Below are 72,089 nucleotides of genomic sequence, written 5' to 3' on the forward strand. Positions count from 1 at the left end.
AACCCCACCTGGAGTACTGCATCCAGCTCTGGGGTCCCCAGTACAAGAAAGGTATGGACCTGTTAGAGCAGGTCCAGAACAGGGCCACAAAAATGATCAGAGGGCTGGAGCACCTCTCCTATGAGGAAAGGCTGAGAGAGTTGGGGTTGTTCAGCCTGGACAAGAGAAGGCTCTTGGAGACCTTATTGCAGCCTTTCAATATATAATGGGGGCTTATAAGAAAGATGGAAGGAGACTTTTTACCAAGGCCTGTAGTGACAGGAGAAGGGTCAATGGTTTAAAACTGAAAGAGGGTAGGTTTAAATTGGACATAAGGAGGAAATTTTTTATGATGCAGGTGGGGAGACACTGGAACAGGTTGCCCAGAGAAGCTGTGGGTACCTCATCATTGGAAGTGTTCAAGATCAGGTTGGACAGAGCTTTGAGAAGCCTGATCTGATGAAAGATGTCCCTGCCCATGGCAGGAAGGTTGACTACATAACCTTTAAAAGTTTCTTCCAACCCAAACCATTCTGTGATTTTATGGTTCTGTATTAGTATTTTATGCTAAGACCTAAACCATCATAGAAAGCTTGAAAACAGAGCCTTGAGTCAGCTACTGAGCAACAAGATGTTTCAGAATCAGTTTTATCTCATCTCCAGTTTTGAAAACCTAGCTCTGTATTCTCACACCCTGAAATGTCCCTGAAGTAGATGCTCCTGACATAAAACGTAGTCAAAAGGAAGATTTTGCATTTTATAAATTTTTTAGAGGGGAGAGTCCATTTTAGCTTTATATTTCTTTAAAACAGGAACTTCAGTTTGAGTTATACTATTTTTTTGTGCATTCTTCTTCTCCAGTCTATGCCCCTTTCTTTTTCAGTGTAGCAACTGAGCACAAAATTCAGTCACTCACTCTAATTGGCTGGAAATGGAAGTCAATGCTATGCCTTGTAATGAGCCCTGAGAGTCATTACAGTATTTTTCCAAAGCAGTAGCCATGCAAGTGAGAGAAGAATCAGGCACAAAATTTATAACTCAGTGTTTTAAAATATGTTTGTAATTTTACAGAATAATCAAAGCCTCGGAAAGGCCTAAACATGCAGAATTTCCATTTCTGACCTTCAAAAAATACTTTGCTTTTCTGCTACCTTATTTGAGGTGCCATTTACAGACTGTGCAAGGCCAAGTATGCAGGAACATAAAAGCTTTCTTATGCTTTACAGAAGCAAAAGTTATTTCTTAATTGTAGCAGCATTTCTGAATCAGAACTACTTTTTGTTGGTCGTCATGCTAAATGGGTGACTGACAAAAGATATTGGCCATTCAAAAGACTTTAAATGAAAGCTCTAGCATATACCTGGGCTAAAATTGTTCACTTCATGAACAGTTTTACACAGGAAATAATTTTGACTGGTATCCTCACTCCATACTGTCTTTTTCCTTCTAGCAAGTTTTACATTGGTGTTCTCTGAAACAGAATTTTTTCCATATTTTTTACAGAATAACCATCTCACATTCAGTGAAGGCAAACCACTACTTCTTCTCCTGTTACTGAGAATTCTCATTTCTGTCTCAAAAGAAAAGTAGTGAAAACTATGCTAATTCCTTCCTCAGCTCATTGCTGCCTAAGTTCAAGGGACATGTTCTGGGTGTTGAAAATGCACAATGAGGCATGAGAGAGCAAGGATATTACCATTTGTCTTCTTCACTGGAGTTTATTCTTAAAAATAATATGATTTGCTCATGTAGCATTTCAAAGTCCATTCTTGAAAGTACTGTAATATTAGTTAAAGCTAAATGTTTTGGGGGTTTTTTTGGTGCTTTTTTTTTTTTTTTTTTTTTTTTTTTCAGGTAGCAAAGTGCTGAAAGCTTGTGCAAAAGAATTGAAATTACCATTATTGAGCTTCTATCCCATAAGACTTCACTGAATATTCTATTATATTATTCAATTTCCCATTGACCTGATTTTGTTCCCCTGATTATAAGAGTCAGACTATTTCTCAGAATGTTCAAGGTGGCTTCTGTAATAAAACCAGTTAAGACCAAAACCTCCCCTTGTGCTCTTTAAAATATAAGCCAGTTTTAAATTGATTGACTAAAACAAAATGCCCTCCTCATTCCTCAAGGGATTTATCAGATGAACCTAGGTCACACTGTCAGCTCTTGCATCGGCTTCCAGGGATTCAGAATTGAAGATGATGAGAAGTGATGAATCTTGGTCATACGAAAACCCTGAGGGATACAAAATTTTATTAGGTGGCAGATGCAAAACACAATTAGCCTTCAACCCAGCCATTTTATTCCTAGTAAAGGGTCTATCTGAGTCAAGCTAATTGTCCCTACTTGTCTAGAAATCTATGAAAAGATCTATTGCTCATAGAAATGCTGTTAATAACTTTTTTTTTTTTCCACTTGCACCTCTGGCTCCTGTTAAGGTCACAAGTTAATACAATAAGGTCTGGATGAGATCAGTGATTTCTATACAGAGCCAGGACAGAACTATCTTTATTTAAGTGATAGTAATTTTGAATTGTTCCAGTTACCTGCCTTTGAGCAATAAGACATCTTACAGTCACATTCAAATAATCTGATTATCCGTTACTAAAAATCTTGTATCTATTCGTCTTTGTACAGCTAGCACTGTATTTTCTTACTTCCTACATCTTTTATATATTTTGAATATTTATAGTAATTTAAGTTTGCTACATATTTCATAGCTGAAAGTGATTCTTTCAAACTTTTACTTCCACTATAGGAGGCATTAATTCATTAAATCCATACTATTAAGCTATGTGCTTTATTATTCAGGTATAGAAAGATTTTTACATGGATTAAGCCATTTTTAAAAAATTATCACTAGACTAATATTTGTAACCTTATAAGAACAAGTATATTTTATAACTACCAGTGTTGCAAACTTATGCTTGGACTCTTCTTCTGTTGTTGATTAATCCATCAACAGAACAGAAAAAATCACACTGAACAACACACTTTTATTATGAGATAAAATTACCTGTAGAACCACCATTTTAATTTTAGTTTCTTCCCTACCACACACAGTATTATCTTCTAAACTTCACTATTCCAAAAACTGAAAAGTAAGAACTCACATTCATGGAACAATTGCTAAATGAAAAATAAAATGACAGCACTTTCTGAGACTTCAGTTAAGACCATGTGACTAACATTAACCTGACTGCTTGGTATATTAGGTAGTCCCCACCAGAAACGCTCAAACATTCCTTAGGCAAGTAGTCACACAGCTTTGTACCTTGTGAAGTCATTTACAGTCTTAAAAGTGACTGTGAGATGCTACCAAACCAAGAGCCATTTACACATGCTTTGAACTCAAGTTCAGTGATTGCAAAAGCCAAGACTGGTATTCATCCAAATGACAACCTTCATACCTGATAGACCATTTCACACTACTGTTTACACAATTCACAGCAGCTATAGCTTTCAGTGTCTCTTAACCAAAGTATGACTAATCAAAAATCAAGAGACAAGTGTCATGGATCACTTTTCTTATAACTTTATGTAAATTTTGTATTTTTTGTACTTACAACATTCATACATTTCTTGATTTTGAAACTTCTGTCATCTTATATTAATATGAAAAGGATTATAATTATAGTTTATTGTTTTGTCCCATTTATTTCAAGAAATATCAAAAATGTCTTTTATCTTGAAAAGGAATGAGCTCAGTCACACAGCTGGGACATCAGTGGAATCAGTCAGAGGAGGTTGGATAGTTCACACATCTGGAGTGCTGTGGTGGACAGACACAAGCTCTTCAGGAGGCACACACAGGGAAAGGAGGAGGGGGATGCTGTCTGTGTGAAGGAGCAGTCAGATGTGTGGGTGGGGGAGACAGTGGGTGGGGGAGAGCTTGTGGGCCAGTGTCAGCCAGTAAAGCTGACAACATAGTGGGAATGAGTTACAGACCAGCCAGTCTGGGCTGAAGTGGGTGAAGTGGGTGAAGTCTTCTTTAAACTATTTGAGGATGTCTTTATGTCACAGACGCATGATAATCCCAGAAGGACAGTTTGGCAGGACACAAGAAATCAAGATTTCTGGAGAGTATCAGGGATAAATTCCTGATACAGGTCCTGGACAGGTGTCCTGGTTTTGGCTAGGATAGAGTTAGTTTTCTTCCTAGTAGCTGGCATAGTGCTGTGTTTTGGATTTAGTATAAGAATAGTGTTGATAACGCACTGGTGTTTTAGTTGTTGCTAAGTAGTGCTTATGCTAGTCAAGGACTTTTTCAGCTTCCCATGCTCTGCCAGGTGCACAAGAAGCTGGGAGAGGGCACAGCCAGGACAGCTGATCCAAACTGACCAAAGGGGCATTCCATACCACATGACATCATGCTCAGTATATAAACTGTGTGGAGTTGGTCGGGGGGTAGCAATTGCTACTCGGGGTCTGGCTGGGCATCAGTTGGTGGGTGGTGAGCAGTTGCATCACTTGTTTTTCCTGGGTTTTCTTTCTCTCTCATTGTTTTCCTTTTCATTACAATTGTGGGTTTTTTTACTTTATTTTATTCAATTATTAAACTGTCCTTATCTCAACCTGCAAGTTTTCTTACATTTGCTCTCCTGATTCTCTCCCCCATCCCACTGAGCAACCAGCTGTGTGGCGCTTGGTTGACGACTGGGGCTCAACCACAACAACTGGCCAAACAGGGGTGATGCACAGCTGGATCTGCTGTTCATTAACAAGGAGGTGCTGGTTGGGTCTGTGGTAATCAATGGCAGCCCCAACAACACTGATCATGAAATAATGATCTTTGAGATCCTGAGAGGCTTGAGGAAGGAGAATAGCAAAGCACAGATCCTAGACTTCAAGAGAGCAGATTTTGACTTATTCAGAAACTGGTAGATGGTATTCCATGGGAGGCAGCTTTGAATGGCAAAGGAGCTCAGGAAAGCTAGTAAGTCTTTAGGGACAAAATACCATAGCTGTTCATCCCAATACTCAGAAAATCAAAGTTGTCTTGGCTAAGTGGGAGACTCACAGCATAGCTCCAATGCAAAAACACAGCATAAAGGGGTGGAACAGGGACAGGCTACAAAGGAAGACTTTTAAAACATTGCCCTTGTATGCACAGATGTTTTCAGGAAAGTCAAACTCAGCTGAAGTTGGAGGGACATCAAGGGCAACAAGAGCTTCTACTGCTATGTTAGTAGTAAAAGCCTAAACAAGGAAAAAGTGTGAATGCTGCTGAATGAGGCAGGTGATCTAGTGACAGTGGACAGAAAATACTGAGGTATTCACTGCCTTCTTTGCTTCAGTCCTCACTGACAAGGTGTGACAGGCCTTGCAAGTTAGTGACAGGGCTCAAGGAGGAGAGGAGCTACCAGACAGGAATGAGGGTTGAGTCAAGCATTGCTTGCAAGACACCAACCTGCACAAGTCCCTGGGACCTGATGGGCAGCACCTAAAGGTGCTGAGGGATCAGGCTGATGTCCCTTCGAGGTCATTCTCCATCAGCTTTGAAATACCATGGAGACTGAAGAAGGTGTCTGACAACTGGAGAAAGGCAAATTTTGCACCCATCTTCAAAACATGGCAAAACCAAAACCTGGGGAACACTGGGCTAGTGGGCCTCACTTCTGTCTCTGGGAAAGTCACAGAGGGAGTTCTCTTTGGACACATTTTGGGGCAGGTGAGGGAGAATAAAGAGACTGGGGATACCCAGCACAGATTAACTAAGGGTAAAATAGACCTGACCAACCTGACTGCCTTCTGTGATAAAATGACCAGATTTGTGGGTGAGGGGAGAATAGCGGATGTCATTTACCAACAATTATTTCCTCACTCATTCTTTTTCTCTGTAATCCATTATCCATCTAGACTATGAACACTCAGTGGCAGAGCTTTTCTAGTGCTCTGCATTTGTACCTTGCTGAGTATAAAAGGGCCTCACTACATTTCAGATATATCTTCTTTTCAAGAGTAAAGGTGATCTGCAGAGTGGGCTGACCCCCAGAAGCTTATGACACCTTGAGGCTCAGAGGTATCTTTTTGCCTGCTTATACACAGCCTGAGTACACATGACCCTCCTTGACAGCATTTCAACTAGAAAGAAATTTGGCCACAACAGGCATGGATGGAGCTGCAATGCACTCAGCAAAGGTCTCCCCCATCTTCAGGTCAGAGCTGAGAGTCTAATTTCTGAATCATCATGAAGAGCCTCACTGGTCTGCTCACCAGTACAGTCAAAGTCTTTTGGATGTCACTAGAATAAAACAACTAATCAATCCATGATGAAGAACGTATAAAGAAAGAGACAAAAATCTTCACTGTACATGTGTTTTTTATTAACCTATCTTTTCTTCTCAAAGAGATACTAAATTATTCGCTTCAGTTTTAACACTGTTTTCTGTGGGATATCCTGGTAAAACGAGCAGGGCCTATGAAGCCCAATGAAGCAGAACTCCAAGCAGGTTTTCCTTAAGCTACCATGTCAAATTTGGTTCTGCAAATGAGTAGTTTCATATTCAGAAAAGAAGTCTGTCTGACTGTGCATCAGATACAGTGAACAGTTGTACTACATTATTTTTTTTTACATTGGAAATTTCACCCTAGATATCAAAACTATAAAAACCATTCATCTACCTGAATTTCACTTGAATGTTCAAGGCATTCAATCTACCTTCAGTGACTTAAATAAACTATACTATTTATTCCTATTTCATGTTTAAATTAAATCACAAATGACTTGATGTCTTTGTTCAAAGTTTATCTAAACTCCCTTCTGTTCATTAGCTTTGTCACTATGTATTTAAGACCCTAAAGAAGGAGCATGAAGAATCAATCTTATTCACATAGTAGCAAAAGGCCAAATTCTGTCACTTGATAACTGTGTGTTATCCCAATGACAAATAGCAAAGACATTGTATTATTACTTTACACTGCTAGGGCTTGCAGCTTGGGATTTATTTTGTATTCAGCAACAGCAAAACATTACAAAACATTCCTGTCCAGCCAACCAAGTGGCCATCAAATTAGGGAAAACCTTTAATGCCCATCTGGTCTTTCAGATATTTCCTTTTGCTATTATTCACATTTTTTTTATACAAAAGCTAGGCTCCTATCACAAAAGCAGACTTAAAAGTTCTAAGTTCCTAAAAGCTTTAGCTAAGGCTCTTTGTTTTCAGGGTTCAGACAAGGAATAAAGTTATGTAGTTGACTGTGATTTCAGATAATATTTTTTTTTTTCCATATAGGAATAAACTTCATTAAAATACTTTATTTTTGGTTTTATTTTCCACTTCTAAAATTGAGGAAGGGCAAGAGAAAAAAAATGAGTGTACAACATACTTATTTACAGTCTCATATAAATATAATAATGACAGTTCATAAAAACACAGTTCTGAAAATAACTAGCCTAATGTTCTTATAGCAGAAAATGTGGTAAAATTTTTGAGGTTGGAAGAACTGCTTTGTAGCTTCAGTAACAATGTGTGTGAGGTTACTTGGGTTTGATTTTGTTTTTAAATATGACTCCTATGTTGACATACTCTACAACTCTAAGTGCACTGCAACTCTATAATATAATGAATGCACATTAAGATAAGTAAAGTCACTGTTGTGTGAATTTAGGTCTGTATTTAAAATACTAAATATTAGGATTTCCAGAGCAGTTACTGTGCAATACACTACTCAGGTAAATAAAACAAATGTAAGAAAGTCAAACAAAACCTAAAATGTTAACTAAGCTACAGTGGGCACTGTTTAAGATTAAGAAGCCACAGAGAGACTCAAACAGTTGTATAGGATGGATCAAGACATGGGAGCGTCATGGATCCATGTAATTACTATAGCAAAGAGACTTGCCATGTTTTAATATAAGGTAATTAGAGGAATGGTTTGTTGGAGGCACAAAGAGATTGCATTAGATAATCTGTATTAGATGTCATACTTTTAGCTAAATCAAATCCTATATGTGCACTAACACCCAGAAAATATGGCTTAAAGTGAAAAATACAAAGTTATTAGGGCTATCTTTTTAATATCTTTTAAAAACATATTTTAAAAAATAACTTAGAAATAACATAATTTCTTTCAGATGTAAACCAGTGTACTTGATTATACAGTTGTCCCCTCAAAAATCTGAATAACCATCATATATTGCAAAACACCTATCTGAACAGAGCTTTAAGATGCACAGATATAGTTCTTGTACACACGTTCTTTGCCCACTTGTGAACATAAAAAATTAATAATTCTTTGAAGTGAATGTCAGCCTTTTTAACAGGAGCTTTCCAGGACCATATACTGTATATGCACGAATAACAACACAGATGCACAGAGAATTGCACTAGGGCTGTGACAGCAGTCTTAATTTTGAATGGCCTTACTTTTCAAGGTTCTTTTCTTGTCAACACATTTGATACCTCTTCTTGCCACACCCATTTTTTTCTCTACAGTTAACTATTTTGCCATATATTTATCTCCCATGCAGACATTAAAATAATAAATAATGTACAGAGGTTCAGGGAATTTTGCTGTAAGGATTTATGAATAGGGCAATAATTCATCTCAATATCCCTTTTAATTTTCAACAAATTTCCTTAGCATCTGCTTTCATGTGTGATCAGATCATTCCATGAAGCTATCTATCTGTGGATGATAAGGAGTGGGTTTCAAACAGGAAACTCTCAATGTCCTGTACACTTACTTATTAAATAAATGTTTTATCTTTCAAGGTTTGCAAGGGTCTAAAGAAGTCCATACTTTTAAAAAGTGTTAAGTATTTGATACTTGCATCAGAGGTACCAGACTGAAGGAAATCTTTTAATTACAGCAGAACTGAGCAATTTTTTCAGATTCTCCCTTGTTCTACTCATATCTTAACAGAAAAGAATGAGGCTGCATGTTCAGTAGGTGTTTGATTGTATACAGCAGAGTGACATTTGTATCCCTGAATTACACTCAGTACAATTTTAGAAAGCTTTGTTCAAAGAAAAAAAAAAAAAGAGAGAGAGAAAATGGCAACAATTTAGTCCTTCAGGAATTTTAGGCTTTGTAGCCCAAATTATAAGCTGGCAACACTAATCAGGTTTCAGCTGTATTGCACAGGAAATTAGAAACGATTAGAAACTGAAAGTGAGATGCAGAGTCCACTGAAAGTGTGGGAGGATACCCAGACTCTTCAGTATGGGGATATTCTTTTATCAAATGAAGAAGCAGAGAAGCCAAACCTCTCAGTGCTTGGGGGAAAGTTAAGAGCCAAAAGTTTTCTTTGCAGTCAAACTATTACCGCCCAGATCAGTCAAAGAAGTTAAAGAAACAGCAGCAAATTATTTCAGTTTTGTACAGTTTAGTGCCTCAATAAATGCTTCAAAGATGAGATATTTTCCCCAGCTGTTTCTTCGATTTTGACAACATACAAAAGACACATTGTGAGCACTTGCAGGTGAAGTTTGACCCTGAGTGAAATCTACTGTAATTTCTAAAGGCATTTTGCCTGGGTGGATTCCCTCACGTCAGCAGAAGTTGGAAATGTTAGTCATTTCCAGGGCTACTATAGCTGAAGAGTCTGGCCCTGAAGCTCTCCTGTGTCACTGGGGCTGTGCATGGCCAGTAGACTTTCCCTGACAACTGATAAACAAAGATATACTTTCTCTCACTGGACACCTACTTTTTCCCTATCAGTTATGGTCCTCTAATCACACAGTTATTTTATTTTTAGTTTTTAAATAATGATTTAAAACTCTAATCAGTTTTTTCTTTCCTTTTGCTTACATCTCTTTATTCGGAGTCTGCTACACTGGATGCTGTCTTTATATTTGCCAATTATATTGCTAAAAAGAAACATTGGAACCCTCCAGCATTTCACCACAAAATATCAGAGGAGGTCTTAGTTCATGCCTCCTCTTTTATTTTTGTTCTTGACATATTCCATATGATATAGAATATCCCTTTGGCCAGTTTGGATCAGCTGTCCTGGCTGTGCCCTCTCCCAGCTTCTTGTGCACCTGGCAGAGCATGGGAAGCTGAAAAAGTCCTTGACTAGTGCAAGTACTACTTAGCAACAACTAAAACATCAGTGTTTAGTATAATAGTGTTATCAACACTGTTATACTAAATCCAAAACACAACACTATACCAGCTACTAGGAAGAAAGTTAACTCTATCCCAGCCAAAACCAGGACAGTCCTCAAGTTGTAACTTGAAATGTATTCCCAGCTAATACTTCTAAGCCAGTCTTCTAACTTACTTGTGCTGGTCATAAAATAATTTCTCAGAAATCCCATTCATCCTACCAAACAAATAACATACTAGAAGAGTCTCCACTTTTCTTCTTGCCAGTTTTTTAGTTCATTTTCCTGAAACAATCCAAATCATTGATTCTTCAGCTTCTTGTTACAATGAGCATGTCTGGAGCATATGCTTAGCTTCAAGACTCTTATTTTATTTTCAAGATAACAGTGTATGTATCAAAACTTGAAGACATATCGCTTCCCTTTCTTTGCACGAAGTCAAGGCCTGGCAATATCATCAAAAATGTAAGAAATGAGAAAACCCTTCCTGAATCAACCCTTCTACCCTCAAGTCCCTCTAGAACAAAAAGCCATGAGTACATGCATTATAATAACATTGTAATAACATATCCAAATAACAAGTATATTATTTGGATCCACTCTATCGTAAATTTGATGTTGATTAGTTACCTCCTGAAAAACTTGAAAAAAATTAAGGGAACAAACACAAATCAACAAAGAACACTACCTGAACCTTGGCTTATGCTCAAATGCATCACTTTTCCTGGCTTCCTTCTCTTGCTGCTGGCCAATTTTATACTCCTTTCAGGCAAAATTTTGAATAGTACAGCAGACATCATGCACATATATTATGATGCATGTACACTGAGTTAGAAAAAGACAGATAAACTCAGTGAATTACTCTACAGAGAAAATAAATTTCTTAGTAGTTGAATCCAAACACAGTGAAAGCTATTATCAAATCAGCAGTCTTCTATGGACTGTCTTTTAATGGAAAACAGTCAATGAATTTCTTCCCTCATGAGTCACCATTAAATATTTTTCACATATTCATCAAAAAGTGCATGGATATATAAACAGAACTTAATTATTATACCCTCCAATAAATAGGACTAGACATTTTGCCAAGGAACCATAAAGGGTGTTTCATCTCCCATGTTAAAGCTAGCTATGGTCTTTGGTTGAAGAGAGGGCTCTTTCAATAAGAACAAAACATTTCCTATAAAAAGTTGATTGGCTGACCAGTTAAACAAAAGACATCATCTGGTGCTTAAATATACCCAAGGACTCTTAAATGTGTGATAATAAGTAAAAAAGAGTCTTGGAAATAAAATGTAATCCTAACTTTGTTAAATATTTTGCTGTTGCCTCCGAATTTCTTCAACATTGTCTTGGTAGAAAAACAAAGGAAACCTATGTAAGAAAACTTGAAAAGAGAAGCTAATTCATTCTTGATGTATCCTGTAACTACATATGTTGATGTATCAGTAAATGTTGAAAAACTTGTATATATGCATTTTCAAATTCAGACACTTGGAAAAAAACCAAAATCCTTTGCATAGATGATGTATCAGATATTGCCTGAGGACTTATTTTTCCTTCTTCCTTCTTCCTTTCTCTTCCCTCCTTCCATCTTTCCTTTCATTTTCTTCCTTCCTTCCTTCCTTCCTTCCTTCATTCGTGTACTGCAAACCTTCTAGATCCTACTGTAAAGACAGTCATAGAATTTTTATTTTTTTTTTTTTTTTTTGGTTAAAGCCTGCAGATTCTCATTCCTTTGTTCATTAGCAAGCTGAAATTTCCAGCCACTTGCCACTTAGATCACTTAACTTTATATTTAGTAAAAGGGAAAATGAAGCTTTCTCTGCTTCTTGTTATGATTGTGTTTGTACTTTTTGTTTCTGTACAAATATAACTTGAATGTTTTTTACTGCTTAGCCTTGTCTCTTGTATGCCTGACCTAAGTTGAGGTATTCAGAAACTTAAAAAGTTCATCACAAATGTACAGAAACAATTAATTGAAATTCAAACCCAAACTTGACAAACCCTCCTCTACAAAGGTAATTTGGTACAATCTGTTCTAGAATGATTGAGTTAAACTACATTAGTTGAGATTTTCTCTCAGTCTAAACTGTACTTAAATTGAGTACTACATTTCTTTAAGGCAGGCATAACTTAAAAGAACACTCAAGGATCTTTTTTACCAAGTGTCTGCAAAAAAAAAAAAAAAAAAAAGCTCTTCGAAGTTCAACAGGTCTCAAATATCCGTTTTGGGGTTTGTACATTAATTGTATCAAGATACGTAAATGACTCTCCCAATAAGCATGGCCCTTCCTTTTGTCTTTTTTTTTTTGACTGATACTCTGGATTGGAACGTAGCTAGTGATTCCTTCTTGTCAGCCTTCTCAAGAAGCAAAGTTAGAGATCACTATTTCAGTGCTCTGAGCTGCAGTCAGAATATTACTTCCCTGTACTCCAGAGAAAGTGCTTTGGAGTTTTTGGGACACTTTCTTATAATATAGTTACTAGTATTAGAATATCCACATCAAAACCTCCTGTCTTATCACAGAGCTGACAAAATCCTAGTAATACAGGGACGAAGTCTTATTTCACCTGAAAAATGAAGTAAAAAACTCCTAGGCATTGCTTAAAAGAGGAATCGTCTAAGATATTTTGTATAGTTCATAAAGAAATATTCACAAAGTGGTTGGAATATCTGCAAAGAACATATTCAGCTAAAATGTTTTGAAATGTGAGGCAAAAGTGAAGCAAGAAAAAATGTGCACAGTTTGACCTCTGATCAAAATAATTATTCATGCTACAGACTGCAGTGTCTCAGCAGAACCTTATAAGTGCTGGGGCAAGGCCATTCTTGGCCTAAGGCTGGATTTTCTATGCCTGTTTCATAGCTGGTAGATGTTATTCAACCAGTTTTTAAAACCCTACAGTAACATGGGTTGAACATACCTAGATAATTTGTTCAATTGCAAAATTATTTGTATTTAAAGATACTCCTAACTTTTAAAGCATATCCCCCTTGTTTATTACTTTTCTCCTATGTCAGTGGACTTGGATGATCAGTCGATCATCCTCCCCTTTAAAACAAAAATTTTACATAATTGAAGACTGTGACACTTACAATTGAAGATTGTGGAAAAGATGCTTTTCCACAAACTAAAACCTCCGAATTCTCTCATATTTTTGATATAATGTGCTTTTAAAACCACTTATATTTGTCGCTCTTCTCTTCGCTGTCTTTATCTTATCCACTCTGTACTAATCTGTCACCTATACTGTGTATATTACGTCAGGTGAGACACCCTGACTGCCAAGATGAGGAGAATAATTACCTCTTATGTCTTAATGCTGCTGGTAGTACAACCTGATAGACAATAGCTTGTCTTGTAATGTCATCTCATTGTCAATCTACATTCAGTCTGTACCAGAATGCAAACAATACCTGTCCCCTTTTCTGCAGTACTGTTTTCTATGCAGTTATTTTTCAATTTGAAATTATTTTTCTTCCTAAATCTAGCACATTATTCTTATCTCTTTTGATTTTCATCTTCTTGATTTTGGCTCATTCATCAATTTATCAAAATCAATTGATTAGGATTTTAGTTCTGTACTCTAAAGAGCCTGCCCTCTCTCAGTCCTGAATGTCATCTGTAAACTTCCACTTTTTTACTACTACTCCATCAACCATGTGTTAGACTGAAAACTGGGAGTTTAGCATGAAAATTAATATAATTACTAGTACTAAATAGAGAAAAAAGAAATCCTTGCCAAATTGTGTTTCAAAATGAGCAACTATCCTTTGAGATTTTAACTAGCTGTGACCCATCTAGTAGATGTGGTGGTGCTTTCAAAAATTTAATAGAGTCAAGCAACAGCACTTCTGTTGAGCATTCCTTAACCGCAACACCAGTACCCTGTAGGAGAAGAAAATTAAATTGGTTTGACACCATTTGTTCTTAACAAATTAATGCTGACCGTACCTTAGCACCTGATTATCCTCCAAGAACTTACAAAATGATTGTTCAATAATTTGTTCCAGTAGCTTTCTAGTATTATATTTAGGCTGAGCAGTCTATAGCTCCCTAGGTGCTCCTTCTCCCTTTTTTAATGACAGGCATTGCATTTGATCTTCCCTGCTCCTCTGGGACCTCACTCGTCATCCACAGCTTTCTGGAGATCTTCGCTAATGGTTCACAGATTGCTTCAGCTAGTCCTTTAGCAGTCAAAGGCAGAATTCCTAAGACCCTGGAAATTACAGTATATATAACTCATCTAAAAATTATTTAACCCAAGCCTTCATTATTCTTATCAATGTTCCTATGCTCTTGAAATTAATTGTGCTATGCTTCTAATCATAATTAGTCTTTTTAAGAATTCTGAATCTAAAAGGCAAAAGATACTTCATTCTTTTCAGGAACAACATTTATTTATTCAGCATCCCAGCTGAGAATTGGAGTTATATTTTCCCTTATCTTTCTTTTTTACCTTTAAATGACTTGCAGCTTTCAAAATAAAATTATCAGTTTTTTTCTACAAGCAGCAAATGACTGACAGGCATCTGAAAACACTTCAGCACTGAAAATTGGGCCAGTGATAAGCACAAAATGCACAGCTTGCTCAAACGCAAAAATGCACGGGCCATTAATTTAATGTATTTTTTGTATAAATTTGTATTATTGCAGCTACACTCTCTTCCCCCCCCCCCATACTTATGCTTCTATTGAACTAAAATGAGTTTGTACTTTTTGTGTCCCCTATGTATGGGAATTTAATTTTACAAGAAAAAATTTATTCATTTAAATATTGTACAATGATAAATATTAATAAAATATTTAATTTTTGTTCTAGAACAATGTAGCTCTTCTCAAGAATACAAAAATGGCATTTACTTGTGCAGAATTATGTCAGTTGATAACATTTTGATAAAATTAGGAAAAAAAATTTGGTTTTGTTTCACCTTTTTAGGGTGAGTACCCCAATAGACATTTAACATGGAAAATTCTGTATTTCATACTAGGAAGAGATATTTAATTTGATGTATTTGCCATTCATATCTGTGAAGCAGAACCTAGCATCCTAAAGAAGTTTCTGTACATCCACACATGTAGTACTGACCCTAGTTTAAGTCTGCTGGAGAGCTTTTGTTTTAGAAAATTAGAGACATTCTCATACTATGGGAAATTCAATATGTTGGACCATGGCCTATGTCTCAGAAAGTGGTTTATAATGCATTAAGAACAGCTTTATTGCACTACTACTTATGAACAGTGATGGATATTCTTTCATAATGGCAGAAAATGCTCATTAGTTAATTACCCACAAATAGATTTATCACACGCCCATTTAATCCCTCCTCAGAGTAGGAGGCCCCATGAAACCTCTGCATTGCTTAGGAAAAGTCAGTGAGACTTGAAGGGATATGAACTGATGTGAAGAGCCCTGAGCTGCTCCAGTGCACTCAGACAATATAATCCATTAAAGGCTCTTGACACAAGTTTGATATAAGCTGAACAACTGAGTCACTGCTGAGAAACTGGCATTAAGCACAAGAATATCTAAGAAAGAAACAATGTCTTCCAGAAAAAATACCACTTTTAGGTAAAACTTGATTTACTTAATCATCACTTTATATTATATGACAATATATTATTCTATTATGTTATTCCCCTAGTAGATTATTTTATGCATATTACTGCCTTGGACAGACCTAAAACTACTTTACATAGAATCATAGAATCGTTTAGGTTGGAAAAGACCTTTAAGATCATCCAGTCCAACCATTAACCTACACTACCAAGTCTACTCCAAGCCAGTCAAGGGTAGACTAGACTAAACCATGTCCCAAAGTGCCACATCTACCCGTTTTTTGAACACTTCCAGGGATGGTGACTCCACCACCTCTCTGGGCAGCCTGTTCCAATTCTTCACCACTCTTTCCGTAAAGAAATTTTTCCTATTTTCCAACCTAAACCTCCCCTGGCGCAGCTTAAGCCCATTTCCTCTCGTCCTATCACTAGCTACTTGAGAGAAGAGACCAACACCCACCTCACTACTACCTCCTTTCAGGTAGTTGTAGAGAGCGATAAGGTCTCCCCTCAGCCTCCTCTTCTCCAGACTAAACAATCCCAGTTCCCGCAGCCGCTCCTCATAAGGCCTGTGCTCCAGACCCTTCACCAGCTTCATTGCCCTTCTCTGAACACGCTCCAGCACCTCAATGTCTTTCTTGTAGTGAGGGGCCCAAAACTGGACACAGTATTCCAGGTGCGGCCTCACCAGCACCGAGTACAGGGGAACAATCACCTCCCTGCTCCTGCTGGCCACACTATTCCTGATACAAGCCAGGATGCTGTTGGCCTTCTTGGCCACCTGGGCACACTGCTGCCTCATGTTCAGCCAGATGTCGACCAACACCCCCAGGCCCTTTTCCTCCAGGCAGCTTTCCAGCCACTCTTCCCCAAGCCTGTAGCGTTGCATGGGGTTGTTGTGACTGATGTGCAGGACCCGACACTTGGCCTTGTTGAACCTCATACAGTTGGCCTCGGCTCATCGGTCCAGCCTGTCCAGGTCCCTCTGCAGGGCCATCCTACCCTTGAGCAGATCGACACTCCCACCCAACTTGGTGTCATCTGCAAACTTACTGAGGGTGCACTCAATCCCCTCATCCAGATCATCGATAAAAATATTAAACATTGCTGGCCCCAAAACAGAGCCCTGGGGAACACCTCTTGTGACTGGCTGTCAACTGGACTTAACTCCATTTACCACTACTCTCTGGGCTCGGCCACACAGCCAGTTTTTTACCCAGTGAAGACTACGCCCATCCAAGCCATGATCTGCCAGCTTCCCAAGGAGAATATTGTGGGAGACGGTGTCAAAAGTTTTGCTAAAGTCCAGGTAAATGACATCCACAGCCTTTCCATGAAAATTAATGTAGGTCAACCATTAATGAATGGATCCTTTGCATTTCTGACGTTTACATACACATTTGTGAAAGCAATATTTTTCTTGTCATGTCCAGAAATTTACGATATAGGTTGACAATCCTGGTTGTCACTACCCAGCTACTAAATAAAGAGACTGAAGAAAGAATTTTTTGCATTATTTGCAAAGTTCTATCTCCATAAATCATAACTATTGGGGGGTAGGGAGGGAATAGGAATCATAAAATACATGTAAATGACAGATCATACAAACAGATGTTTTTCAAGGATAGAGGCTGCATCCTCTGAGATGTCTCTCATTCTAAAGTTAAAGGACCAGTGGAAAACCTTTAAGTAACAATTCCCTATCTGGATTTGCAAAGCACAGCCTGCAACAGTGTTCTGTACTCTGACTGGGTCTTTTCACTACTGTAACGTAAATACAAACTTATAGTGAAAAGTGGGTCCAAAAAGCTGATTTTGTAACTCCCCCCCTCTATTTTCTCTTTCAATTTTTTTTTAATATACAGCCTTTTCTGAGGATAGATGCTATCAGAACAGACATTATATGAAAGATTTCTTTTTAATTCACAGAATCAAAATCAAGATATAGCTGAGGCTTTCAGATGTTATTGTCTAACTATATTAAAAAGCACATACAGAAGCTTTTAACATATTCTTAAACCTTGAGCATTACCTAATGAGATAGATTATAAATGTAGAGGTTTAAATGTGTTCTCTACCATTTTCCTGAAGAGGACATTCCTAATATTAACTTTAGAGGATTTTCTTAGTCTTCCTCATAACATCATTTAATTTTCTGATAAACAGTGCAGTGTAAAACTTTAGAAATGCGAAAGCAATGATTTTATGGCTAAACAAATTCTTGTAGTGAAATTCTATGCTATGAGATAAAAGAGCTGCTAATATACTTTCTCACAGTAAGTGGTCAGATCCTCAGAGACCCTCAGAGCTCTCATGAAGTTTTACCATAAATTTTTAATGCATACAATGCCTTCTGACATCAAAAGTGGTTTTGTTCTATTTTAACTTATTTGCAGCAAATGTTACATTTAAAACATTTATAACTTAATAGGAATTGAAAACTGTTATGTATTTATTTACTGTAATTATAACAGGGTAAAGGAAATCTGTTGAATAAATTTATAGACTGTTTACTTACGTAAGTAAATGTGAATGATTTTTCCAGTCAGTTCTTTGCAAGTAATGTCAGCCTTACACTTGCTGTAATGATAGAAATATCACAGAGCTGAAGAGTTTTCAGTTTTGAACAGTATCCTTGGTCTGGAGAGTGATCTTCTTTTTAAAGGGGCATAGGGGTGTTTAGGAAAGAAAGCTGATCTGTTTGCTGAACCTCCTAAGAGTCAAATGTCTAGATGAAACCTCTCAATGACAGTCTATCCAAAATCTTCTCTTGAAAAATTTGATTTTTTTTTTTTTTTTCCTTTTGGCTAGTTGCCATTCTACTGCTAGTGATTCAAACTGAAAGAAGTTTGATTCAGTTCCCATGCAAAATATCACTCAAATGTTATGGAGCTATATATACTGATTTCATTTGCGCACACTGTTTCCCTTCTCCTGCCCTTTATCACTCCAGCCTTCTAGCCACAGGAAAACTCACAACTAACCTCCTCCCTCCCTTCCACCCTTCTTCTCTCCTTCCTTCCTCCCTTCCTTTTTTCTTCCTTCTTCCCTCGCTCCCTCCCTCCCTCCCTTCCTTCCTTTCCTTCCTTCCTTTCCTTCCTTCCTTTCCTTCCTTCCTTTCCTTCCTTCCTTTTTTCTTTCTTTCATCCCAAATGAGTTTTTAATGAGAATGTAAGACTACTTTTTTCTTCTTTTTTATTTTTTTTTTTAATACACACATTATAGTATAGATACAGTTTAGAATACACTGCAAAGAAATGAAGGTGGATGTTTAACTTTTTGGTATATTGTCCATTACTATCTTAAATCACTCCTCCTATTGCTTTAAGTTAATTAAAGATGAAGAAAAAGAGATAATTTCACAGCTTGCTTTAAGGCAGCAGCCCTAAAAGTGAACAATTCCAGTTAATGATGAGCCAAGAAGTAAATAAACTGTGTAGTACACACTCCACTGAGATTTCTCCATCAGCACCTTTGGAATTTGGGGTTTGCTGACAGCACTCACAATCATATAGATGCAACATACATGAAAAACAGAGGTCTTTTTACACCACCAGCATAGAAATCCTTTTGAAAAAATATATACAATTCCACCAATTAACTGGGAAAGCCATTCATTTGGGATATTTCATTACATATAAAATAATTACATCTATCTAACTTTTCATGTGAAATGGAAGTAAACAAGTATATAAGCCAGGGAGAATTTCAATCACTACTACAATTGGCCATAACATTTCACTGTACTGAACATTACAGGACAGTTTAGGTCAGGAATTAAAATTTATAATAAATACATAGGGAGTATCTAATGGAATTTATGTAATTCAATATGTAAATATTCATACTAAAATTTACTTGGGTTGGATTTTAGCCAACCCATTGCTTGCAGCTGTGATGCTGTCTCCATTGTTTCAGCTCAGTTCATAGGCAATAGTTTCATTAGTGAACCATCAAAGCAAATAACTGCAAAATCCAGGAATCAGGGTAATGTTTAGGGTGAAATATATTTCATTCACACAGAATCATGGTGGTTTTCATATTACATTGGGTTTGCCTGGAAAGGTTTTGGCAGCAGGGGGAGCTGCAGGGGGAGCTTCTGTGAGAGGATACCAGCAGTTGCCCCCATGCTGGACCAGCCAGTTTCAGCTGGCTCCAGGATGGACCTGCTACTGGCTAAAGCTGAGCCCATCAGTGATGCTAGCAGCACCTCTGTGATAACATATGTAAGAAAGGGTAAAAAAAAGCTGTGCAACAGCAGCTGGGAGAAAGGAGTGAGAAAATGTAAGAGAAACAGCCCTGCAGACACCAAGTCAGTGAAGAAGGAGGGGGAAGAGGTGCTGCAGGTCCTGGAGCAGAGATTCTCCTGCAGCCCATGGAGGTCCCTGGTGGAGCAGGTAGACATGCCCTGAAGAAAGCTGAAGACCATGGAAAGCCCACACAGGAACAGGCACCTGGCAGGAGCTGCAGCCCATGGAGAGGAGCCCATGCAGGTGCAGGTTTTCTGGCAGGACCTGTGACACTGTGGGGGACCCATGCTGGAGCAGTCTGTTCCTGAAGGACTATGCCCCGTGGAAAAGACCCATGTTGCAGCATGATTCTTGAAGAACTTGAGCCCATGGGAAACACCCATGTTGGAGAAATTTATGAACGACTGTATCCTGTGGGAGAGACTCCATGCTGGAACAAGGGAATAGTGTGAGGAGGAAGGAGAGAAAGAGATAAAGGGTAATGAACTGACTGCAACCCCAATTTCCCACCCCCCTTTGCCACTCAGGCAGTGAGTAGAGGGTAGAGGAGTTAAGAGTGAAGCTGAGCCTGGGAAGAAGAGAAGGATGGGAGGAAGGTGTGTTTTGTTTTGTTCTTATTTCTTACCATCGTCCTCTGTTACAATTAATTGGCAATAAATTAAATTAATTTCCCCAAGCCAAGTCTGGTTTGTCCTTGACAGTAATTGGTGAGTGATCTCCCTGTCCTTATTTTGACCCATGATCTTTTCATTATATTTTCTCCCTCTGTCCTTTTGAAGACGGGGAGTGATAAAGTGGCTTGGTGGGCACCTGGTGGCCAGTCAATGCCAACACACCACACATACACAATCAAACATTGAGATCCACTTCTGTCTTTATGATAGACTTGCATCTCAATGCTGAGTGCAACACTATGAACTCTGGAAACATACAGATTTCAAATTCCACCTAGGATTCAAGCTCTGTACTTATAACTGTGTAACAAACTGTAAAAATTCCATCCCATCTGTTCTTCCTTCCCCTTGCAAGTGATATACTCATATTGGTCAGGCACAAATGCATTGCGGTAGGTCCATCTTATTTTATTTTAAATAATCTCCAACATTTGTTAAAGTTAAAAGGTATATATTTTACCCCAAATTATCTCTGAAATAAGAGAGAAAGAAAGGGGAGAGGACAGATGGTATAGTTTGTAGAAGGAAAACTGAGAAATGATACATCTATCTTTCAATTTAGTGGAAAACACAATGCCAAAATTCCTGCTTGAAATTTGTAGTGAAATATAAGAATAGTAGAATATGAGAGAGGGCAAAGACAGCTAGTGGAGTGCAATGCAATAAATTGTCATTTGCTGGTCCCATAGAAGTACATGGGAGCTGTTACACTTTGGCAGCTATTTTATTTTTCCCTTCTGGAGTTTCAGGCTTGTACAGTAAGATGGGTTTCATCTGATTAAAACTTGCACCGTGTTTAATTTCCTTCAGAAGTACAATCACTTTAAAAGGGAGAGAAAGGGAGGGAGAGAGACCCACAAGAGAGTGAAATAATGTTGGGGGTGGAAAAGGGGCAGTAATTTTGCCCAGATAATGTTGTCATACTTTGTAAAGCCTTTAATGCTGGAATTTATTTATTAATGATGCATGGGTTATTACCCACCATCTGTCTTGTGTTAGCAGTGGGCTGTTTCAGATTATGGTAATGTGTTTCTGATTTGAGTTGTGTTGAAAGCCAGAACAAGGCATCTCATGTGCAGTCCTCTTTGAGGCCTGCTGTTTTCAATTCGTCTTCACAGAATGGGCTTTTATTTGATTTGTTATGGGGATTTTTTCTTCTGTTGCCAAAACAGCTGCAAGCCTGGAAGGGAATGAGACACAGGGCCACATCAAACTTGTTAGCTCATAAGAGAAACAGAATGTTCCAGGAACAAAAAGGGGAACTGAAGGGAGAGACAGATGAGGAAAAGGGAGTGAGTGAGAAGGGACAGAAGAAAAGAGGGCAAGGGCAAGGATGAAGAGCAATAATGGACTTTTAACTTGATTTTCGTATCAAGGGTACATCAAAAAATGTTTTCCATTCTAAGTGGCATAAAACATATTGTTTCATTTTTATTTTAATGTCCCAGTTAAAACAGAAAGTATTTTTCTCTTTTTTCCCTGTTTTTGAAAGACTTCAATTCTTTTTATGCTAGTGCAAAGCAGGAAATAAAACCTTTACCCCAAATGAGCAGCCACCAAAGGGGAAAAAACAAAAAACCAAAGCCAAAACCCAGGTCTGCTCATGTTTCTGATGAGGCATGAAGTGTGTTCACGGTAGAGAGATGTAAAGACAAGGAGAAAAAAACACACAGCTCCATTGCTGAGAAACCTCGAATTTCATAGAATCATACAATCTTTTAGGTTGGAAAAGACTTTTAAGATCATCCAGTCCAACCATTAACCTAACACTACTAAGTCCACCATTACAACAATTAAGGATAGAGTAATAACTAATTTCATGTTTCCTGGCTTGGTGGCTGGATTGTTTTTTAATGAAAGTGAAAATTAGGAATCATTAAGTTTGGAAAGTACCTCTAAGATCATCAGTCCAACCATCAACCCAACAGCACCATCCCTACTAAACCATGTCCCAAAGTCCCACATCTACACGCTTTTTGAACACCTCCAGGGATGGTGACTCCACCACCTCTCTGGGCAGCCTGTTCCAATTCTTCACCACTCTTTCCATGAAGAAATTTTTCCTAATACCCAAGCTGAACCTCCCCTGATGCAACTTGAGGCCATTTCCTCTCATCCTATCACTTGTTACTTGGCAGAAGAGACCAATACCACCTCACTACAACCTCCTCTCAGGCAGTTGTAGAGAGCAATAAGGTCTCCGCGCAGCCCCCTCTTCTCCACACTAAACAATCCCAATTCCCTCAGCCGCTCCTCGTAAGACTTGTGCTCTACACCCTTTGCCAGCTTTGTTGCCCTTCTCTGAATACGCTCCAGCACCTCAATGTCTTTCTTGTAGTGAGGGGCCCAAAACTGGACACAGTATTCCAGGTGCGGCATCACCAGTGCTGAGTACAGGGGCACAATCACCTCCCTGCTCCTGCTGGCCACACCATTCCTGATACAAGCCAGGATACTGTTGGTCTTCTTGGACACCTGGGCACACTGCTGCCTCATGTTCAGCCGGCTGTCGACCAACACCCCCAGGTCCTTTTCCTCCAGGCAGCTTTCCAGCCACTCTTCCCCAAGCCTATAGCGTTGCATGGGGTTGTTGTAACTGATGTGCAGGACCCAGCACTTGGCCTTGTTAAATCTCATACAGTTGGCCTCAGCCCATCGGTCCAGCCTGTCCAGGTCCCTCTGCAGGGCCATTCACCCTCCAGCAGATCAACACTCCCACCCAATTTGGCGTCATCTGCAAACTTACTGAGAGGGCACTCAATCCCCTCATCCAGATCATCGATAAAGATATTAAACAAGACTGGCCCCAAAACTGAGCCCTGGGGAGCACTGCTTCTGACCGGTCACCAACTGGATTTAACTCCATTCACCACAACTCCCTGGGCTCAGCCATCCAGCCAGTATTTTACCCAATGAAGAGTACACCTGCCTAGGCCATGAGCTGCCAGCTGCCTTAGGAGAATGCTGTGGGAGACGGTGTCAAATGCTTTAACAAGTCCAGGTAGATGACATATACAGCCTTTCCTTCATCCACCAGGCAGGTCACCAGGTCATAGAAGGAGATCAGGTGGGTCCGGACAGCAGATTGGGCCCTCAGTTCCTCACAGGAGGGAATTGCCTATGACAATTACCGTCCTTTTTTTCTTAATAGGGGCAGTAATAATGCTTGGAGCTGACTGACTCGCCCTTGGCAACCCCCTGGCTGGACCTTCACCTACATCTTCACTTGCCTGGCCCTCAACTTCCACAGCAACTCGGAAGGTGAGGGAGGCCGGGAAGGGATTCACCTGCCTCCCCGGGCAGGGACCTGTTTCCATTCCCCCCCATCTCTTGGATCCCCTCCTTCTGCTTGCCGGCAAGCGGGCAGGGGATCCTGCGCTCCTTGTGGGGCCTCCGCCTGCTGCCCTGGCCCCAGGGAGGGCAGGGTGCGGCTCCACCAATCCATCTCCCTCTCGCACTCCCTGATACTCCTCAGCCTTCCCACCTCCTCCTTCAGCTCTGCCACCAGGCTGAGCAGATCATCTCCCTGCTCACACTGAAGCCATTTGCCGTCTCCGCTGCCCTGCGGTACGAGCGACAGGCTCAGGCACTCCCTGCAGCCAGACCTGGACGGCTGCGTGTTGGTGCGGGAGCTGCGGCTGGGTCACCGCATTGCTTCTGGCGGCGGCTTTTGGGTGGGTGGTGACCACAGCTGCCAGGTGTTCTCCTGGGAGGGCGATGACCACTGCCTGAATTTCCCTTTAGAGCCAGGAGAGGACTGCGCCCTGCCCGCATGCCCCGCCTGCGCAAGCTGCCGCGCAAAGTGATGCATCACGTCCTTCTGACGTGCCACAGCCTGTCTGCCCGTCCTGTTCCTCGCGCTCCCGGTCACTTGCACTCCCTGGGGGCCTCTTTTGTACCTGAGGGGGTTCGGCCACCGCCGCTCTTGTCCGTGTCCATGCTGAGTTGGAGCCGCATGTCAGCAGCTCGCCCTGTCCCGCTCTGGGGCGGGGGATTTGGGTTACCCTCTCTCTCCATGCACTTTTGCCTTTGCCCTTTTGCCACTGATTTGCCACCTTAGGAAGGGTCCCCCGTCGTGATCTTCCACTCCGGAGCCCTTCACCTCGCTGGCTTCACTGAAATGTCAGATTTAGGTCTCAGCGTCTGTCTGTCAGGCTGTTGAACTGTACTTCTGAAGTTAAATAAGCAAGTAGAGAAGCTGATTCCTCTCCATAAAGGCTGATTCCTCTCCATAACACCTGGACTATGGGCTGCTTAGCATTCCAGCTGCATTTGCGGTACAGTTTTAATCTGGGGAATATTTTTTGAAAATGGCATGGGTACTTCTATATTTAAGTTAAACCCTATTGAATATTTCACAGAAGTCTGTTGGTAAGAAAAAGTTGAACATTCCACATGCTAAAATTGAGTTATTTTGTGTTAAATACTAGAGCTATATACCATCTCACTTTCAGACCATGACATATACTTGACTCACTTCATATCATACATAGAACAGCTCTTAATTTCCATGTAGAAAGTATCACTCTTTACTTATGGAGAAACACTAGATCAGCATTTCTTACTCTTTTCATCAGACTGATGCTCTAACCAGCAGTCTTTTTTCACTCAGTCTTGGCCATACACACATTTTCTAAAGTCAGTAACAGTTTTAATGCTTTTCATGCAATTCATAAGAAAAACATAATTTGGAAACTTTTGTTTAGAAAATAAATTACAGTTTGTTGCATTCAAGTCCCTTTTCTGTCTTCTTTTCCTAGTACACTGGTGAGAACAAAGTGTGTGTATGCAAACATTTACACAATAGAATTTCAGACCTGAAGCCAGTATTCCCATCTTTTTGCAAAGTATGCTGAATTTGTAGGAGCAACAATGTCACCCACAGCTTACTGAACTGTGGCTAATTTCAAATACATGAATTTATGTTATGTACCAGAAGCTTCAGATCACTGCTGCAATTATGTTGAATAAGGTCAGACTGAGTCACTAGTTAATGCAGGTTGGGTGTACCAGTCTTCAACAAGTGGTTTACAAACTCTCTAGAATAGCATCTAGAAAGCAGCCATTTTTCAACTTAATAGCTCCTTTAGAGTTATTCGCAAGATGCTGACAAGCAACTGCTATTTTTTCCAGTCCTCCTGCCCCCAGTTTTCTTGATGTTTACCAATCAAACTGTAAGAAATGGTATGACAGAGACTATCTTAAAGCTCATTTTGTATTGAGTTTGTGTGTCACTTCTTAGTGCAATGAATTAGGTTGCAATATTAATCTTTAAGTCCTTTTAGAATGTATGGCTATGTGATAGGACTGTTTTTTCATAGAGCTCGGCAGCTAGGAACAACTGCTCAGCTCTTGCTAACAATCTTCAGCAGAAAGCTATGTTCCTGAAAGCAAATACAATGGTGTCACAGTGACTGAGATTTCTGACTTGCATTGGCTATGAATGAGCTAATCTGTTTTATCAGGCTTTTTTTAATAATAAATAACAGTAGGAATATAAATTTATTCATTTCAGGGAAATCTGGGTGAATAATTTATATATTGAAAACACAAAAAAAGGCAAAAGTGGATCTTAAGGGAAATTTAAATGTGAAGAGGATATCTGCCTTTTAGATGACCTTTGGAATAGATAGGAACTTATTTAGAATACCAAAAAAAAAAAAAAAAAAAAAAAAAATTATCCGTCTTTGTATATGAAAACACAACACTCAAAAAAGCATAGACAATGGTGACAAAGCACATAGAAAGAAACAAATTGAATAACCTAAAATTTAAATCTATATAGAACAGTGTAAGTTACAATCTCTTTCTACACAAGAAACACCTTAACTGCATTTAATCACAGCACATATGTATTCTGATAATAGTTTATCCTTAGACTGAGAGAACCAAATTCAATTTCTCTTGTGTAGTTCAAGTAAATATGAAAAGGAAGCCAAATGCACCTATGTAAATCTGAGTGATTTCATATGTTCCCTCACACTTCTTTACTGCATATGATGAAAAGTTACTAAAGGCCTTTTTTCATGTTTATTCTTACTACACAGAGGCTTCAGAGAAATTGATATATGTGCTTTCTAGTGACAGACAACAGTTATTATCTGTTAGGAATTAAAGAAGATTAGAGGAGAAATACTTTAAAGCAGATGGCTGTTTTGTCCCAATACTGTTAAACATGATCTTTCACCTGTTACTAATTTTCCTCATAGTATCAAAGGTCTTTGCTTGTTTTAACACAAGGGGAAAACAGTTATTTCAAGTTGTTTACACAGAGCAAACCAGGGCACAAACAAGGAAGGATGTGCATGTTAATTAGGTATGGACTTCAGTAAGATAAGAACCTGATGTTGTCTCTAGAGTCATGTTCTCCACTGCCTGGCTCAAAGCTCACAGAAGCCCATCAATGATTTTGTATTAATTTAGTGGATGAACTTGACATGTTCTTTCTGGTTTGACTCTGGTAACACAGAGGTTTTTATTTTCATTGTGGTGGTGTTCTTATTTCCCTTAAAGATGCAATTGCTTTCTGAATGCTATTTTCAATGGGTTTAAAAGCACACATGATAGTATCTTAACCAAAACTCCAGGCTGATTGGCAGCTCTCTGCAGCTCAGGTATGTCCAGCAACAGAATACATGTACAAGCTGAGATCAAAAAGCCATCTTTGAAAATGATTTGAAATAATTTGAAAAAGCTTGCTCTAACATTAGCCAAGAGTGTATGTTTAAGAAAAGAGTATATGAACAAGAAAGGATGCCATGATTACTTCCACTGGTTTATTTTCTGTTGACCTGAACTATAAGTCTATCTGAGCTAATGGTTGTATTGAGATCTTTGGATTAATAGTCTTCATGTGGGACTTCTCTTCCATGGCTTGTCTACTATTTGAACTCATTTGTACTTTTGGCCTCCAGAAAATCCTGTGCTCTTCAGTCCTATTCAGTACTATTTAGCACCTGCATTTAAAACCTGATGCTTGCTAATTTTGGTAGTTTTCTTTTACTGCTTACCTACAAGTTATAATGAATAAACATTCCCTATTTATGTTCATCATAACATTCACATCATTTATCTACACTTCAAGACAATAAGCCATTCTTTCAGTCTGAGTTTTAATAAAAACAAACACTCCAGGCACTGAAGTTGAAGTATGACACAGTATATATTAATAAAGAGCTGTGGATCAGACATCCACAGTATGGCATTTGACTGGGTTCTACTTCTAGGACAACAAAATGTAATCCAAAAGGTCTAGAAAAAAAAAAAAAAAATCAGGAAAATATTCTACTATAAATTAAACCAGGTTAACATTTGAAGAATTTTAAACTAGTAAAATGTTTTTAAGTATTTGAATATGAAAAAAACTGTGGTAAAAGTCAGCGAACTTTACCCTATTATTTTTCAGTCATTCTAATTGAAGTATTTAATTTTTATCAAGTCATAAGCCTGCCTTCCTTTTGCTACTGCAAGTTTTTCAGAACCACATGAGCAAGTACTCACTTGCTTTTGTACTTGAGATAATGCATAAATATTTATTTTTAAACAGAAACCTAAATTATTGGTATCAGCTAAAAAAGAGGAAGTATTTCAAATGTATCTGACCAAGAATCGTGAGAATATGAATGCTCCCACTTTTACTTCTAGTGTCTCCTAGTCATTGGTGAAAAAACAAGGAGATATGTGATCCTAAAGATATATACAGGTCTAAATGAAAAGAATAGGAAGATCTAAGTGTAGCAGGCAACATCATGGAAAAGAACAAAAAGGGTAGCCTTCAGTAACTCCACGGCTTAGACCTGTTATACTCCAAAAGCAAAACAAATACGTGTTCAGGTTTCTAACTTGTGAAATTTGATTTTAAAATGTGATATTTACTCACTAATTTTTCTTAGATGAAGTACAGATACTGTTATGAATAGTTTTAATTATATCCTTTTTTTCTTCTGTTATACCCCAATCCACTGATCAAGATATGATGTAGGCTTCTAACTAAGCTTTATCTTTGTAAAAGAAATAAATTTTTCCTCTGAGCTCCTGCTGTCTTCTAAATGCTTCAGTCAGTCTAACATATTGATCTGTGAACAGATCATAAAACAAAAAGGTAAATGACAAAAATAAACATTTTCTCATACCCACTGAAAAAAAGAAAGATAAGATCTGCAAAAACTTACAATGTAGTTGATAAGAAATGTGCATGTAAAGCATCTTGGAAGTCAGTTACATGATGAGTGAATGACTATACCAGTAGGCTAATTAAAACACTTTAATTAAAGAAAACTATAAATTTGAACACCTTCCAAACCCTGGTCTGTGAAGCCAAACCAGAAGAGATAATTATATACAGTACACATCCTTTACAGTTTATTTTGACAGATTGTAAAGCAGGACTTGTTAAAACAATGACTTTACACACAAACCAATAAGTTTCAATGGATCTACAGGCCACAATATCTGTAAAGTAATTTTTCTGTTGGTCAATATAAACTATTGATTTGTTATCTTCCTTTAACTTCAAATAGTATGTATCAATGTACTCCACAATTTCTGAGATACTTGTGATGTGGGGACATGGTTTGTGGTGTCGTATGGTACTGTGTAAAAGTCTACTTAACTGCTAAATTGGCAAATCCTCCCACGCCCCACGCATTGGAACAGCAGTTTTCCTGTAAGAAAATTGTAATTCTATTGTGTACATGTGAATCTTTCCTTCTCTTTTCCAAGTTCCACGCTGAGTAACAGCCTGTCCAAAGTCTCTGAAATCTGGGTGGCAAAGCTGCATTTTGAAAGACAGACAGAGATTGCCCTTCAATATTGTTGGAAAATACACAATAATATAGGGAAACCACAGCAGGACAAATTCTCCCCTCACAGGCATAAGCAGTACTCCCATTGACGTCAAAAGGTTTTCTGGCACTATATATCTAATGGAAAAATATGGCCCATTGTGTCCGCTACACTGCACTGGAAATCAGACTGAATGTGACCTCAGGGACAGAGAGGAGCAATACCACAAAATCTAAAAATGCAAAAGATCACTGAAGTTCATATTTCACATGTACAGTCTTTGAACTGGTACTTACACATGATTATGCTCAGGTAGTCCAAGTGTCCTCCTTTGAGATGGCAAACTCAAGTTTAGTAGAATAATCCCTACACCATTCCTCAAAAGAAGCCCTAGTACATTCCCACCCCCTCATGGCTGACACTCCAGCAAGAGGAGCAAAGGACAGACTTATTTTTTCCTGGCAGTTTCAAATACAAGAAGATATTATATTTTGAATGGCAACTCTAAGCTGATATCTTGAAGTGCTTTACAAGTGTAAGCTTATAAACTCCACAAGAATTAGGAAATTTTTTTCCAATATAGTCTCTAACTTTGTCTGCCTCAATCTCCAGTTGCCTAAAAAGAACTTAACTATCAATTTGCAATTAACCATGAACTAGCAAATAATTTCCAAAAATGTAGTTACCTTGGAGGTTTTACATTATTTTTTCTCTAGTTAATATGCATAACTAAAAACCAACCAACCAACCAACCAAACAAACAAAAACCCCATCCCCAAAAAACCAAACCCTTTCACATTAGATCATCTCTTTGTTCTGAGCAATGCAGGAGAAATGAGAAAAGTTGTGGCTAAGACAGGCCATAGCATCGTAACTGTAGATTTCCAAAATTCCACTGAGATGCAAAATACTGCACATATTTGGGATCTGGGTTCAGGTGATCTGTCTGAAAAATGTTCAAAGTTATAGCAAATTAACAGAACACATGGAGGAAAGTTTTAGTTTTGGCTCAAAATGTTCTACCTTTCATGAGCAATGGATCTTGAGAAACCTAAATGTGGATAGAAATACTCAAATCATTGCCAGAAATAACACTTGACACTGTCTCACTTAGAGATAGGGATTCAAAGGCAGCTGAAGCCTTTTCTAGGAAAGGAGATTTCTCTTCTATGAATAGGTATTATTGTTAAGTGGGAGTATCTCTATTTAAAAACAAGGAGGCAGGTCTGTAAAAGGATGTAGGCTTTCTTGCAGGCCTTTAACACAAGAGGTAGTTCCCCACTCAAACCCACGCTGCAGTCTTTAGTGCAGAGAAGCTTAGATTTTGTCCAATAAGTCCTTACTGGTGCCTGAAATTCTCATTACAGCCATGCCCAGGAATCCCTCACAATGGACACAAACAAAGAGCTCTAAGTATGCTTTAGGATCTATAAATCAGGCACCTGTTTGCTTACCCCTTCTAATCCATATTTAGTCATACATATCTGTGTTGCACAAAACCAGGGAGGGAAATATGAGTATGTTAGTGCCACTAAGTCCCACAGCATTAAGGAAGTATCTGTATTTTTAGGTATACCGGCAGAGACAGGATGTTAAAGGCTCAACTCCCAATGCAATTGCCACCTTCACTTTTAATCATTTGTTTCCATGTCCTTAGTGAATATTTTTACCGGTATGCTACTATGTTTATGGTAGAAGTATACTGACATGATATAAAATAAAATAAAAATGTAATATAAAATAAAAATTAAAAATTAAAGACAATTTACAGATTTGTGAATTTCTTCTGCTATGGATAGGAAAAAAAAAAAAAAAAATTGTTCTGGGTACCCAAATTCTTTTGAACACATTATTTTCCTCAATATTTGCATTGACTTGCTCATACTAAATTTACTTTTTCAGATTCTATTTTTGGAGCATAATTCCACCCTGAAGATGGACTTAGCATGCTTAAAGCATGTTGTGTTTCCAGCAATATAATGATGCAGTCAGATAAATGTTATCACCTGTCCCTACAAACCTTGCCTGTTATCTTTAAGCTAAAAATGTTCACATTACAATCCACAGATGTCTGAGCATTCATAAACTATTTTAACTGTTCTCCAAAAGGTGAATTTAGGAAAGCACCATTCACATGTTACAGAACCTGTTCCTCTACTGAAAATATATTCACACAACATGAAGGAGATGTATTATCACTTTCTTAAAGCATCAGAGCTACAGTCCTGTTTGCTCTACCCACTAATTGCAAAGGAAGCCTAAACTTTTAACTTGAAGTGTGGATTACATAGAACAGCTATACATATTAAGCTTCCTTTGCACATCCACTCAAGATCTATGAAGGGGGGGGAAGAGTTGTTTTGTTGGGGTTTTTTTGTTTGGTTTGGTTTTGTTGTTATTGGTTTGGTTTGGTTTGGTTGTTTGGGATTTGCCTTTTTAATTTTTTTTTTTTTTTTTTTTTTTTTTTTAACAAATAAGCTATCAAAATACCTAGCTGTGTTAATTTCTGTCATTAACTTCTGTCAGGACCTTGGTCAGCTCTCCAAAAGAAATCTCCCATAAGACTCAGCCAGGATAAAAGCTGAACATTAAGGAATTAGGGAACAAGTTTGTGCCATCTACCACATTATATTTATTAGGCCCAACAATGGGAAAGGGCCAGTGGTTTACTGTCTGGTTCAGGCACCTCCTCCCATTTAAAAGCCTTTCACCAGGGCCAAATTGCTAATTACTTGGAGATCTAGCAGAGACCAGCTATAGACAGAGCAGCTGGGAAGCTCTGCCTGCCAGAACAGCCAGACAGCCCTGTTTTTTCTGTCCAACTGGCTCGGACAATAATGACTGAGTTTGGCATACCAGATGAAAGGCTAAAAGCATGCCTCCAAGTTTAAAAGGCCAGTAACCAAGAGACTGATGTCCTGAGCCTAAGGGGTCAGAAATTATGTAACTTATAAAATTTGAAGTTCCGAAGGCTGTAATAACATACTTCTTCACCCAGAAACAGGTAAATACCAGGATGGCCAGGAATGAGAATTATAGGGCTTTAAGGTATATTTAACTCATAAAATAATGTATTTAACAGCACTGCCTTACTTTTGATTCATCAATGTCCTTAAGAACTGCTGAGTAAATTATTTATTTTTTAAACCATCACTAAATCCAGAGCATACTTGAGAATTTATACCCCTCTGCCTGCAGAAGACTACTTTTCTGTTATTTTTAGAATTAATAATCTAAATTTAATGTTTATTTCTGGTTTAAAAACCCAAACCAAACTAAAACATAAACATACTACTTAGTGTCATGAGCAATAATATACCATTATATAGCAGCTTTAAAATTCAAAGAATAATGAGAAATTTTATATTAAGAAGAAAATATTTCCTTGTAGGTATAAAACTTCAACAAATTAAAATCCTGAAATAGCTCTTATATAATTTTTAAAAAACATTTTCAGGAGAGTTGAAAAGCAAAGAAAGACAATTCATCCTTTAAAAGAATTTTAGGCTAACAACATTACAATCCCTGTAGACATGAATTCTGTATTGTTCTAGTAGTGTACCCTTAAAAACCTCCATTGAAGCGAACTAATTTCCTCATGGATCAAGGGTGCTGATTATCTGAATTAGTTGCAAAATCAGGGACTAAGTCTACAAGTGATGATTTACTCCAGATACATATATGTAGGTATTTAAAGAAAGATAAGTAGTGTTTAAAGAACAGAATGATTAAAATTCAGAGCTTTTTTCCCATGGATTTTAGAGAAAGCAATCATTGTGTTTTTTCTTGACTTCTACATCCATGTAGAACTTAGGAGAGTGCTAAAGAAAGAGTCATTCATTTTCTTATGGTAGAAATGTAACTTGACAAAGTAATTGACACATTAGCCAAAAACCTCATTGAATCTTATGTCAAACTTACTGTATTTTCTTAGAAGATGTTACTTTGGAGAATGAATGGATAGTTCTGTATTTTGTCCTTTCAGCTTGTTTTACCTTTTACAAGGTTTTCTACACATCTGAAACTCAGTAGCTTCTGTTAAGAAGTCTTCTTGCTATATGCACAGCTGTTGCTAGGAATCAGACTGAGACCATCAAGCTCCATTCTTAAAGCTGAAACTAATTTAAGTAAGATTTTGGCAATAGAAGATCATTATAAGATTTGAATTGGACACTAAGACTACAATTTGTTAACTAATAGGGAATTTGTTCTGTGAAGAACTTTCCTTAGAAAGGACTATTTCTTTCTATGGTAGTGACATGCATTTTGTGTCCAGCATCCAGAGGAGAAAATGAAACAGTTTGTCCATTTAACTGGTCAGCTTTAGAAGAAAAAAAAATGCATAATTTCTTCAGTAGCAGGGAAAGGACAAGTGGTCATTAAAGAAAAGCCAGAAAGCTGCAGATAGATCAGCAGGGTCATTTACACAGATTCTGCAACCCCATTTAAGATGATTTGATTGCTTTATTTGCCCCAGAGGCCCCACTCGTCACATGAATTTGCTCATCTGTTTAAAAACAGAATGCCTACTAACCACTTTCCTGTGCTTTGATGCATTTGTTTCCAAAGTATTTCTTTTAAATTGAGTGAGAATTAAACTTAATGCACACAGTTCCATAACAACATTCCTTGTAATGAGAGCCATCTTTTAATGGAAAGTACTGCCCTACTAAATTAAAAACATACAAAGTATAAACCACATATATCAGTATGTAGGAAAAAAAAAAGAGCCCCTTCATTTATTCATTTCACTAAACAATGTGATGATGCATGCTAAAATGAAACACACAAACACACACACGAAAGAAGCTATATCCCCACTAGCATAAAGACGTGTTTCTGAAAAGGGAGAAATACTGAAAAATCTGTTCCCAGTTAAGCAGGCAAACAAGGAATAGTACCCATCCAATGTTAATCTGCATCTCTAACAACAAATATTTTAACCTCACTTCCATTTAAATTCCATTAAAGGACTTTTTTCTTTTTATTTATTCTGGAAATAAAGTGTCAAGATATCATAGAATTAATGAAAGAATAAAGCTGAACATTTGGGGGTTTAATTTTTCAAATTTTTAAAAGTTTTTCATTTTGTATTTATGAAAATCTAAGTGGCAAGTGTCCTTCTATATTTCAGTTCTAGTAGAGGAGCGTGCATGGTAGGAGCCAGAAAGGAAGACTATTCCCATAACTCAATTTGGAAATTTGACTATGTTTTCTTTTGAAACATTGGAGTTCCATCCAGTACCACACAAGATGTGGTCAACAGGTAACAACAGCCTAAAGAGTCCCAAAATGTCCAAAGCAGCATTACATATGTTGCGTATTAAACACCTCTAATTTACTTTCTAAGGATATTATGTGTATGACTGTAGGTGCATGTCAAAATGTTTGAAAAGATACTTCAGTCTAAACCAATGGAAAAGGAAACTGAGGTAATAGATTATAAAGATCTTTAAAAATTGTATTTTCAGCAATGCATAAGATTATGGTTTAATGGCAAGAAAAAACCCACAAGCTCTCTTGCTTATTTTTTATTTTTACACAGATGTCTTGAAATATAAGATACAGGCCACACAATACAAAACATGTCAGACCCAGAAAAAGTGTGCTACATTTCATTAAGCATAAGCTGTCTAAATTGCATGCTAAGAATAAAGTCTTATTGTCAAAGGGAAAGTTCAAAAGGAAAACACACAACCCAAAATTATATAAAGAATATTTATAACCATAGTGGAAGATCACAGTCACAACAATTAATCTAAAAAATATCCCAGCCTGGTTTATTCCATACAGTGCTCTTCAAAAGCATTATGTGTCAAATTTATTCTACAGTTCATAAAAGCAAACTGTCAACTGTTTCATGATGACATTTTTGCTTTTACTCTGTTCAGAGACACAGGAACTCCAAAACGATGAAGTATCTTGTATGCTACTGACCAAATACAATGTATTCTGTGACTCTTTTTACCCATCACTAACTAAGCTCCATAGTTTACCTTTTGATTCATTTGTGCTCTGCTCAATTTCTGCCAACAACACTATTGTTTATCCTGTCACTCATACAAAGAAATAATCTGTGACTGTCCAGACTCCTTGTTCCTTGACATTTAGGTAAAAATTTGTCCTTTCTTCCTCTATAAAAGCTAAAAAACCAAAACAAACAAAAAAACATTTCTTATTGCTCCTAAATGCCTCTGCCACAAGATATTTTTACAAGAAAAATAACATTATTCCAAGAACAGAAGGGATAAATTTAGCCTTTTTTTTTTTCAACCAAACTCTATAAGCATCTAAACATAACTTAATTAATCACATTTTATGTAAAGTTAATTGAAAATGTTCCACAAAACAAAATCATAAATAATTGTAGAAGAAGAAACTAAAGATATGCAAAGGAGAACAGTTATTTGGAAAAGATTTGCAAGAAATAGGAAATCAGGCAAGCATAACCAAGAGTCTAGGGGTGTATCTACATTAGATTTTTGTTTGGATCAAGAGTGTGATCTTGAAGCAAATATTCCAATTGTACCCATTTATCATGTTTTGGTTCGTATCACAGAACACTCCTGAAACATATGAACTGAATTTTGGATGAAACAAACCAGAAGATGCATTCCAACTGCCTGAAGTAAAAAATCTATGAAATGCTGCAGTACGAACATCGGGTTTTCAATATGAATGGTTTCGCTTGAAAAACCCACATTTCTAGGTTCACACTGATTGTTAGAGTTGACATAGTCAATCAGGAAATGAAAATCCCTGGACCAAGAGCAATGAAACAATGCAGTTTCCCACAGTTCTTTCTCTGTTGGAAAATCCGGTCTGAATGAAAATTAAAAGCTTTGGCCACTTTTTTTTTAAAATTTCTGGAAATGCTGAGCATGCACAATACAGATAAAATGTGTAACACATTCACAAGAAATGTCATATACATAACATTCATCAGATCTATTGAGCACTTGTCACACAGTGTGTATTGACACATCAGATGTACTGTACACACGTGTGTGTTTCTGTTTAGGAACTCCTTACAAATAGGTATAATAAAGGATTTCCTAAACAGGCATTCAGAAAATTAATGGTTGAATTACATGACAAAACAGTAAAAGACCAAAGGAAATTTGAATGCACCATACTTTTTCAAAGTTTACAAAGTCTGAACTTCGGGGATAAGAGTAAAAGAGAAAGAAAAATTAACTTAGAAATGCTCATTTTCTCAAAAGAAATACACTCTGTCTTCAACAGGCATAGTGGCAGAAATCTGAAATAACAGACTTTGGAAGAAAAGTAGATAGTAGGTAAGCAAGTGATTCATGAAAGAAGGACAAATTAAAAAATCCTTTAATTGATACAGCATGTTGCAGTTGATGACATTCACTAGCCACAAGCTGCAAAAGAGAGCAAGATGAGAACATTTATTAGAATTACTATCCCTCTTTAACGTTCTTTAGCAATCCTGGTTTTCATTTTCTTTACCTCCTACTTCAATGTGCAAATCAGTATTATTGTTATTGGCTATCAACATATCCAAATTTAAAAGATTTTGGGGGAAATTATCTGTTAGATCTATTGAAAAAGCAGGTATTCTTAAAGAACTAATTCAATGAACTTTTATTCAGATCTTGAAAAAGCTGATTTCATTATCCACAGAAACAGTCATAATGTTTCAATCCCTAAATATCCTTTATGCACATCTTAGACTTAACTATATAGTTGGGCTTGCTGCTGTATATGTAAATGTCTGAATGTGCATACTATTTGATAACAAATCATTTAATACACTCAACTTGAGCCCAGGGCTCAATTTTAGGGCCAGTGCTCTTTAATGTTTTTATAAATTATCTGGAAGCAGGAATTGAATGTACATTAAGTAAAGTTGCCGATGTTACTATACTGGGAGGATCTGTGGACTTCTTCATGGGGGCCTTACAGCGAAATCCAGATAGACTAGAGAGCTGGGCAATCACCAACCATATGAAATTTAACAAAAACAAGTGCAGGATTCTCCACCTGGGACAGGGTAATCCTCGTTATACGTACAAATTGGGGGATGGAAGGCTGGAGAGCAGCCCCATGGAATGAGATCTGGGGGTTTGGGTTGATGGCAAGTTGAATATGAGTCAACAGTGTGCCCTGGCAGCCAAAAGGGCCAACTGTGTCCTGGGGTGCATCAAGCACAGCATAGCTGGCTGGTCAAGGGAAGTGATTTTCCTACTCTACACTGCACTGTTGTAGCCCCACCTCAAGTACTGTGTGCAGTTTTGGGTGCCTCAGTATAAGAAGGACATCAAACTATTAGAAGAGTGTCTAGAGGAGGGCGACCAAGATGGTGAAAGGCCTTGAGGGCAAGACTTATGAGGAGTGGCTGAGGTCACTTGGCTTTTTCAGCTTGGAGAAGAGAAGGCTGAGAAGCCTGTCAGAGTTCAAGGAGCATCTGGGTGATGTTCTTAGTCATACGGTTTAGTTTTGGGTAGTCCTGTGAGGAGCAAGGAGTTAGACTCTTTATGGTCCTTATGGGTCCTTATGCAGTGAAGATCAATACTGCAGAGAAACACCTTCATAACCTAAGAGTTAAACTAAAGAACAGGAAATTAATTAGTTTCTTTCCCTCTAAAATCAGAAGAGTTGGACCTATTTGCTTTCAAAGTCACTTCATCAGTGAGTGACACCGAGGACAGTCAAACGCATTTGAGTAATCTTAGCACTACAAAATTCTACATCTAAAATCATTGTGGAGGTAAAGGATAACATTTCCCTTTTCTTTTTGAGATGAGTGTGTGGCCTAGCAAGCTTCATGGTATCAACAACAAAACACAATGTTTGAAGAACTTTTGAAATGAAGCAATGGTAGAAGAAAAATGAATCCTGGCACTTTGGCTGAAGAGAGCTGGCAGAAACTAATAAGTATGAAAAAAACCCCATATATTATTTTTATAGCAGCAAGTTGGATACACTTTTGGAAATAGAATTTTGAGTACTATTACACAGTTAGATTGATTTAAAGCTTTGGTTTTGACTGCAGTCCTACAAACAAGATGGTTTGAATTTAAGTTCTTGTCTGTATTCTGGTTTCACACAGATTTCTAACAACTGTTCACATAAAAGAATTTAGCCCTCCAAAATCCCTTTATTTAAAAGATTTTCAAAACGATGATTTTTTTTTTTTTCCAAGAAAAGTAGTACAACTACTACATTTAAACAGACAAAGCAAAAATTTTGCTACAAATATTATGAACTGTTAGAGAACATAGCCTTAGATCCTTGCTCAGAATCCATTCAGATGGCTTTGGAGAACTTTTGATGATCACTGGTCATTTTTTTTGGCAATCTGCCCTGAACTTCTGTGTTAGGAGTGTTGTACAGTAGTTAAAAGAATTGGTTCCCCTGGGTGGGATGGGGAGTAGGGGGAAATAGCGGAAAGGGATTTAGCATCTGGCTATTACTTTCTCCTTTGAGGTCTAACTTATCTGTTGTCATCTATAAGTAAATAAAATGACTAATCATGAGTTCCTAACCAGGATATCAGATATACATTTAGCTGAGGTGGGAGTTGTGTATCCCATTTAGTTTACTATCTCATTTATGTTAGTACATGCCACAGTACATCGTTTAGATGTTTTATGTCCATTGTGTTGCTTGCTAGAACATCAAATTTATAAAACTACCCAGTTTCCTGCTAGTGACCTCAGGAACTTTTCATAGGGAGCCCTAGTAGTAATTATCAATCAAGTGTAACTACCTCTTATTTTTTAATTAGCTTGTCAGATATGTCAGTTGCTGTGCTTGTTATGGTCACCTGTCCATCAATATGTCTAAAAGAGGCAAGCTACATCACCCAAGGTCCAAGGACTTCCAGTTCCTTATAGACTACTGCCAAACAGTCACCTTTCAATCTTGGCCTCTGTTGCATCTGTCAAGAAAGCTGGGAAGTGAGCAGTGGGCACACATCCTTAAGAATCAAAGATGTCTTAGTTTACTCATATATCCTGCCTAGCAGCCATCAGAGAGAAGTGATTTCAGCTGTATACCATTACTGGCTATCTGTACAAGTGACCTATGGGTGAGTAAGTCTGCATTCTATTAACATGAAGCCCTCGTTTCATCATCTTTCTCTGATCTGCATTCTGATAGGTGCTTGTTTCTTGGAAGCGTGAGGCAACAAAGAAAAATGAAAACATAAAAAGCAAACTATGTCAGATATTCCAAGATGTGGACACCTGGTAACTGCATGCACATTTAAGATTTATGATACTTTGCCTACTCACCTCTCCCTCAGAACATACATTTTACATGTTTTTGTTACTCCTTCTGTTCCACATTTGGAAAATAAAAGTTTGAGAATTATAATAGAGAGACCTCAAAAGCCAAACTTTTATCTCTAGCACGTGGAAAAATTTATCTTCCAGGGCATTCCTTGACAATGAAATCCAGATCTCAACATTCCCTATCAAAAACACAGCCTGGCTCAGAAAGAGTAGAGAACAGGGGAGGACATCATTTGGCAGCATTAGGCTTGTTTAAATTCCTAGAAGTGCTTCTCTCTGATAAGAAACTGGTCAAAACTTTAGCAATTAAAACTTCTCAGAAGTATAATTAACTTCTATATCAGTAGTGGTTTGTATGAATAAAGTAAAAAGCCCAAATAAGTTCATTTAGAAATAAAACATTTGAAAAATCTTTTTCTTTTTTTTTTTTAATCACATTCCCCCAGAAATTCAAATCACAGCACTATGTTACTCTCAGAGACCTGATGATACTCCAACAATGCAAAAGAGACCATTATATCACAGAATATTTAACAATGAGCTATTTCAAGGTAAACAATAATGCTTCTATAGGTCCTGTAAGTGAAAAACTCAAAATTATATTCAGGTATTATGGATAGAATAATTGTAGATTTTAAGCTTCATCATTTGTAATCTCAGGGAATAGTCTCCAATAGGCCAGTTAAGCATGTGTGAGACAGCCGATAGCAGAAGGATCACTGGAGTGAAAAAAGGATGGATCTGTAGTAGATAGTGGTTACAGGGTAAGGAGGAATGCAGCAGGGAATCCTCCAGCTTCATTCTTATCTCATCCTTCTTCATCTGTGGTATTCTGTTGTACAGAAAGCTTACATAGAACATAGTTGTAGTCTTGAAACCACCCATTCATAATGCATGCTAGACCTAAGGCCACGTTCTGTTGTCGATGGATTCTCTGTAGTTCACTTGGAAGCAAAAGTGCTGGGAGAAATATCATTCAATAAGAATAAATTCTTTAACAAAAAAGTCCTGCTTTTTTGGGGAATTCTACATCATCCTCCCATCTCAGACTGCTGAGTAGTGCAAGGTCCGTCCATGGCTGAGGTTGAAGCCAAGGGGTGGTACTGAAATGCCCTAGGAAGGATAATTATATCATTTCTTTGATAGTAAAGGATTCTTCTCTCTGGCCACAGTACAAGAAAGCAGAGCCTCCTCATATCTCATGCATTTAACATGTAAGAGAGTCCACTTTTTGACACACATGCTCACATACACAGAACTTCCTGCAAGTCTAGAAAGTCTGTTCCCCAAAACACAAGTAAAAAGTTAGCCTTGTTATTATCAAGCTTGCAGAAGAAGGAGGCATCTTATCCATTCATGATGATCAAGTATTACTGAAAATTTGTCTCCCTCCTCCAGCCCTCCATCAGAAATATTTGGTTGCTCTTTTATCCATATGACAGTTTCTCAGATTTACTTCCTCCTTTTTGTCATCTAGCACATTCATTTTCTTCTCCCAAATCTTTTCTCCTTAAGTCCTAACTGTTTCCATAAACTGCCATCATTCTTCCTCCTGGTTCAATGAAATCAGACTATGAAGTCGACTATAACATAACCAGCAGACAGATTCAGCATACATCTTTTGTTGAAGCAGCCCAGTGATTAATTAGAACAAAGCAGAAGTCATGCTCTTTCATTACTGTGAATCCCTTTTGAATGCATTTTACCAGGATTGCATATTTCAGGATGAGGGAAGGCATGTCATTCTTTCTCTCACTCTTTCCCCTCCTTTCCAAGTTTCAGAAATCTGGACACTATTGATTTTTGAATGTTCTGCAATTGCTCGTTCTGCTACCAATGCAGTGTGTCCTCACAATCTGTTTCTGTTTCTGATTCTTTGCAATAATTGATGATTGTTCCCACCTCTGCAAAGATTAAGTAGGGCAAAGAATTAAGTGGGCTACTAGCAAGAATAGTCATGCTGTTAAGAAAATGTTTAAATAATTGAAAACTTGAAAGATAAAGGAAAAGGAGAGAGGTGTGTAAAGGAAGTGAAAGAAATAGATGTGGTGCAGAAGCAGCAAAAAATCTAGGGTTAGAAAAGGAAAAGACAGAGATAGAACTAAAAAGTTTGCTGTAAGCTTTGCTTGGTAACACTTTACAAGTTACCTACCCATAACACCCAACCTAAAACTTACTGGAATCACTAGAAAAGAATCAAAACTTGTACTCCAGTAAACTGAACTTTGACTACCCTTACTACTGTCCTACTGGACCTCTTCCCAAGACAAGCTATGCCCTCCAGGATGAGTGTCCTAACTGCTGGCTCTTCAGAGCCTACCTCCAGAGGCTAAACTCAGTAATCTCATGTTTCTTTGTAGCCAAAACTATGTCTGTGATTACATTTAGCACTAGCTCTTCATTGCTTGTCATCAGGAGGTAAAGTAGAACATTGTCTGTGTTTGGTCCTTTATGTTTGCCTTAGGAATCTGTCTCAAAATGCAGCTTAGAAAATTCTTGGGGTTCCTGAACTCATGCTGTCTTCCTCACAGATGAATCTGGAGGAGATTGAATCCTCACAGGGGATTGGAAACCCTCATAAGGGTCAGGTCTTGCTATCAGGAGACATCTACTAGTTGCTTGCAAAAAGCCTTATCCTTTTGTTCCCCTTGGAAGATCCTGTAATGGATTCCCAACACATCATCATTAGTGCAGCCTTCCACCATGGTCTTGGTCTGGAGATTACTGGCAACATGTGCAGTTTCCTGGAGCTCTGGTCACTTAAAAAACTCCTACACATAGTGCAATGCCCCTTCCTCATCTTCCCCATCTATCTTTTCTAAACAACCAACAGCCATCCATGAGAGTCATGTGTGCTTTCCCACCAAGTCTTCTTGATTCTGTTCTGATCACTCTACAGCGCTGTCACTTCACATGAACTTCCACTTCTTTGGGATTGTTGCCTCAGTTTCTTACACCAGATTCTTGACATAAGTCTCTGAATGTCCTCCCTTCTGAGCAGAAATGTGCAAGCCTCCCTTGTAGCCTTCCACCTTCTGTATTTTCTTAACTTGTCCCTGTTCCATGAGGAACCTAATTTAAAGCCCTCCTCACTGGATTAGCAAGTGTGTTCACAGACCTTCTTCTCTCTCTTTGCCAGATGGAGCTTCTCTCTTTATAGCAACCTTTTTTCACACCATACTTGAAGAAGCCAGTCTTGCTAGCAATACCAGCTAAGCAGGCAGGCATTAGTCTGCTGGATCTGTCTCCTACTAATCAGGTGCTTGACCTGAAGAACTGAGAGGAACATTGTCTGGACTGCTGTCCTCCTAAACCCTGAACCCAGAGCTGTGTAGTCACCTATGGTCTGCTGAGTGTCCCCACTCATGTGGATGAGAAACAACAGATACTAGCCTGAATGAACCTTGGCAGTCTCTGTAATTCTCTCTGGAGCATTCCTTTAGCAGAACTTGTTCATCTTCCTTTGATACCAAGGCCTTGGCACAAACCTGCCTCCACCTTCCTGCTGCTGCCAGAAGTTACCAGCTTCCAGGTTATACCCTTGTGGGAGTTCTTGTCCTCTTTCTTCTACTGCCTTGCCTTGGTCATACAACCTTTCATACCTCTGAAGAGTTCAGGTCATTTCCTCAGCAGAGACTCTTTGAAGCCAGTCATCCTTAATTCAACAAAGCCTGCTCATCTCTTTTTGCATCTTCCTCACACAGCACCACTCAATCAGAAAACAGCTCTCACAGGTGAGGCTACAGCCACCACTCCTGTCCTCAGCCCTATGGAAAAGCACCACCTGATTTTAACACAATTTGTGCATAATTTCATTAGGTTTGGGTTTTCATTAGTCAACAGCCTCTAGCAGGCTGCTAGGGAACTCAGTCCTCCTTCAGTTAAGGACATGAAGCAGTCCAGCACGCACACTTCTGCCAGCCTGAGGCTCTGCTACTTTTGTTTGAAATTTAATTTCCATTACAAATCAGAAGAAAATGCAATAGTCAAATCTAAAGAATCTTTTTTTTTCCCCAAGTAAGCCGTATTTTATCCCTCAGCATACAATTACCTTTGCAGTGAATGGTGGAGTACTGACGGTTTAGTCTACTGTAGATTAGAAACAAGAATTCTGTCACTTAGACCTATACTTGAGATCATTTAGTACTTTCTTTTAACATTTCTTCTGTTATATCTTTACACTAGCTGATAGAAAGCTGAAGCTTGCAATACCAGCACTGATATTTGATAACGAACCTTTAAATTGGCTATTAATATTAAAGCTTTTTATGCTAAATGTGGTGGTTCAGTTCTTTTGTTCTAATACAGAATATGATTACTTTTCTGCAATTTTCTAACCTATCTGAGATAGAAACTGGTTGAGATGATCACACATCTGCGTAGAGCCCATATGCAAAGCATTTGCTTTGCATTTAATCTTCTGCATCTTGTAATATTACTCTTTTTTTAAAAAAACAGAATATAAATGTTCTATCTTATTTGTCATCTCTACAATCACCTAAAGCTGACAGCATGTAACTGGTGATATAATAAAAAAAAGTGAGAAGCAAACCCACTAATTAACATCACATATTGTATTTCTGTTATGTCAGACTTCTGTGTAATGATCATTTGATGATGCTTTTGTAAAGTATCTCTCTACACTTCTGCCTACACAAGATATCAGGATAATAGAGAATTGTATAATTTCATTTTTTGCAAAAATCTGCCCTCTTTCCAGCAGCCTTTTCAAACTAAATGTTGTAAAACCTAGTATTAAAGTGTGTATTGTAAGTGTTGACTGATGTTTCATCTTGGCCTAAAGATGCAAATTAAGATTAAATGATTCCAAAATCAAAAACCATCAAAAAGACTGGCTACCACTGAGACTAAGGATCGTACACTAAAGTCTGGACCATTAACATAATACAGTCTATTCCTAGAGTAGCAGAAGAAATGAATTAGAAGTTTATCATTTGTCACAGCTACCTGGGGATTTGCAAATGATTCATACACTAGAATCTTCCCACCTGAAATGGTGGAACAAAAGGTCATTACAGACTATATTCTAAATTCACCTTTAAACGAGTAAATAAATAAGCACTTTCTCTAGAAACCATTACTCCCACATATTTTTGAAGCCAAACAATATTTTTTTTGATAAATAAAGCTACTGAGCACAAGAAGGACATGGGGCTTTTGGAGCGGGTCCAGAGGAGGGCCCCAAAAAATGATCCGAGGGCTGGAGCATCTCTCCTACAAAGACAGGCTGGGAGAGTTGGGGTTGTTCAGCCTGGAGAAGAGAAAGCTGTGTGGAGAGCTTATTGCGGCCTTTCAGGACTTAAAGGGGGCCTATAGGAAAGATGGGGACAATCTTCTTACAAGGCCTGTTGTGACAGGACAAGGAGTAAAGGTTTTAAACTAAAGGAGGATAGATTTAGAGTAGATATAGGGAAGAAATGTTTTACAGTGAGGGTGGTGAAACACTGGAACAGGTTGCCCAGAGAGGTAGTGGAGGCCCCATCCCTGGCAACATTCAAGGTCAGGTTGGATGGGGCTCTGAGCAACCTGATCTAGTTAAAGCTGTCCCTGCTCACTGCAGGGGGGTTGGGCTAGATGACTTCTAAAGGTCCCTTCCAGCCCAAAGCATCTATGATTCTATGATTCTACTGTACAGATTTCAGGTTTTTTACTCCTAATGCTGGATAAATGGACTGAGAAAAGTTTTGTACCACATATTGAGGCATAACACTGCAAATATGCCAGCTATGCTTCTTTCTGAAAGGTAAACACCTAACTCAGGCACAGCACGTTTTCTCTTCAATCTCCTTCCAAATCATGGCTTCCTAAATTTTGACCTAACAGCATTATTAGTGTATTCATCAATGCTTCTTTTGTTCATGGCTCTCCAAGTCACCACATATACTGGTCCACAGCTCAGATGGCATCTGCAAGAGAACAGTTTTCTTTATAATATATGTCCTATGACTATTACTGGTCCACAGGACTGCCTTAAAGCTTGTTTCATCCTTGAGCATAGAAGGCTAGATCCTTTTCAATATTTGGGGGCTTTCTGTCTTAATGAGGCTACAAGAAATGACCGATAGCTCAGTGTTCTAAATAAGTTTGCTATTTTCTTTCCTACTCCTTTTTAGATAGTTTGTCTGGCATCAAACTGATTAGTAATTTACCTACAAAGGGATGAGGTGGTTCTTTAATCATTCATTAAAAGGAAAAATTAACTCGTGAGCAGCTGAACCAACACAGCTAGACAGCAGAGACCCCTTATGGGTCTGCACTGACTATGGCCAAGCCCACACCTGATTTGGCTCATAAGAATAGTCTTGTCTTTGCCATCCTGCTAAACCACAAACAAAAACCTTATCTGAAAGAAACTCATGCTTTTATCCAGTAAGAACCTGCAACAATTACATAATTACGTGCAGGAGAATAATCTGTAGATAATTTCCTAAGGTCTAATTATAAGGATACATTTTTCTTGGCACTGAGTATTTTGCCATGTTGACACAACAAAATATTGGATAGGTCATTGTGGGTGGTTTACTACAAGGAAGCTGCTAATCACAGGCTAATGATTGTATCAAACATTGACTTTGTTTCAAATCAGACATCACTGGGCCTGCCAGAATAGACAAAACCTGAGTCCACACAATGGCCTATTCAGAAATAAATCATAGTGTAGGTTAAAAAAAAAAAAAAATCTACCAACAAGCAACAAAAAGAACCTTGAAGATACTCACTGGCTTATTGTACTAGACTTTACTAGAACAAAATCTGCTTCTTACAGTTCATTATGTGTTTCATTGTTTCTTTCATTTTTTTTCCTCTTAAAATTGCTAATTTCTGATATAAGAATTTTATAAAATAAATACACATAGATTATAGGAACATTGTTTAGACAAATGTTAGGAAAATAATCTGTTATTGTTAAAATCTTATGGAAACTGAACATGAGAAGAGAATGATAATATGTGTGCATAAATAATTGCATTTACTGTCCTCAACTTACAATCAGAGGATTCATACAGTTATAACTAAAGGAAGAATTTGCAATGCTCTGTGGACTAGGAACCAACATGTCAAATAAACACAACAACAACAACAGCTCTTAGTCACTCATAACTATCGTGTTATTCCTCGGCCATGACAAAGGTTTTACCTTAATTCAGTACTAGATCTATTTTTTAGAGTGTGAGGTCCTGAAATCTTCCTATGTCTCCCCACTTCTGCTAGCTGAATACCACACTTCAGCTCTTGAAAAATAGGAATTAAAAAGGCAAATGTTGGTGGCTTTCTATAACACTAGATGACTAAATTGTGGAGATACAGTATCAATGTAGCCTTGCTTTTATTTTCAGTCATTTTTAATGGATACCATTAGACTATAATTTCTCAAGTATTTTTAATGCTTTTTAAATAAGCTAAAGTTCTGATGAAGCCAACATACAGCGTGCTGCAAGACTAACGGTGCCTTGAAACAACCTTAAGTCTAAATGTTGTTCACTTTGAAGTACTTTTAATATAATTACAATGGTTTAGAAATGTTCATATAGATGAGAAACAGATCATAATATTCCTAACTGTCATTAGGCACTGAATATTCTCTTCATTCTGTTTTCAAAGTTCTGCATGTTCTTAGTGTGAAAATGAAGCAACTGGGATGCTTGGGCGTTGCTTACATGGACCATCTTTGGCAAGTGATCTGGAAAATGGTGCTTGGTAGGATATGAGTCTACACTCTGTCTGGATCAAATGCACAAAACTTTCTGGAGGGCATTTTGTCCAAAAATGAGCATTACAAAGAGGATGATGACCATCAGCCAGATTAAACTGTAACCATGGAACTTGAAATAGACTTCTGAATTAAGAATGGAGTAGTCAGCCTGAAAAGATAAGAGAAGCATGAGAGTTTGTAATGGTAAGAGACATTGCACTGGAAAGAGCAACTGTTAGACACAGCTTGGTACTGCTGGATATCACACCATGGCACCACGACCTCTTTCCAGGTGGGGAACAGCAATATTCCTATGGGACATTGGGAGCAGCCTGCACCCAACTGGTGGCTGACAGTGTAGGCTATGCATGTGTGTCATGAATGCAGGTTTGTGAATCCTGCTGATTGTTAATTTTTTGTGAATGAGTGACAGTTTGATTTAGTAGCAGTTTAGAATTTACTTGTAGCAAATTGTAGGGTTTGGTTGTAATATTTTAATAGCTCTCAGTCATCAGTGATTAACAAAATGATTAGACAAAATTGATCAAAACAGTGACTTAGTTACAGATTTGAAGATGGCAAGGTTCACTCTATTACTACATGGAAGTGCATAAAGGAAAATTAAGTTACACTGAGTTGGAATGATTCACAAAGAGATTGTGTATGCAGGTGATAAGGAGGACCCTCCTGTTGAGTCACGAGGTTCAGAATAGACCCCTTTGCTTTCTAACCTCCTTTTCAGAGAGGAGTCTAGGTGAGGCTAGGTCCAATCTTAGTCTCAGACTTGGTCAATGGTTTATGTGAATAAAGATAATATATATATGTGTATATCTAGTACATGGAAGAAGTGCATAAAAGAAAATTAGGTTAACTCGAGAGAGATCGTGGATGCAGGGGATAAGGAGGATTCTCCCATTGGCTCATGTGGTTCAGAACAGACCCCCTTGCTTTCTAAACACCTTTTCAGAGAGGAGTCTAGGTGCTGCTAGGTCCAATCTTAGTCTCAGACTTGCTCAACAGTTTATAGGAATAAGGATAATGCAGCAATATAAGACTCACTTTGAAATTAAATTGTACATCTACAGACTACTTAAACTGATTCACACATGTATACACACAAACATGAATACATATATATATATATATATATATATATATATATGTAAAAATGGTATACCTGGTAAAAATTCCTCTCGAGTTCAGTGAAATACATCGAATGTCTTGGCATTTCTCAACAGACGAGGGTTGAGCCTCAGGAAGTGAAGGCTTTCAGTCCAGGCTCTACTGTCGGTCTTCAGCAATGGACCTCTGTAGCAAACTTTGAGAGTTTGCTAGATTCGCCAGCTCTGAGAAGTGTTCCACTCAGAGGGAGATGCTGGTGCAGCCCTCAGCAGTCCAGGAGAGCTCAGAGTGCCTCACTTAGGACTGGTGTTTATAGGATTGTGAGGTGATTTGCTTTAGTCCTCTGTAAGTTTCCATCTAGACCACAATTCAGGTTGTTAGTTGCTGGAATTGCAGTAACAATACCACTCTGTTTCAAGGATGTCAGGGGTAACTGTTTGTTCTTGCTCCCCTCATTAGCCATAATACAGAGATTTTGATAAGGACAGGACCACTCTCTGCTTCAACCATGTAAGAGTTTCTGGTACAATTAAGGGGCGCTTAACTGACTAACTCGCTACACACAGGCCACGGTCTGGAATTCCTGAAGTCATAAAGCGGTTGAAGAGAGAGAAAAAGGCGGGGAGAGGGGAATGCACTACCACAATGTGGGACCTCACAGAGGACTTTTGCCCTGGCACATGGGTAAGGGGGGTGCAGGGTGTTGAGCAGATGCAAATAATGCTAGAGGACTCACATCTTCCGTAGGAAGGGTGTGCAGGTAGAGGAACCTATATACTCAGGAGTGGGATGTGCCTGTTTAGAAATTTGTAGGAGTTATTCACGTTTTTGTAAGTGTCTAGTGTTGTAGTTGATCTTTTGTATCATTGGTATTGATCGTGAATGTACAGTCCACTGATTGCTGGTCCATCATGTTGTTAATAAATTAATAAAGTGCTTTGATCCTCATTTTGCTTTAAAGTTTGTGAACTAAGTAACATTTCCCTACAGTGAGCTGTTCCAGTGAATGTTATTCTCAGCAACTGTCAGCACCAAGTCTGGTCTCATTCTCATGTGTCAGTGGTATAAACCTATTGTTTGAAAGATTCTGAAATTTAAATTTGTGTGTTATTTTTTCTAACCTGCATCCAAACAATGTGTATAATCATATTTCTGAAAGAGAAGATATTTTTTGTTCTCTTGGTTCCTGCTTTCTCTGTTTCCCTCAGTTTTGGTGTCTGAATCACTGATGTTGGAGATAGATAACTAATCTCCTCTTCAAAAGCTGGATTTTGCCATTAGCTTTATTTCCACCTAACTGTATCTCTATTGGTGAAAGTGCTTAAAATTGAAGTGACAGCATGATAGAGCATTAGGAAGGGAAATAGCCCAGAGATTAAATGACTGTATAGGGGGGCAAAAAATATCATATATCTTAAACCCGCAAATTTTAGATGCAAGACTTACCCATCTTCACTCAGAAAGTCTATTTTTGCTGACAGAATTGGCCAAGTCTCCAGAGAATATTCATTGCTGAGCAGTGATAAGATCATCACTTCAGGAAATACTTACTCTTCCTCTTGGCTGAAGACTATGACATCAGAACTTTTGAAGAGCAGAAATGATTATAATATGTGTCAGTACAAATATGCAAAAACTGAAAATAATTGAGTAAAACTCCTTTCCTGCATAAAGCCTATTTATAATTCATCTTTCTAAACCTATTGAACATAGAGAACTCGGACAGCTATTGGATCAGGCACCTAAGGCACAGCCACACTAGGTGCTAGCACTACACCTAGGTTTCTTATTACCTTTTTAATCCTCTTCTAGAACTAACCGGTGGATTCTCTGTTCATTTACAAGAGAGAAGTTATGTATTTTAGCCTCACCTCTCACAAAGAAGTAACAAGAAGTATAAGGTTGCACAAGGTAGTTTTCTTAAAATAGAAATTTATATTTCTAAAATATAAATATTCTGAGATTGAGAGATATGGAAGATTCTGAAAGATAAAATAAAAATAATTGTAACCCACAACATTATAAAATGATATCTCATTATCTAACTAAAATCAAACAAAAAGTCCACAAACTAAGGATGCAAAATACATAAAGGAACTGTTTTACAGCATTTTGGCCTTCAAGCATAGCAGAAGTTGAATCACTCCTTACAAAACCACTGTTTTATATCTGATGTTCTAATTACTCTAATATGACTTTATCACTGGTTATATTTCACCTTCTGTTAAATTTTTACTCCCAATTCAGATCAGTACATTCTTAACACTGAAACTTAAAAAAAAAAAAAAAAAAAAAAGTCATCTTACTATTGTATAGTATTATATCATTTAGAAGTTGAGAAACACCTCAGGAAATTCTTCAGTCCATCCTATCAAATAACTCTCCTTGCTTTGCATGTTAAAAAAAAAAAAGTATCCACTAGTTAATTCTCAAAACTTGTGTTGTGTAGCGGAAGGAAAACTGTTGCTCCCTTTCTGTCGTCTTCTCTTAGGTTGACCAGCTAATCTGTAATTCATGTTTTGTTTTCTGTTTTAGCAGCATCCTAATTGGCAAATCTTGAAGACCGTGCTGTCATGCAAGGTTTCCAGTGGTACATCTGTTTCTAATGTACAGTGCATAATTTAATGACGAGACACTTCAGTGGTCTACCCACTGCAAATTTCAGTTGTTAAAAATGTCTGGAGCAAGATGCCCTTAAATAGTAGGCACTTTCTTGGTACATTAATTTTCTCACACTCAGAAGCAGAAAATGTAATAGTAGCTGTCACTTAGTATAAAGCTCTGTTTACTTTTAAAAGCTATTTACAGTTTAAATGTCTTGTTTGAACTGATTAGCTATAGTGGGATTTAAAACTTTTATAAGACCTATTTTTTACAGTTAATGTGGTTTTCCTCAGACTGTAGTTCAGGAAATTTGTCCAATCAGCATTAGGACAAGAGTGCTTTTTTTTTTTTTTTTTTTCTGGCCAGACCTGATAAATATGTCAACTGCATTTTGAGAACTGAATTGAAAAACATAAACCCCTAACCTTACAATAAAGCACTGGCTATGATATTTGCATTTAATCTGTTTCCTTCATGTATACGATCGGAGAGAGCCAGAACAGCTCCCCAACACAATACCTCAACAGTCACAAACCCATATCCTCATCTATAATACATCTTGGCTAGTAATGTGCTTACTGCCTGATGCTGTATCCAACAAGCCCTTTATAATGTGGAAGATCTAATTACAAAAGGCATAACACAGTTATCCCACAACTAAAGGACTGTTTGACAAACATTCCAAACATACAGACACATACGTAAATAAAAAAATCCCAGATTTAACTTAAATGTAGAATAAATCCTCCTTCCAAGGCAAAGAAAAAAAAGCACTGAAGGTTGTAGAAAATCATTGGAGATGTTTTTTACTACTTTAGTATCAGACCACATTGATCATTAAAATGTTCCTTCAAACACCATAGTCTTCATTAGAAATATTACCCCACAACAATCTTTTCCTTGTGTTTTTCTATCTGCATCACTCAAAGTCCTTGATTTTCTTAAAGTTGAGATAATTAATTGGGGCAGCTAAGAGAAAGGGGGAGGTTTTGGTTGGGTTTTTTTCCTATGTCTAAATGCATGTTGGACTTCTGATAAATAGTTTCTTCATTACTGTAAAACTTCAGCTGTACTGGCTTTCAAGTTGAGCTAGGAAATAACATGTTTCAGGAATGGATTTGTAGTACAGGATGATGAAAAGCAGTACGCTATTATCTTTCCTCACATCTTGGTCCTGAGACTGCAGAAAAAAGTTGTTTCCTCTTACATATACAGAGTTCCCCACTTCTAGTTGGCACTGCCTCCTATATCTCTATGTTGGGAAGATTTGCTGATTTCCCCTGTATTGGGGAGAAAATAAAGGAACAGGCACCTTATCATGTCCTTTATTATTACTTATTATTATATTATGGTACAACAGTAATGTACCATCCATGCAGTTTAGTGGGTGAGAACAGGATCATTTCCACTGTCTGTCATGCTGCTGAGCCTGAGAGTCTATGGACCTCTCTCTTCCAGCAGGCAGCAATGGAGAGTTGTTAGCACTTTAACACACTGAACTCTCCAGTCCATGCAGGAGTTGACTTTTATAAGTTTTCTCACACTTGGGACCCAATCCCAACCTCTGTCAGGCACATTCAGGACCTTCATCAATCAATAAAGTTTACCCACATGTATCTTTGCATGTTTTCTTTAGGTCTTTGTTTATAACTGAGCTATCAAAAGCTATTTTATGGTACACAATTTCCCAGATTTGGTGGACCAAGTTTTCTGGTTTACTTTTTAGTTATTTTGGAAGTTATATTTTTAATTAAAATAAGCAAAAAGCAAAACTCAAAGCAAACCACACAATCAAAAAGTAGCGACACTTCTTTTTCTTTCCCTTTATATTGAGGATAGCTTGAATAATATACTGCAAGGAAAATAGATCCATTCCTTTCAGAAACATGTGCCAAATTCAACATGTTTTAGTCCTATGCAGACTTAATACTATTCTTTACTCCTAGAAAAAATAACCCAACTTTTCTGGGTAATGAATGTCAACAATTAGAAAACCAAAAATCTTTCCATAAGCAAAATTGAAAAGATGCAAAGCTGAGCTTAGTTTATTTTTTCGCTGCCAACATGACACTTAGCCACGGATGCCAAAAGGTTTGGAAAACTATGAACATACTCAGGCATGTTTTGTTAGAAATCTTGGCCAAGCTTTTAATGGATATGGACAGATTCACTGTTTGTGTGGGAAACCATGTTAATTAAGTTAGCTGTGGATTTGAAATGAGGCAAGCAAGACACTCTGATGAATTATGCTTTCTGTTGTTTGGTCAGCACAATTTGAACGAATACACAGTAAACAATGCAAGCAGGAGCATGTAGAGATGACATACTGTGAAATGAAATGTACCTTACTCCTATCTTAAACTATATCCCATATCAAATCTGAACAGTAATGTTGGAACACATGCTACTTGACATATAAAAAAAAAGATGAGGGCTCAGACTTAGGTGGCTTGCAACCTAATGACCAGTTGCTACATTGTACATCCTTACTTTGTATTGGTGCAATCTTTTAGCTTAATTTATGTTGCAAATAGATTTTAGGCTACACACCAGTATACCTACATATCAGAACTAAAACTGACAGAAGAGGCCATGCTGAGCCACACTTACAGCATATAAGAGGCTACAGATTTTCACCAGCTACTTCATTCCACTCAGAGTATTATTTTATCAGTTAGCACTGGCCAACCTTAAGAAACCTATCAAAATGACAGTGGGCATGCTCACATATGAAAATGGCTTGCTCTAATTTTGAAAGACATCAAATGTTCAGCAGAAGCCCTGGGTATGGAGTGCTTGCAACTGTTAAACATCTTAGTAATTTGAACAAAGATTAAAATGCTATGACACCAATCAGAAAAATTCAGAAAAGTACAGTGTCAATTCTGATCCACCAGTCTCAACTCCTGTTACTAAGTTTGATTACATTTATTTCTCCCATATTACGAATGTTAGTTTTGATCTGGGGTTCTTTTGCATGCCTTTGTTGGCCTGTGACATCATGTTATTTAAAAATAGTATTTTGTATCTGACTGAGTTCAGCAAGTGTCAGCCCAGTTCTGTGTTCTGTCATTAACCATGAGTCAAAATAATATGAGGAAAACTTTACAATGCCACTTCCTCTCATCCAGAAAAAATTAGAGTTTTGGTAAATTGCATTTGGAGTCATGTTATTTAAACATAAGTTATTCAAATGAACTTGTATTTTATTTCAACCAGTGAGCCCACCTTTCATCTTTGAGTACCCAAAGTGGTGGTCCTTGATCTACAAAATCAGTTAGATTCCAAACATGGCACTTATTAACTTAAGGGAGGGGATGCTCAAATCCTCCCACTACTCTGGCATTCATTCAGGCACCTGAAAAGAAATTATTCAAATACAAAGGAATTACCATGTGAATAGTGCTTCCGCACAGTTTCTGCATATGCTGTCTTGCATTTTTATCAAGACTGCAAACATAAACCGGCGTGAGAAAGCAGGTGCTCTTTTCCTCTGTCTTTTGAACATCAGTCTTTCCCAGCAGTAAGCTCTGTGTGTTAATGGCCAAAGTAAGGCACTCCGCAACCAGACTTTCTTTTTTTAAAGTCCTAGGCTTTTGATCCAGATTTAATTATGGGGCAGAACATTTAAATAAGAAGAGACAGAAAGCAAAAGCCATATGATTCTTGATGTCCTTAAGCGTATCTAAGGAAACTGTAATGTAGAAGCAGAGTCTAAAAAGATTCTAAACTATGAAGATGCTTCAGTTTCCCTTCACAAATCTGCAGTTTACACAGAATGTAGAACAGAAGTGCCTTTTGAGTTACATCTGACTTCCAGTAACTTAGCCATATTGACTTATTAACTCTGTTTCAAGGTCATTTATACTGTGGAAAAAAAAAAAAAAAAGAAAAAGAAAAAAAGATTTCTTTCCCATTTTAGTCAACAAGTAATGTAAACAAATAACACACAACACACTATGCCAGTTGGAGAAGGGACATACCTAAATATTTGCAGATCATTCAGGTGACATTTAAACCAAAACCAAAACCAAACCACAACCAACCAAAACAAAACAAAACAAAACACCCCAGAGAAAAGAGCAGAAAAGAAACAGGGGAAAAAAAAACCCATGGAAATGCATTTTTTAAAAAAGCTGATGTCGACCTTTGGGAACAAAGTGTCACAATAAAAGACTGGAATAAGAAAAAAAAGAAAAAAAAGACTGCTAACAAAAATAAGGCAGGGAAAATGAGAACCCACTAATAGTTCAAAGTTAAAAAAAGTAAGCTAATAAATGTTTATTTACACAGTATGAATTGAAGATAAAGGCAGACAAGAGAGAAACAAAAGGTAAAGCAAAGATGTCCAGAGGTACACACAAAGTTAAAATAAAGGACAGGAAGGGTTCCTAAGGCTTATCCATAATAAGATACTTCATTGTGTTACAATCATTAAGATTTCATGGATCTGGAGAAAAGATGTAAAATTCAGCCTGTCAAGCAAAAACAATTAATCTCTGATAGATGTACCCAGATTGTCTTTGCTTTCACCCATCACCAGTCACGAAATCAGAGTCACATCATTAATACACGCTGCAGTTTTCAGAAGTTTTACTCCACTACAAACATAAAACCTGATTGGAAGTAATGACAGTTGTGCTGCTAAAGTAACTTGGACACTTCTTACATTCAGATACTGAAACTCAAAGTGTAAGAAGATTAAGTTTCCTAGTGCTTTACAATCATGTGCAGTGCTGGCATCACAGTGCTGTGTCAAACCAAGTTCTGATAAAGGTTGATATCCCTCAAGTACTCCCTCACTCATCATCTTTGGCAATGAAAAGAAAAAGTAAAAAGAGACTACAAAAGTACAGAAAATAACAGTTAGTGAAAGGGTGTAGAAATAATAAAAACAAAAAAAAAAAGGAAAACGTCTCAAGTATAAACGAGGTTTTGTTATATATCATGTCATCAAGGAGCCTACAATAGCTGACAGGTGTATATAAGGCAAAGAATCCTCAGTACAAAGAGAATCTTCTCATAATTTGTTAAAACAGTGGGGAAAAAAAGAAAGTTATGATGAGTATAGAGCAAAGATCTGTATGCAGAAATAGATGTCTAGGGAGAATTTGTGCCTTAAACACTGTAGTTTCAACCTTCCGAAACTGAATTATTCCTATTTAAATTGACAGTTTGAGTAGCCCAGTTATTAACAACTGCAAATGTACATTGCAACTGCATCTTACTTGGCAGACATCAACCTTGTGTCCTTCAGGATAGTTGGAAAAAAGCAAAAATAAACTAAGGTTAAGAAAATTAGTCAGTCACAAGACACTAAAATAAGACTTACTTCATTAGAACATACAACCAACATTGTCATATGTATCTTGAGTGGTAACATACTAGGGAGAGAAATTTATGGCCACTATATATTTAGAATGATATGGCTAGAAATAAAACAAATTTTTTTGTCTCAAGTACACTGTCCCCTACTTAAAAAGAAAAGATCACCACAGACTGCAAAATGTGGATGGGTTAATTTGTTCCAAAACTAAAGAAAAACCCCCACATTTTACTGTTCTTAAAACAGTAATTAAATGTAAAAAGTACTACTACTGCATCAACTACACCAAAAAGTACTTTTAAAAGCATAAGAGACCATCAAAGTGCCCAGTGTGTTCAGTGAAAAAGTGGGAAACTCACATTCAGATGTCTGCACTTCCTTGCACTAAGTTTTTGTCACATTCTGGTTTGCATTCCCACTCAGAGACCTAATCTTTACTTTATTCACCCTTACAGAAGCTTTCCTCTCTAGTGCCTTCATTTCAATGAAAAAGGAAATATCTTGGATCTTAGGGAATCATTTCCCCTAAAGATTTTTTGTACCTTGAAATATTCCTGCAAAATTTTGATTTTCACATGTAAGAATCTGTTGATTAGTTATTCTCATGTTGAAGCTTCTAATCAACTCTGCCTGTGTATATTCATTGCCAGTTAATTTCAATAGCCATAGAATTGTACTTGATATATAGTTACTCAGTAGGAGTATAATTGGTGATATATACGCTAAAAAGTGTTGGATCACAATAGACATTTATTAAATATATTCCACAATAACTTAATCAACTTAACACACAAGATAAATCAGTTTTGTATTGCTAGGTAGATGAAAAGTAAGACAGAATATGAGCAAAGCTAAATAAGAAACATTAATAAATAGTGAATAAAATTAGTTGTAAATCCTTGAACAATAGGACCTGGGAGAGCTCCACTGAAGCCAATGGTCAGAAGTAAATTTTTATCACCTAAGTGTTAAATGGGTATGGCCATTAAACCATTAAGCCATTAAGTTTCATTAAGCCTGCCATGTTCAACAAAACATTCATTCATGTGCTTAATTTTGGTCTCAGAGAAATTGACATATATGATATTTTCAGAACTGTAACACAAAATAAGAGTGGAACTAAACATGTGATTAAAATTTCTGTTGATCTGGGCCATTTGACATTATCTAATCCCGGTATGGTTTAGTTTTTGAAAATGTGGTTCTTGGAGTCTTAGGTAAAAAAAGACAGTGTTCAGTACATCACAGAAATTTCCATGGTGTTTAAAGCCAGGCTTATAAATTATTCCATAGACTTCAGGGATGTCATTTATATATGAGAAGTGTTATTTTAAGGTATTCAAAAATCTTCTGTTATTTTGTAAAACAAGTGAGAGAAGTTATTTACTGACATGGGCATTTTCTGCTTTAAATTGCCATAACTCCTTTACATTTAAAGGATTTACATCAGCCAAAGATATGACACAAAATGACCACTCCTTAATGCTCTTCACTGGGAAAAAACCCAATAATGTCTACAGGGCAGCTGAGTTTCTGAAGAATTTCCAAAGCCCATAGGAAGCACCCCCTTCAGGCACTTCTGCAGAATGAGAAAGCATGGCTCCTTGCAGGAGCCTGCAGCCTTTACTGAGTTACCAAGGTATATTATCAGAAATTATAGTGTCACCTATTTTAAAAATAATAAAAGGAAGAAAAAGAGCACATTACTGATTCAGAATGAGAACCCGTTGTAAAGCCAGTATTAGAACATCACAAGTTTGGCGATTTACTGTTATAAGCAGTTCTGTAGCTCATTATTTTCTACACAAAGCCACTTTAAAACCTCTCATATGCTTTTAATCTATCACTTAGCATTAGGCAATTACCACTTCCCCTTCAGTTTTCAGCCTCTTAAGTCTTTGAACTCTTAAAACTACAGTGTTCTGACAATTTTTATAAAACCACAGGGAAAGCAAAACATTTTTTCCTCACCAGGTCACAAGCATTAAAAAAGTGGTTTTGCTACAATTTCTTCTACTTTAAATTTTTTTTAATTAGTTAAGGATCAGGCTTAGTCTTCAAATTGCAAGTGTTCTTATCAAAAAAGGTAAAATTTAGGAACCTGCATGGCATGCATATTTGCTGTAAACTCAGTTACTTATACAAAAGCCACTGTATTCTTTGGGGAGGACAGAATGTTATACACAGAAGAAGAGTAGGGGAGCAATCGTGGGGTTTTTCTGATTGTGTTTCATCCTATTCAAAACATTGAAAAATGAAAACAATGTTAGAAATAATAAAGCCTGCAGTTATTTACCTTTGTATAGCATGTATGTGATGCATAATGTGCACTTTCATGTTTGATGTCAATGCAGACATTTTGAAGTTCCTTTTCTTGCTATTTCTTGCCAGAGAAATATCAAAGTTCACAAGGCAAAAAGTCAATGTCTGCATTAAAAAATAGTGTTGATTACTGTTTGTATGAAAAAGTCAAAGAACACGTTACTGACACTGATATTTGATAGAGCTGTTTGAAATGAAATATTGAAGGTCTTGTGATAGGAAAGATATATCATTAGTGAAGCACTGGCAAGGCACCTAGAGGAACAACTAAGAAAAAACCTACTAATCCTTTTTTATTTCCAAAACTTTACTCCCTAGAGCTTCAGATTAAATTTTAGCACCTGATATTCATTCATGACTAATGAAAGAGGATTCAGCTCTAAGCCTGTCTACTCTTGAAGTTTCATCATCCAAAAATGACCACACAGTTTAGCTGAGCTTTAATACATATCCTGTTACATATGGCTGGACTTTAAACTGTAACTGCTTTTTTATTAATCTTGTTGACTGAATATTGCAAGGTAACAAATTCTACATTCAGCTTTGTTTACTATCATGGTACTTTAAAGGCAAACGCAGTCCAGAAGATGATCTTGGCACAATAAAATCTCTTGACAGTCCCTTCAAGGCATGGAAATAGTCCAGAGAACTGTTAAAGTACAGAATGCAAAAGGCTGCAGGCATTGCATGGGATGATGACAAGAAAATCAAGACCAAAAGCAGATGATGCATTTCAGATGAAATTTTTTCAAGTAATAGCTAAATACTGGCAAAAGGTTGAAGGATTCTTAAACATAACCATATTACACAGTTTCAGATCAAAGAATATTGTTTCAGTGGTTGCAAAAAATTGAACATTTCCATTAGGGAACATTTGCAGTTTAGGGCAAACGTTGCTGTTTTAATACTTCATTAATGCCAAAGTTTTGCAAGCAATTAAACACAAAGAAATATAGCACATTGATCATTTATATAACATTTTTATATCAGAAAGATGTTTCTCGACACAAACATCAAAAGAAAATGTCAATAGCTGTATTTAATAATTCTTTCAATATCTTATTAGAAAAAAATATTCTAGTTCATTTCATGGATGTATTCTTAATACCACTTGTAAAACCTATCAGTTTGAAACAACATTTAAGGAAGACATGCTCTACCTACTTTGTATACATACATAAAGAGAAAAGCAAATTAGAGCAGAGGTATAAGTAATAAAAAAATTATACTATCAATAGTTTTTAATGGATTTAGAAATCACAAAACGGTTCGATTTGTATTTATTTTTCCTTAGGAAATATGACAATGGCTGTAAGTTGGAACACAGAATTGGAGTGATATATAGGAATATCAAGTAATTCTTTGCTATCACTGGCAATCATGTCCAAAATTGTTTTCAAAAACATGCCAAGTATCTTGCTAAAAGTAGCCATGAACTTCCTTTAGAATAACTGTTTGAACAGTGTTTAAGACTTTAATTTCTATGACATTTAGAGAACTCCTTTTAACAACTTCTGTTCCTTAGAGTGTTGGATTTCATGACAAGAAATATGATTTTCATGATGAAAACAACTAAATGCAGAATTTGGGAATCTGCTTCTGCCTTTGGACTACTGATTCTTGCATTTTCTTGAATACTAATAGTTCAGAAGCATCAGTCCCCACTTGTGAGTTCTTCATTTCTCAGTGTCCAATTCAAGACTTTGATATCTCCTTTGAGAAGGCTGGTCCCTGGAGGCAGATGGAGTGAACAGAAACTGTACTTGAATATTCAAAGTGCACTCTAATAATAAGTATGCTAAAAAAAACCCCACAAAATCAAACAAACAAAAAAAATTTCTACATCACAGATTTTGTGAGTATAGTGTAGATACTTTGGATTTCAAGCTCTCTTATTATTCTCTTCCCATTTGTAAAACATGATAGCAAACTCCTTTGATTTCAATAGGGTTTTCAAAGACAAGTTAGTTTGGGGGAAATACTCTACAGGCAAATGTCAGAAGAAAGCCCACATGTAAATAATTCTTCCTTTGGAAAATAGTTTGAATGGCATTAAGAAAGATGGCCAAGGGCTACACATTAAGCTAAGGAGGGGAAAGGAAAAAGGAAAATATAGATTAATTTCTGACCAAATATCATTCATCCTGTCCATGGCATGAGTCACAGAATATAAGGAAAACACAGCCTGTAAACACATAATAAAAGGCCATACGATATGGCATTCAACTCCAAAGGTAACTGACATCTTTTCACCCATTGAGTTTGCTGCCTTAAAAACATGTCTCCTCAGTGTGAGGAAAGAGACCCTAATTGCTCTATATGCTACGCACTTTTGATATTTTGATAAAGACATTCTTTCTGTACAGGTCCAGAAGATTAACAAACTGTGAGCATTCTTTCTTCTCTGCAGCCAGAGCAACAGTCCCAGGTCTGCCGCTCTTCTCTCTGCATCCTCATCAGCCAGCACAGAGCTGGAAGTAATCTGCTGCAATGACCTAGTAGCAGGTATCTCCCCTTTGAAACAGAGTTTGACATTTAGTATTGCTGTTAGTTGCCAAGGTTTCTCTGGCTTAGTCTAGTTAAGGACTGGCTCTTGCTTGGGATAGATTATTTAATCACAACTTAAGCCTTAAAACAAGAGCCTGGAATACAAGCAGAGCTTCCAGAGGAAGCTAACCTAAGACAGTCTAGTTAGCCCATGTGCAGAAGATAATGCTCTAATTGTAACTGTATTAGAGCCATGCTGTGTGGTTAATTTACCGTGATCCATCTTCAATTTTCCAATCCACCTGGCAGTAGCCAAACTCTGGCTTCTGGAATTCTCAGGCATTTTTATTAAAATATATATAGGAGCTGAAATACAAGTTTCTCTGTGACAACTGTTGCTCATGTTTTATCTTAATTTTATGCTGTATAAGCTATATGTCACAATAACATGGTCTCAGTATGCCAGGATAGTTCCACTTGTGTAATGTAAAAAACATATGATCTATCCTAGGCAAAACAATTACCATTACTTACTATGACTATGTCTCTACATTAACTTCATTAACATATATTAACTAGAGTTATATGACAGACTTGTCTCTGCCTATTTAAATGTTTTGTCTCTGCCTATTTAAATGTTCTACTAAAATGCTACAGATTTCAAGCTCTCTCCATTGAACAGAAAAACATCCAGAGTTCTGCACCTGGCTCATTGCATGACTCTAACAAAATATTGTTTCAAACAATACCACAAAGCAAGATGATCTAATTATTAGATGGAATAAAACTTCCTATAAAAATTAACATTTTCTTAAAATTCAAGAAACTACACTTAATTTATTTTTAGCTCCATACTCTGCACGGTGAATTATGTTTTAGTATGTAATAATTTTATTCATTTAATAGGATCTCCAACTACATGGTGGCCCTAGGTAGCCCTGTTTCACCAAGAGGCTGGACCAGATGACCTCCAGAGGTCTCTTCTGACCTTAACCATTCTGTGAATCTGCAATAAACAAAAATTTATTTAGAAGTCATCTAGCAAATTTAGAAATAGAGTGTCAGGTTCTTCTGGTACCAATTCCTTGATTTTGACTATCTACCTTCACTATTACAAAGGCTGTTAAATCATAGAATCATAGAATGGTTTGAGTCAGGAGACCTTAAAGATCACCTAGTTCCAACCCCCCCTGCCATGGGCAGAGACACTTTGCACTAGACCACATTGCTCAAAGCTCCATCCAACCTGGCCTTCAACACTGCCAGTGTGGGGCATCCACAGCTTCTCTGGGCAACCTCTTCCAGTGCCTCACCACCCTCATGGTGAAGGATTTCTTCCTTATACCTAATCTAAATCTACCCTCTTTCAGTTTAAAGCCACTTCCCCCCGTCCTATCACTACACGCCCTTGTAAAAAGTCCCTCTCCAGCTTTCTTGTAGGCTCCCTTCAGGTATTGGATGGCTGCTACAAGGTCTCCCTGGAGCCTTCTCTTCTCCATGCTGAACAACCCCAGCTCTTTCAGCCTTTCTTCACGGGAGAGGTGCTCCAGCTCTCTGATCATCTTCATGGCCCTCCTCTGGACTCACTGTCTGTGTTCACTATCTGAAGTCAGAGCACTTGGATTTGAGCAGAGCTCCTTGGGTCCCAGATGTTACATTTTTTTTTTTTTTTGATAAAATGTTCTTTGGAGTGATGGTTTAAAAATAGTCTCTTAAAGGTGGAAGTGTCCAGCTACCTGCCTACCTCAATGCATACTTGCATCTTTGGATACTTCACATCATAGAATAGAATCATAGAATCATAGAATCATCTAGGTTGGAAAAGACCTTTAAGATCATCCAGTCCAACCATTAACCTACACTACCAAGCCCACTCTAGACTAATCAAGGGTAGACCAGACTAAACCATATCCCGAAGTGCCACATCTACCCGTTTTTTAAACGCCTCCAGGGATGGTGACTCCACCACCTCTCTGGGCAGCCTGTTCCAATGCCTGACCACCCTTTCCGTAAAGAAATTTTTCCTAATTTCCAGTCTAAACCTCCCCTGGCGCAGCTTAAGCCCATTTCCTCTTGTCCTATCACTAGCTACTTGGGAGAAGAGACCAACACCCACCTCACTACAACCTCCTCTCAGGTAGTTGTAGAGAGCGATAAGGTCTCCCCTCAGCCTCCTCTTTTCCAGGCTAAACAACCCCAGTTCCCTCAGCCGCTCCTCATAAGACTTGTTCTCCAGACCCTTCACCAGCTTCGTTGCCCGCCTCTGAACACGCTCCAGCACCTCAATGTCTTTCTTGTATTGAGGGGCCCAAAACTGGACACAGTATTCCAGGTGCGGCCTCACCAACGCCAAGTACAGGGGAACAATCACCTCCCTGCTCCTGCTGGCCACACCATTCCTCATACAAGCCAGGATGCTCTTGGCCTTCTTGGCCACCTGGGCACACTGCTGCCTCATGTTCAGCCGGCTATCTACTAACACCCCCAGGTCCTTTTCGGCCAGGCAGCTTTCCAGCCACTCCTCCCCAAGCCTGTAGCGTTGCATGGGGTTGTTGTGACCGAAGTGCAGGACCCGGCACTTGGCCTTGTTGAACCTCATACAGTTGGCCACGGCCCATCGATCCAGTCTGTCCAGGTCCCTCTGCAGGGCCATCCTACCCTCGAGCAGATCGACACTCCCACCCAATTTGGTGTCGTCTGCAAACTTACTGAGGGTGCACTCATTACAGGGTTGGAAGGGTATTGAGTGGGTAATGTAATTATTGACTATATCCAGTTCTCTGTATGTAAATCAAAAGCTAAAAATGCTTAATGGCAGATCACATACAGTGGATATAACTGTATTGCAAAGGTTCTGCTTTATCTAATGTATAAGATCCTATGTCTTAAATTTGAAAAAACAATCTGTGTTGTAGTGAAATAATATGACTAGCAAACCTAATATAACCTGATGCAAAGGTAATCTGTATGTGAGCTGAGTTCTCTGAAACAGGAATGAGATAAGGAATGTTAGTTCTATATCAGTCTTGTTACAAAACTTGAAAGAACATGCAAAAAAGCATAACATTCATTATTCTAATACAATGTTAAGACTATAACAAGAACAAAATGTCATAGCATGTTCATTTTTCATGAGAGGCATTATAAATAAGAACAGGGAAGGAAATAATATCCATCTATTTCACTTGGCCTAAAGCATAACAGCTCTGACAAGAAAAATTCTGCATTTAAAAAAAAAAACCAAAAAACAACAAAAAAACCCAACAAAAAGCAAATTTCAAAATTAGAACCACCTTCTGGATCATCACTGACATGAAAGTTAGGGAAACAACAGCATTTTTAAAAAAGCTAGTCCTTAATAACAGGATAAAAAGAAGTGTTTGGTTTTTAAAATAAATCCCACAAAGGACAGAGTCTTCTTCCTAGACCGCTCCACTTCCTGGATGAATGGTCAGAACCTAACTTTGTATGAAAGAACACCAAGTAAAAAATCTAGGCAATACCCCCCAAAAGAAAGGAGCTCAATACTGATGACAGAAGGTCATGCACATATCATAAAAAGCAACACAGCACAGGGAATCCCTGAGCTGACACAGAATGAGCTGGCATGTCTAGCATGCGTGTCCCTCTCAGTGTCTTGCACTGAGTATCTGAAGATTTTATCCTAAAAGTGGCAAAACTTCACATTTCAGCATCTGGAAGGTGTTCTCCCCAGCTGGAAATAATTTTTTTTTTTTTTTTGCCCTACTGTAATTGTAACCATTGGCTTAAGGGACAGAGCACTTCAAATGTTATTAAACTCCAAAACAAGAAAATCTTGCTAGCTGCATTGGCTTTAACATTATAAGGTAAATTATTTAACATGAGTCACTTAGAAAATGCAACCCTAAATTACACTAACAGATATTTCTTACTATTCACTCTTTTATACTAAAGATAAGGAAATAATTTTAAAATTTTATTTCAAGTAAATGAATGCCACACTGAAGAGTCTGTGAAACATTTTATGGTGCCAATAAAACAAAGAAAGAATAATTACCAATTTTTTTTTTTTTATCAATCAGGGAAGTCTTTTTTTGGAAGGCAGTGAAGTTACTGAAAATAGATATGCCATTTCTAGAAACACTAGAAGCTAATTTCAGAAAAATTGGTGAGTATCCCTTAGCTTAACTATAACAACATCTTAGCCACACCCAAACAGTTGCTAAAGGAATCGTCTCATTTCTAAACGAGTTGCCTGACCACAGCATTGAGTTGTCCTAATGCACTTGTTATTTATACCTACAGTTGTCTTAGACAGCAGACACTAAATGCCCGGGATGAAAAGAAAATTCAGAAATACAAAACTTTGTATAATAGGTGTCTTGGGTTTGCGTTGCAAGGTTTCAGTAGTGGGGGGGCTATAGGGGTGGCTTCTGTGAGAAGCTGCTAGAAGCTTCCCCTATGTCTGATAGAGCCAATGTCAGCCAGCTCCAAGACAGACCTGCTGCTGGCCAAGGCCAAGCCAATCAGCGACGGTGGGAGCACCTCTGTGATAACATGTTTATGAAGGAGGAAAAAAAAATAAAACAGGGACACAAACTGCAGCTGGAGTGAGGAGTGAGAATATGTGAGAGAAGCAGTCCTGCAGACACCAAGGTCAGTGAAGAAGGAGGGGTGGAGGTGCTCCAGGCACGGGAGCAGAGATTCCCCTACAGCCTGTGGTAAAGACCATGGTGAGGCAGGCCATGCCCCTGCAGCCCATGGAGGTCCACGGTGGAGCAGATATCCACCTGCAGCCTGCAGAGGACCCCATGCCGGAGCAGGTGGATGTGCCCAAAGGAGGCTGTGACCCCATGGGAAGCCTGTGCTGGAGCAGGGTCCTGGCAGGACCTGTGGAGCCATGGAGAGAGAGGAGCCCACGCTGGAGCAGGTTTGCTGGCAGGACTTGGGACCCCGTGGGGGACCCTCACTGGAGCAGTCTGCTCCTGAGGGACTGCACCCCATGGAAGGGACCCACGCTGGAGCAGTTCATAAAGAACTGCAGCCCGTGGGAAGGACCCACGCTGGAGAAGTTTGTGGAGGACTGTCTCCTGTGGGAGGGACCCCATGCTGGAGGCGGGGAAGAGTGTGAGGAGTCCTCCCCCCGGAGGCAGAAACAATGAGCGATGAACCAACTGCAACCCCCATTCCCCATCCTCCTGTGCCGCTGCAGGGGAGGAGGTAGATAAAATTGGGTGTGAAGTTGAGCGTGGGAAGAAGGGAGGGGTGAGGGTAAGATATTTTTAAGATTTGGTTTTATTTCTCATTACCCTACTCAGTTTTGATTGGCAATAAATTCAATTGGTTTTCCCCAAGTCCAGTCTGTTTTGCCCATGACAATTGGTGAGAGATCTCCCTGTCCTTATCTCGACCCACAAACTTTTTCATTGTATTTTCTCTCCCCTGTCTAGTTGATAAGGGGAGTGACAGAGCGGCTTTGGTGGGCATTTGGCATCCAGCCACAGTCAAACCATCACAATAGGAAATACTAATTTGCAGGGTTTTTTACTTATTTCAGAATTTTGGTTTGGTGAAACTACACCCAGGCTCATATATGCCTTCAGTCATATCAGTACAAAACTCAGGAAAGTCCATTAAAGTAAATTTTTTTTCATTACAATCTGCTCCACATGACTTCATAGAAAATATTCAGTAGCTTCCTGAATTTTTCCTTTTTCCTCTTATTTCTCCACCTTAGTTCCTTGCAAGTATCCTTTTGTTCCTCACACCTGAAGCATTCTCCCTCAGACTCCCTAAGACCCCAATTATTTTCCAAAATCCATTGCCTATCAAAAGTACCTACAGACAAACTGTACTCTCAAAATGTAAGATACCATAGTCCTATAAATCTATAACCAATATCTGACTTTTCTGATTAATAATGTCTTCTTAAGTGAAGAGTTAGGAAAGAAGTTTTTGAGGAAATGGGATGGCATGCTTCAGAATTACACTCACTGTTCTAAAATAGGAGCAGCATACTTATTATTACCTGTCTCCTTCCACCTGTCCTTCTCCTAACATTCTTCCTATTCTTATCTAGATGCTAAAGTTAATTCAAGAAGTTGTGGCATATTGAAAAGAATTTCAATTATACTGCTTCAGTTTGGGGTTTTTTTTCCTGAAATTAAGTTTCCTTCAGCCTTTTTAATCCTCATTCAAACTGAGCAAATATATTTAGTGGGACAACATCACATGTTATAAAGTCCTATTTATTTTACCTGTTTATAAACCCTATTTATTTATTGAAGCACAAGACACTTTCCTAAGTGGGCTTGCTAGATATTTGCATTGGCAAACTTTCAAAACTTCAGGAAATTTGTTTTGAATTACCATTGCTAAGTGTAACTGTATGTTAAAAGGTCTTCCTGTAGCATCTTGTGAAAATGGAAATTTGGTCAAAACATACATGGTATTTCAAAGCAACCCTCATGATCTTTGCAACACCATAAATAATTCTTTTTGTCTTTTTAAAGTGGAAGAGTATGTAAGATTTGACTGAAGTACTGAACCTGTTCCTTTGGGTTTTTTTCCTCCCCAGTAAGCCATTGCATTTAGAGATTTCAATGTGTCTTATTGGTGTATGTGAAGCATAAAATAGAGAGTGGGATATGTAAATTAATGACTATATTTGTAACAAGAACTTTGCACATTGCTTATAAGCCTTCTGTCAAAATCATTACTGCAGAAATGCTCTCACATTAGTGTGGTGGAACAGCTGTTTTGCTTTGTGAAAACACAGGTCTCATCAGGTTTCTAAGTCTATAGGAGCACATTTTAGATCCAACAATAAAATCTAGGTACTGCTGTTTAAACTTGTTTGAAACAGAGCTTGCCAGACCACTCCTTTAATCTATTGGAATTCACACTTCATTGCAAGTGGGTTTGCGTTTGGACAAGGTCTTCATTTTCACCTTCTCTGCCATTTCCTGAGGCAAATGAACAATTTTGCTGTGGTGTAAGTCAATTATAGGTTTGTTCAGTGACAGCTTTCTGCACTAAGTAAACATCTATGTGTATGTATTTCTTTGGAAGAGTTAATGGATAGATTTATTTCCAGTGAGCGATTTTTGTTTTCTATTCTGAAGATACACAGAGCTCAGTGAAAGTAGAGTCAACAACAGAGTATACTGAAGCCTGCTCTTTATCCAAAGAAATCATACAAAAGACAAGGTACCTGCCACCATTAAAGACAGTTCTTCAAAGACCTCTACGTAAAAAAGACCAGACAAAGGAGATTTTGGGTAAAATTCTTTTGACTATATTGTTAATGACACCTGATAGAGGGTGAAACCGTATTTCCTTACTCATTTAGTCTGTGATGCAGAAAAGCGTCTAAGCATTAATTGAGCTCTATCAGAGCCTGACATGTCACTTTCCCCGATGATTCGACTGAATCTATCCAAAAAGTATCAGTTTGATATATATTACTAGAAAATGTTTTTTGTAGTATCATATAGAAAATAGTATGTGAAGAACTGGATGAAAGAAATCAAGTGCAAGGCTGCTAAGCATTTAGGATAATCAAGAAGATTTCATAGAGAGTTACCGCTCAAGCATGCCTGAACCTCCAGCTCCCATGTTATCTTTGGTTTTCAGTGGTCCTACTTTTGGATTTACTACATGTAACATATTTCCTGCAGTTCTTATCAGGCTAAACTGAGTCCAGTGCTTGCAAGATGTTCCTTAGGAAATGTGGTCAGTGGTGAGCAGAATGAACTAATGTAAATTTTTCTAAATACATGTATAGCCTTATCAAAGGGAGTTCAAAGTCATAACCAAATAATGATTCTGGTTAGTTTTTAGTCCTGGACACTCCTGTTTCCTTTGAGCCTAGAGAACTCTGTTCACTCTGAAAGAACATTTGGAAGTGTTTTGGTGTTTTGCACCACCTGAAGTGTTTAGAATTTCTTCTCTCAGTTTTCTTTCTGTTCGTGCACCTTCAATTAATGATTTAATTAACAAAAAGGTAATTATTTAATAAACAAAACACTAACATCCCTGTTTCTGTCAGCTCCAATATAACACTGAGGCCAGAACTGACAGCAAAATCTCCACATTGCCTTTATACCTTTAGCAAGAAAACAACAATCCACAAAACAAAGGAATATGTACTGAAAAATTCTTCTTTCAGTAGCCTTGGGCTTTCTCAGATTCTCTTCTGCTGCCACAGATCAAAAAGTAAATTTCATGGCACAGTGATAAAGGACCAGAATTAGATGCTGTATTTTTCATCAAGATGTAATTTTGCACTACTATATTATACTTACTTAGGTATTTAATAATTCAGAATTGGTAAACGGTTACTGATGGGATGAAACAAGAGAATAAAGTTAGTTTGAAATTAAACTTTCATAGAATCATAGAATGGTTTGGGTTGGAAGGGACCTTAGGAGATCATCTAGCCCAACCCCCCTGCAGTGAGCAGGGACAGCTTTTAACTACATCAGGTTGCTCAGAGCCCATTCAGCCTGACCTGGAATGTTTCCAGGGATGGGGCCTCCACTGCCTCTCTGGGCAACCTGTTCCAGTGCTTCACCACCCTCATGGTAAAAAATTTCTTCCTTATATCTAGTCTAAATCTATTCTTCTTTAGTTTAAATCCATTATTCCTTGTCCTGTCACAACAGGCTGTCAGGATCCGATGGGGATGAGAGGAGGGTCCCCTTGCGTTCTAACCGGCCTCAGACGAGTCTGGGGGGCTGGGGGCAGCCACACCGACCTCTCAGTTCAGGTTCCATCCCTTCGACTGAGATTAAGACACAAACGAGGTCAGATGTCTTTAAGTCCACCCGTTCATTAACCACTCAGAGAAAAGGGAAAAACAGCGATAGAGAAGGAAGGAAAACAAGAGAGGAAAACTACGCAAGAGTTTGGGATAGGAAAGCGCAAACAGTCACCACCATGGATCCGCGGCGTCCCGGGGATCCGTGCTTCTGGGGTCTTCGGTGGCGGGTGAATCACACCAGAGCCTTCGGTCGCGAATCATCACACGGGGGTCTGGGGAGGGGGTCTTTTACAGGCTGCGTGCCTGAGGCAACAACTCCACGCTCGCGCAGAGCTCCCGCGCGCCCTGCCCGCCCCGGGCAACGGCACGCAGCCCGCGTCTCGGAGCCCCGATATGCCTGGGGTCCCGCGCGCCGACCGCGTGCACAGGCCAACAGCCAATCGTCTGCCTCGAGCAGGCGGTTACCGCGGCCTCGCTGCCTCCTTGTTGCCGTGCGAGCGGGGGACACCCGCACGCTTTCCCGCCAGGTCCTGGCAGCTGCGTGTGGGCAAGCTTTGAGACAAATATCCAGCCATTTTGTCCCTCGCTCAGGCCTTGCTAAAAGGATTGTCCCCATCGTCCCTATAGGCCCCCTTTAAGTCCTGAAAGGCCACAGTAAGCTCTCCACACAGCTTTCTCTTCTCCAGGCTGAACAACCCCAACTCTCTCAGCCTGGCCTCATAGGAGAGGTGCTCCAGCCCTCGGATCAGTTTGGTGGCCCTCTTCTGGACGTGCTCCAGCAGGTCCATGTCCTTCTTGTGCTGAGGGCCCCAGAGCTGGACACAGTACGCCAGGTGAGGTCTCACCAGAGCAGAGCAGAGGGGCAGAATCACCTCCCTCGACCTGCTGGCCATGCTGCTTTTGATGCAGCCCAGGATTCAGTTGGCTTTCTGGGCTGCAAGCGCACATTGCCGGCTCATGTCCAGCTTTTCATCTACCAGTACCCCCACGTCCTTCTCCGCAGGGCTGCTCTCAATCTCTTCATCCCCCAGCCTGTACTGATATCGGGGATTGCCCCGTCCCAGGTGCAGCACCTTGCACTTGGCCTTGTTGAACCTCATGAGGTTCACACAGACCCACCTCTCCGGCTTGTCCAGGTCCCTTTGGGTGACATCTTGTCCTTCTGGTGTGTCAACTGCACCACTCAGCTTGGTGTCATCTGCAAACTTGCTGAGGGTGCACTCAATCCCACTGTCTATGTCACTGAGGAAGATGTTCAACAGCACTGGTCCCAGTACAGACCCCTGAGGGACTCCACTTGTTACCGGTCTCCATGTGGACATCGAGCCGTTGACCATGACCCTCTGGATGTGACCATCCAGCCAATTCCTTATCCACCAAACAGTCCACCCATCAAATCCATATGTCCCCAATTTGGAGAGAAGGATGTTGTGGGGGACTGTGTTGAAGGCTTTACAGAAGTCCAAATAGACGACATCCATTGCTTTTCCCTTGCCCACTGATGCAGTCATTCCTTCATAGAAAGCCACTAGGTTGGTCAGGCAGGACTCGCCCTTGGTGAAGCCGTGCTGGCTGTCTTGAATCACTTCCCTGTCCTCCATGTGCTTGAGCATAGCTTCTAGGAGGATCTGTTCCATGATCTTCCCAGGCACAGAGGTGAGACTGACAGGTCAGTAGTTCCCAGGGTCTTCCTCTCTTCCTTTTTTAAACATGGGCACAACATTCCCCTTCTTCCAGTCCCCAGGGACTTCACTTGACTGCCATGACTTATATATGTACATTTCCTAGTTTTATTTCAAAGTCCACAGCATCAACACCTACACAGCTTATCTTTCCTTTTCTTATTGATACATTAATCACTTGTTTATTCATCATTTTACTACATGTAACATTGCTAAAATAATTCATCACTTCTGATGACCAAAAAAATTCTGCATTAACTGCCAAACACTGCATGACTATGTAGTCTAGACTGAAAGTTTAACAGCATTGCTATAAAACTATTCCCACTAGATGTCCATCCATACAAACATAAACATGATACAGAGAGGTGTCTATGTGATGAATTAAGGAGCAATATGTTTAACGTATCTTTGTCATAAGGCTTCCGTGGGTCACAAGGTATTTGCCCTTAAACCTGTCATCAGCTACTAAGCAGACTAATTGGAGAACTGTAGTAAACCGTAAGTCAGAATTT

This window comes from Pelecanus crispus, chromosome Z (genome assembly GCF_030463565.1).
Source record: "Pelecanus crispus isolate bPelCri1 chromosome Z, bPelCri1.pri, whole genome shotgun sequence".
In the NCBI taxonomy this organism is placed as follows: domain Eukaryota; kingdom Metazoa; phylum Chordata; class Aves; order Pelecaniformes; family Pelecanidae; genus Pelecanus; species Pelecanus crispus.